General features: G+C 40.6%; 2 protein-coding genes across 10 annotated transcripts; both read left to right on the top strand.

Moving 5' to 3' along the window:
- The first annotated feature begins 1,787 nt into the window (after positions 1-1,787).
- On the top strand, positions 1,788-9,397 carry UBE2J2 (ubiquitin conjugating enzyme E2 J2). 5 transcript variants are annotated; one of them, XM_062593241.1, is made up of 10 exons: positions 1,788-1,962; positions 3,605-3,735; positions 3,962-4,002; positions 4,957-5,059; positions 5,173-5,311; positions 5,799-5,879; positions 6,275-6,340; positions 6,649-6,902; positions 8,463-8,528; positions 9,086-9,102. In XM_062593241.1, exons 2-9 carry the CDS (start codon positions 3,605-3,607, stop codon positions 8,497-8,499), a joined length of 852 nt encoding a protein of 283 aa, XP_062449225.1. In that variant the 5' UTR covers positions 1,788-1,962; the 3' UTR covers positions 8,500-8,528; positions 9,086-9,102. The 5 variants fall into 5 exon arrangements, with proteins under 5 accessions (XP_062449225.1, XP_062449222.1, XP_062449223.1 ...); XM_062593238.1 differs by lacking the exon at positions 8,463-8,528 and having other exon boundaries at positions 9,086-9,397; XM_062593239.1 differs by lacking the exons at positions 8,463-8,528; positions 9,086-9,102 and adding an exon at positions 8,818-9,066.
- On the top strand, positions 8,584-43,434 carry C1QTNF12 (C1q and TNF related 12). Of its 5 annotated transcripts, none has more exons than XM_062593233.1 (10): positions 8,584-8,649; positions 9,419-9,583; positions 14,871-15,130; positions 27,099-27,218; positions 28,395-28,506; positions 28,774-28,955; positions 34,156-34,264; positions 34,798-34,888; positions 40,352-40,430; positions 41,072-43,434. In XM_062593233.1, the coding sequence occupies exons 3-10, from the start codon at positions 14,960-14,962 to the stop codon at positions 41,168-41,170; spliced, it is 963 nt and encodes a 320-aa protein (XP_062449217.1). In that variant the 5' UTR covers positions 8,584-8,649; positions 9,419-9,583; positions 14,871-14,959; the 3' UTR covers positions 41,171-43,434. The 5 variants fall into 5 exon arrangements, with proteins under 5 accessions (XP_062449217.1, XP_062449216.1, XP_062449219.1 ...); XM_062593232.1 differs by having other exon boundaries at positions 9,419-9,609; XM_062593235.1 differs by lacking the exons at positions 40,352-40,430; positions 41,072-43,434 and adding an exon at positions 35,991-36,104 and having other exon boundaries at positions 9,419-9,609.
- Positions 43,435-60,948: the final 17,514 nt, after the last annotated feature.

Genomic DNA, 60,948 nt, shown 5'->3' with positions numbered 1-60,948 from the left:
AACACTGCCTGACTGTTTAGAAAATATATGAAGACTAAGTACTCCCACTGAAATTGCTGAACAGAGATGCTTGAGAGAGATTTTTTTAAAATGAGGATATGATATCTTGCTTATAAAAGTAAAGTGAAATTTACCACATATAGGTGGTTACAAATTTCGTATTCACTGATAGGTACTAACTTTATGCCCATTTTCTGTATTTTTCCTTCCTGTCATTGACTGATCTTCATTTAGCTAAGGCCAGGATTCCAAGTGAAATTACAGGGCAAGTCTGGAGAGCAGTCTATGCTACGCTGCCAATAGAAAGAACTAAGAACAGAGCTTAAGTATGTGGGCTACCATGCCCTCTATTGGATAAAAATGCGCAAGTGCACAAACACACAGGAGAACAATAATAATTGCAAGAACTATTCATATGAGAGATGCTTGTTATTTTGGATAAGAAAAAAAAAGTCTGATCTTTATTGTAATCATGCATTCTGACTATGGCTCCATTGCATACTCTTTGAGCAACTCATTCATTTGCACTTCTGTCTTTTAGTTCTATTTTAGGCAATAAAGCAACTTATTAGACCAGCAGCAGAGATAACACTGTCCTTTTAACTAGGCCATATGTTAATGATTAATGAATGCAACCCAGTGGCTATGCTCTAGATTACTAAACACAGACGTATCAATCAGGAGCCAATCTATTCCTTATTAAATCTTGGAGAATTAAAATTCCATAAATTCCCTTTCAGAAACATTATCTGCATTGAAAATTTCAAAAGCCTTGAAGGGACAGCACTGGAAGGGAGCTAGCAAAATAACTGCTCTCAACTGAGATAAGTAAGTTTGTATTTATCCATTCTATGAAAAATTGTATCTCAACTGAGATGCTATTCAGTATGTAGGTGACAAGCGAAATGCTAAAACCTTAAATGTTAACCACAAACAGGTTATTTATTAGTCTTTTGAAGATGTGTTTTTAATTGGATGAAGACTTCTGTGTGTGAACAAATACAGTATAAAATACAAACATTCAATTTATTTGAAAATTAAGTCTCGAGCTGGACTCAAATCACCGAAGATGACAGATTAACATAGCCGTGGCAGTAAATGCTGAGGTGGAATCTTTTTTTTTTGTTTTTTTTTTTCTCTGTTGTTCAACTGTTCCTCCGGTGGAACATCCCACGCATGTAAAAGACTGAGTTATGAAAAGGCTGTCATAAATGATGCCTGCTGAATCCTGTCTTGCAAAACATAGCAGGATTTGAGACCTAGCAGGGACAAAGCGAGCAGATATGGATCTATTTCATCTGTTAATCAGCTTCTGTAGAACAGCACTCTCCTTCAACATGCTTATTGTGCCAAGGATGAGGTTAAAGCCAGGTGTAATGAGGGACTTCTCTATGCCAAGTCTTATTTCCTAAAACAATTCTTGATTTTTTGTGTGAATGCGTTCTGACAGACATTATTCAGTCTCAAATGACAATATTCAGAAAGGTCAGAACACCGAAACACAATCTGGCCATCCGCCTTGGCTTTTCTGGTTGCGCGGCCCGCTCGACATTCGCCTGGGGCCTGGAGGAAGCTTCATCCAGCAGCCGGAGCCTGGCGAGGTGCAGCACCCCTCAGTGCTGCAGCGGGTCCGTCCGCAGGCGGCAGCCGCAGAAGCACTCGGCGCCGCGCAGCCATGCCGACGCCAGCGGAAGTCAGCCGAGCCGGAAGCGACCCTCTGCCTGCCCCGGAAGCGCGGTGGCTCCCTCCCGGAAGGAGAGGCCGGTGCTGCGCTGGCCCCGCCTCGCCGGGCCGCCATCTTGGCTGGGAGCCGCGGTCGCGCCGCAGCGGGGAGGTTGGGCCGGGGGGGGGGTCGCGGCCCGGCTCGCCCGGCCTTGCGGCGCTCGCTCGCTCGCTCGGCCTGCGGTTCTGGGCAGGCGGGGCGTCTCTGCGGTGGAAGGACCTGTCGTCCAGCAAGGAGAGGTGAGTGGGGCCTGGGCGCGCCGGGCCGGGGGAGCCGAGGGGCGGGCGGTCTGCGCCCTGTGTCGCCCGACCGCCGCCGGGAGCGTGCAGTCGGCGGGCCGCGGGCTGCCGTGGGCTCTTCCTGCCCCTTCTGCGGTTCTTTCACCGGCACCCAGCAGCCGCCGGCAGGGCCGGGATCCCCCGGCCGCGCTGAAGGAGGTGCCGGCTGCCCCGCGGCCTGCACTGGGCGCTGCGGCGCGCCTTGTGCTAGCTCCCCGATCTCTCGGCTTATTTCCGATAAGGTTTTACGAGTTGTCAGAACTATGCGTAGTTACAACTAAATATAGGTGTTACTATATATAACACTCTAGAGATCTTAAGTATATTTTGTGGTCTATTGGGAGGGACTCCTGTGTGAGACTTTGAAGCAAACGATTAGAAAGCATGATTAAGTCTCTTAAAGTCGAACCGACTGCTTTACTCCCTTTCAATTTTCGGGTTTGTAGAAGAGACTTAGCATATGTGGCTTTCTTCAACAAAAGTACTGCATATTTCAAATGGCAATTAACAATACTTTTAGCAAAAGTCAGGTTAAACGTGTTCAATCTGAACATTTGACCACGTGTAATTAACTGTAGTGGTATAAATACAGCTTTTCAAAAATTATGTTTGGGTATCTGGTTAAAGTGAAAGACTAAAAAGATCACTCAAAGGCATTTAACATAGCATTAGTGTCAGATGCTGCTATTGCATACTGAAATATTTACCAAAAGGAAATATTTACAAATAGCTTGCATAAAGAGGTAAATATTTCCTTTTGGTTCTTTGTTTGAATTGCTGAATGTAAGCCTCAGTTTCTTGCTAGATTTCTGTAAGGGAAAGTGAGTTAAATGAAAGTTATTAATTGGGATATATTTTGTAGATACATTGTAAGGCTTAATGCTTTGTCTTGTAAGCATCATGAAACTTCCTTTATTTGCTCTTAGAATTTAGAATGAGCTCTTTCCTTATCTGGAAAGGAATAATGTGGCTTGGATGTGGCATTCTGTAAGTTTCTTCAAATTTAGCTGACTCCTAAGCAAGCAGCAGATTAAGTTAAAATCATTCACCACAAAGCCAGAAACATATATATGTGTGGATGTATATATATGTGTGTGTGTGTATATATATATGTATATTTAAGTAACTCGAAGTGATGGAAACAGCAAAGGGTTTTGAATTATGGAGAAATTTACATAATAACCATTCTAGCTGAATAGGGAAATGAATTGCACTCTAAGGGACTATAGACCTTTAAAACAGCATTGTAATGATATATGTTCAGCCTAAGTGTAGAACAGGTTATTAAGAGTTCAAGTTGGTTTTACAGTGCAGCTTATTTTTATGATAGCAATTCAATGCAACACTTACTCCTTTTGGGAAAAGGCTGTATATTTTCCTGTTTTGACTATATACAAAGTCTCTTGAGAGTATGGTAGTTGGTTAAAATTGTGCATGGGTCTTACGACTTGAAAGTTATAGTGTTTTTATATTTTAAAAAAAATACTGTGTACAGTATATTTTGCAAGATTTAGAGCTGTGTTCAGTGAAGCATAGTAACTGCAACTATTAAGATTATATAGAGATTATATTTACTTATATATGTATGTTTTTAAAAATCTAGATGAGCAACAACAGTAATAAGAGAGCACCGACGACGGCAACGCAGAGACTTAAACAAGACTACCTGCGAATTAAGAAAGATCCAGTGCCTTATATCTGTGCAGAACCCCTCCCATCTAATATCCTTGAATGGTAAGAATTAGAATGAATTGTTCGCACGCTTGTAGAGACAACAAGATTTTCCAGATCATTAAGTCCAACTCCCTCACTCCTACAGATTGTATGGAAATCTTGGTTTTGGGAGTTGTAGTATGAAATTGCTTTGCTGAAGTGATATCAGTCATCTTTATTTCTAAGGAAGTTGATGGTTGACTGCATGCTAGCTTTCGTAACATTTAAATTTACTTCTTTGTTTTAGGCGCTATGTTGTACGGGGACCTGAAATGACTCCATATGAAGGTAAAAACTAGCATGTAGCAAAAACATGCATGTACTTTATGTTATCATTTGCATGTCTGAGAAATTGCATGGCTGTTTGGGCAAAGTTTAACTACTCTAAGCAGGTCTTAAAAACTGTTAGTGCAATTTCAAAGCTCTCCTTTTGTCATAAAGAGGATGTTGAAAAGAGATAGTGATAGTGATAGTCCATTATTAATTTTTTTGTGTTATCAAGGATTCTAAGAAAAACACATTCAGGTTAAATCAAAGATTCTAAGAAAAACACATTCAGGTTAAATTTCTATGCCATGGTGCTCTTAAGCATTGAGGAAACATAACTTCCTGTTAAGTAGTTGCTAAAGATCTTTGAGCAGATAATTCACTTTACATAGCATATGACAATCAGATCAATTGAAAAAAAAAAAGTCATTGGGTTTTATTTTTAGGGTGTTTTTTAGTATGACTTATTTATGGTTTAACATATAAATGCTCTCACTAAACTGCGACCTATAGCCTCTTCATGAATTCATGAATTTGCAGAAAGAGAGGAAAGGAAAAGCCGTATTAAGTTGCTGTAGCTCCATATTTGACATTGTCTTCTGGAGTTTCCTATAAGATTCTTTTTGAAATCATATTCTTCATAGGACTTTTATTTCCACTTAGTATGTGTGGAAAACCAACCCATTTGTGTTGCTGTAAGGCTTGAGTATGCTTTGATAGGTTTTCCTTAAATATATCATGAACTTCACAACTGGAAGTATTATTTGTAGTATGCACATGATAGAAAAATGCCTCTGAAGTTAACCTATTGCAGGTATGGATCACCATTCCTGTATTTTAGAGGCACAAGGTGTTGAGTTTGATCTCTTCAGCGTAAGGGGGAGAGGGAAAGAAGTTTTATTTGGCCCAGTTTACTAGTAGCTTAGGACTTCATCTTTTTGCAAAATAAGTAATTCATCTCTTTATGTAATGCAGGTGGCTATTATCATGGGAAACTAATATTCCCCAGAGAATTTCCTTTTAAACCTCCTAGTATTTATATGATTACTCCTAATGGAAGGTTTAAGTGTAATACAAGGTAAGGATTTTCTTCTAACACTTAAGCAATTAACACTGTTTTAGCAATATGTATTATCTGTAATACTTTCAATAGTAAAGATAAAGCACAATGCCTGTCTTCTCTTTTTGAAGGTTGTGTCTTTCAATCACTGATTTTCACCCCGATACATGGAATCCAGCTTGGTCAGTCTCAACGATCTTGACAGGCCTTCTTAGTTTTATGGTGGAAAAGGGTCCCACACTGGGCAGCATAGAGACCTCAGAGTTCACAGTAAGCTCCGGACTATGTTACGTACCTTTTGTCAGCTCAAGGAGTGTTGAATGTCACCTCAAAGTTAGAACAAAGACCAGCGGCCAGCATTTAAATATCTTGGAGATGAATGCGTCATTATCCACAGATAGAGGCAATGAGCAGGTGAATCAAGTCAGTTTTAGGTAGTGTGGGTATAGAGAAGATTTTTTAGAAAACTTACCATTTCTAGTAAATCATATTGTTAGGACTTTCTCCTTTTTTTCCCTCCCCTCAGAGTGTCTGCTGAGTAGGCACACCAGTTCAGAACACAGATCACATAAAAAGAAGAGTGGAGAACGCAAGCTGATTTTAGGAATGTCAGCATTCACAGATACGAAACTGTTGTAAAAGTTAGAAATTAGTTGGCTAGTAGTTTACACCATTTTGTGGGAAGTAACTGATGCTCAGTTAAAGCATATTATCTTCATTTATATGCTACTGCTCATAATTCCTTTTGCATTCACAGAAGAGACAACTTGCTGCACAAAGCTTAGCATTTAATTTGAAAGATAAAGTCTTCTGTGAACTCTTCCCTGAAGTGGTGGAGGTAAGGGAATTAATCCATGCAGTTATTATCTTCTGTAGTTTCAACTTGTCTGTGTAGACCTAAGCTAATTAGTTACGATTTTTCCAAGACATTCTTCTTTCTGCCCAAACAAAAGAGGCCTTTTTGGGCAGAGTTGTGAGTGCTTGATTTATATATTATCCTTTGCAAAGTTATTCACAAAATGCTCTCTCTTCTGATAAATTACAGAATGCCAGAGAACAGTGAATGTTCTCTTCACTACTGTTTTCCTAGTAACTCAATCACTTGAGGACTCAGACCTTTTTTTATGTAACAGTAATTAATACTTCTGTGCTGTTCTAAATACAAGGATATTTTTAATGTGTTCTTCTAGAATTTGTTTTTTCAGTTTTTCAATGTCTTTCCTTCAAAACAAGGTGGACATGCAAGATTTCTTTTGCAAGAAACTCATTTCTGAAAAAAGTCTCTCGGCAAATGTCCAGGTGAACAAAAAAAATACCTTGGCCAAATGACTCTGTCAGTTACTGAAGTAGGTGACTTTGGAAGAAATTCAGGAGACTGTGTAATATATATATATATGTATGTGTGTGTGTGTATATATATATATATATATATATATGTTTATATATGCAGTTAATTTAGTTTTAAAAACCTACAGTATAAAAAGGTATACCATAATCGTTTTCCTAAAGTTACATAAGAATTTGTGTTGTAAGGACTGTTCGAAACACCCCAAAGCTTTGCCACATTCACTTTCAGGTATTCCTTTTTTATTTCTTCTTCTTTGCAGGAGATTAAACAGAAACAGAAAGCACAAGAAGACCTCAGTAACAGATCTCCATCCCTCCCTTTACCAGATGTTGTCCCAGATGGGGAAGCACATTATGGCCAAAACGGAATACCCCTTCTTAATGGGCATGTACAACTGGCACCTGCCAATCATCCAGGTCTCCAACAAGCCAATCGTAACCATGGACTCTTAGGAGGAGCTTTGGCGAACTTATTTGTTATAGTTGGTTTTGCAGCCTTTGCCTACACAGTCAAGTATGTACTGAGAAGCATAGCACAAGAATGAGAAGTAAAACAGAAATTCAAGACCAAAATAGTGATAGTTGCAGAATGAGTGGGACTCTTTGGGCATCTGACTTTGGTACTGGGATAAATATTTGTACTACCAAGCTGTAGATAGAATATTGGTTGGCTCATGGGTTAAGTTTGGGAAATGGAGTAGGCTCAGTTTAGTCAGAAAACTAAAAGATGTTCTGCTCACAGATCCTGTTGTCCTCACTACTGTTCAGTAGTGGCTCACAAACAAGTCAAAGCATTATTGATGAGAAGCTAGCATTACTAATGCTTTGATTTTATAGCATTTCTCCATTCTGTTATTTGAACTTTGAAAATATTAAGTAAATGAGTCTTTTTACTAGATTGAACAATTTTTAAAATTTCACACTTGATGCATATCGTATTTTAGTTTCATTAGCAAAGAGTCTGTACAAGGCTTGAAGTGAGTAAAGTGGAGGCTTAGTAAGGGTCTGGTTAATGTGAGCATTGATGCTACAGAAGATAGCTGGTTTCTTTTGTAAAATAGAGTGAACATCATTGCATATCTAGTCAGTAGTGATTAGATCAGTGAGAAAGTAACACCGTGTGTGTTAAATGTGTTGTCTAAATTGTCACAGTATAACTTAAGAAGGTCTTATTTGGGCTACAAGAAGTGCAGTTGTTGGCCTTTAGGAAACAATTAGCCAGAAAAAAATATTTGAATTGGTCTGAGTGGGGATACTGATATTCAATATAGTTTTGAATTTGTTCACTTAGTTACAATTTCCATTTTGGGAAATGTTATATTTTAAAACTGTAGTACTTTATTTTGATCACAAGGTGCCACTGTTTAATAAATCTGCACAGAAAGAAAAGTAAATTATGTATTCAGAAGAAGCTTCCCTGGATTTCTTGGGCTTTGGTAAATGAAAAAATAGTAGCCTGTGTGGAGCTAAAAAGACAAATGAGGCTGAATACTGAACCAGATTCTTCAAAGTCAGCTGAATTCATCTGAAGTGCCACTAGCTGAAGTGAACTACTTAGAATTAGTATTGCTTACTTTGCTTGAAAAATTTGGGTAAACTATTTAAAAAAGAGAGAGAACCTAAGTCTTTCTATTTTACCTGAGTTCCCAGAATCCTGAATCCTTTGGCTTCTAAATTAAGTTCCTTTTTGTCCCCCTTCAGATGATGGATGACTGAAATATCAGTGTTTGTTCTTGAGGTTACATGATTGTGAATAAACACTAAAGCTTCTAGTGTAGTTTGAGAGTCTGAAGTTACTTTTTCTGCTCAGTTTCCCTCCCTGCTTAGTTTTATCCAAATGCTTTGACTTACCAGAGGCAAGCTTACTGTGCCTTTCGTAATTAACAGTGATATCTAGTCATCTGGGGAAGAAAGCACTCACTGTTAATGATCTAACAAACTGTAAAAGGTGATAGCAGGGTAAAATGCTCTGCATTTAACTGCATATTCTTTGTTAAATGTTGTGAAAAGCCCAATAAATATTACCTCATGTATTTAAGAAATGTTTTGAAGCTGTTTTATTTTTTCCTTTCAGATTTGTTTGCTCTCTCTGCTTCTCCTTGGTATTTTGACTTGTACGGGGGCAAAAAAAAGAACTATGGTAAACCCATGAGCCATGTAGCTAAAGCATCAATAAATAAATGTTGTTACCAAAAGGTAGTAATTATCAAAACTAGCGAAACACTCCATACTAAAGAAATCTTGAAGCAGAGCTTACTGAGGTAAGGAAGGGAAGGAGGAAATGGGATGCATGTAGACAGAATGTGGTAAAGGCTGTATTTTAAAATGTATTTATAAATTGACTTTTTGATTTTTGTAGTTTTGATCCAATCTTATTTATAATTGCTCTTTAATTTGCTTCTTGTATGTGCTTAATCAACACTCCTAAGAGAAGCAACAGTTGTATTTGTGTCCAAAAACGACTATGTTCTATCTGGGGAATGTATGGGAGGGGAAGCGTCTTTTCTGGAGTGATAGGATTTTCAAGATAGTTTGTAAGATACGTGTGTGTGTGTGTGTGTGTGTGTATGTGTATGTATATATATTTTTTCTTCAAAGCATACAAACCTGTAGCCAGGGTTGCTATGCCTTATAGAGATTAATATTATTCAAACATGTTTGTGTTCTCACAATGCCTTTTTCTGTCATTACCTATAGACAGAAGTTTAGAAGTGGTTATCTGTGTGTGTCTTCTCATGGAGGTTTTTACTCACGTAAAGGAAGACAAAGGCAAGGAGACCTTGGGCATAGTGTATTTGTATCTTTTGTGAAATGTAACTAACCAAGGTAATCAAGAGATGCTGATTTCTTATAAAAGACATCTTATGTGACAAGAAGTTGGCCTTAAGCTACTGCTAAGCATATGAAAGTGGGTCTCTTGCTTGTAGCAAGTGCCACAATTAGAAACAAAACTTACACTAATTAAATCCTGGAATGCGCACGCGCTCTCTCTCTCTCTCTGTTTTTTTTGATGAGATTTTTTTTTTCCAGAGGAACTTGTCTTCCAGTAATGGCTTCTCTTCAGTACCCTGGATTCAGAGAAAAACTTGGCTGTCAGTTCAGGTGCCATTTGTGAAAAATTAGGAAGAACAGATGACTGAACCCTTGCGCTCTCACTTTCAAGACTTTCATATATGTCCTTGCTCCTTGCCTTTGGTAACAGAAGATTTATTTACTTCTATGTAGGTTATACTGATATTTGAAAAAATCTTTTATTAACAGTATGTGGTATCTGATCTTTTTGTTACCAAAGTCAGTAGATGAAGCAAACCGTTGTTTGCCACATAAAAATGTTACTGTGCCCTGAAGCAGTACATTACTTAATATATTAAAGCTAAAAGCTGCCCTTTCCTGGATGATCCTGAAACAAATGTCTGACCCTTTGCTTTCATGCTGCAATTTCATAGATTTATGTAAGATTATCTTACATAGATGATAGGGAAGTTTTGCAACTCGAATCATGAGACTTCTCAGTACTAGTCTTTAAAAATCTCTTGATTTCAAAAATCTTGAATTTGTGTGTAGTCATCACTTTTTTTCCCCTCCAACATTTCAAAGTCACAGAAGTGAAATCACTTAGCATGTACTGAGGAGTAGACTTGACTGCATTGTAAAGTTATTTGTTCACAATAAACATTCATATTAAAATTCACACTTTCTATGGAACTATTTTTGAGGAAAGAAATCATTGGGGAAAAGTCTTAACTGGATACATATGAATAGGTAGAAAACAAAAACTGGTAAAACTGCATGTCCTCCAACTCCAGATTTTTTTCTTCAAGTTTTTGGTGCCCTTTCAATATGTAGTAAACACATACAAGAAGTTCTTTTAGAACTTTTGTATAGTAACTCAGTTCCTCTGCTGATAAATACTGGTTCTATGGTGACATAATGTCACAGCTATCATTGAAATGCAGTATCTAAGCACAGGTACCTTTTTTCAGTAGCTACTCTTGAGGTATGTAGGAGCTACACCTTAAAAAGATGCTGTTCTTCTTTCACCCCAGGAGTTAGGATTCCTCAAAAGAAAGTAGTAGTTTAGTTTCATGGTTTGAATATACTTCATTTTGCTGCTATACCCCTGTATCTGGACAACATTTTTTTTTCTGCCTTTCAGTTCTGTTTAAAGCTGTATGCATGTGGTTTGTTGCTCAAAGGCTGACTTCAATTTTAGTCTGTAGAACTTGATTTTGCACTGGCATTTCAAATGTCTGTGGATCCAAAAGATAGTTGTTTGTAATAGCAATTTCTTTGTAATTTTGTGAAAGCTTTTATTTTTCTGTAATTGACATCTGTCAAAGCCCAGTTGTGTACTAATTTGTCTTATGAAATGATGCATCTTCATTACAGCATTGTTATTTACACCTTTTTCTTATCCAAAAGAATACTTGAGTCTGGAGTTCTTTTGAACTCTGTTTAGATTGTCAGAAGTGCCTTTAATTGCATCAGAGCCTTTCAGTGCTTTTTGTTAGCTAAACAGATAAAATTTCAGAACTGTTCAGATGGGAGTAGACATGCTGTCATATTCAGGACCAGTGTAGCCGTCCAGGATGAAAATTTTGCTATGAGGACAGGCATTCTGCTGCTGCTATGCTAGACGAATTGTATAAGAAATTCCTTTTGTGTTTGTGCATGTGCTTAGATTTGAAACTGATCAGCTGAGTTCTGATAGTATGTCTTTAACCAAGCATTTTGAGGAACTTCACATACAAGTCTAAGTCAAAGAAAAGAGATACTTCTAACCCATCTCATGGATTCTCCATCTTGCCTTAAATGTGTAAGCAGTCAACAAGTGATAAACTATTTTTCAGAAGAGCAAACTCCTTATTAGAAGACAGAATTACTACCTTAAGCTCTGTGCTTCAAAAGTTTTTTTTGAATATTTCTCTAAATTTCTGGTGGTAATTTGTTGCTATTAACGGCTTATTTTGCAACCTAGTAACAGAAAGACAAATGAACAGTAAAGTATACAAGATGGTTACCTGCTTCCTTGCTTTTTGCTGCCCACTGAGGACCAGACCTTACTTTCTAAAGTAAAAAGAATCATGTTTTCAGTGGAAAAATAATTGCTTGCAGATCTGCTCTTTTACCTTCCCTGCCCCCCCCCCACTAACTGAAAATGAACTCAAGGGATTTATATCTCATGCTATTGCTATTAAGAAGTAATTTCTAGAATTGCTTTCCAAAATGAATGAAGATGACTTGATCCGTTATTAGGATTCCTGGTGCAAAACTTCCTATTTCAAGCCTTGGTCACTGAAGAGGATGCTACAAGATAAGTCTTGTCTTTGAAAGTGACTTATTGTTTCTATGGATTTGCCACAAGATGGCATAATAATACCACCTAGGTCCTGGGTGATGAGCAGCTAGACTGCTGGGACTATGTCTTTGCTTGGGAATGCCTAAAGGATCTAAATGAAAAGTTTCTTTGAAAACATGGGATACAATCAGCTGTACTGGAGTATTCTGCAGATTGCAACTGACCTGACCTTGAGCTTTTGGTCTTCCTTCCCGAAGCTGCTCTTTTGTCTGCTATTGTCTTTAGGTTGGTTCTTCTACCAGCTTTGTTTATTAGCCCAATCAACAGTTTGGTCTTATAGGAGATTAACATTGGGAAGCTTTGGATTTGAAGCTAAGAGGTCTATGAAATACTCTAGTGGCTACTCCAGTTCTTGCTCTAATGGTGCTGAGCTCAGAGAGAAGCAGCTGCTTGAATTTTCACTTTGAGATTCTTCGGCTTCATTGCGGTTAAGCAATGTCACCCTATTTCTCATTTTTTCAAAGGAATATTGAATGCTCTTCCAGGTGTTTATGAATTAACAAGATGCAAATGCTTTGCAACTGCTACAACTAGGCTCTAAGAACAGCAGCAGCAACACGTGCAAGTTTCTGCAGATAATACAAATGGTAATTTGGTGGTCAGGGGAGATGTAACAACTGTGCTGATGCACTTATTTCAGCCCCAAACAGAGACTAGTATACAGTGGAGAGTTAGCTACAGTAACTTTATTCCAGTGGACCACCAAGTAACTTTGCCTTGTGCTTGCATATGTAGATAGAATTTATTTTCCCCCAGACCTGAGGATGTAATAGCCTTGGCATTTATCTCTTGGGATGAGAAGGGGGATGTTGCAAGTAGACACGGGCAGCCTGCACCAGCAGACCGAAACAGCAGTTGCCCCATTCCAGCTTTGAATGTCATTTCTTGCCATGGTGTGTGGATCTGTCAGGCTGTTTAGCTGCAATATGACAGATTGTCCTATTAATGTGTCATCAAGTGCACTTTTACAGATTCATGGCTTGTCTACAACTAACCTGAAAAAGAGGCTTAAGTATGAGAAGGCGCCAAAGAAAGTTAAATATTATTAACAAATAAAGTCTGCCACGTAGTTTTGATGGAATGTGAGCTAGTTGGGGGAGGGGAGATATACTGTTAACTATTTAACCTCTGCCTCACTTCCCTTCATCTTCTCACTCTCTTCCCCTTCCCAAATACCATTTCTCTCTCCCTTTAATGATATTTTTCAAATCTTTATTCTGCTGGTGACTTAAGAGTTCCTGATTTTGTGCTTGGATTATTTTTGTTTCAGTTTCTCTGAGACAGAGCTAATAGTGATAGCAGAGATAATGCTCCTGTTCCATCCTGCCTGCTTTTAAAGTCCACTGAAGAAGTGTGCTGTCGTTATTACTTTAATTACAGAGGCATGGAAAGGGGATAATTAAAAGAGAGCAAGTCTGTTGCTTGCTGACTGAATTGGGAACTTCAAATTATGTCATCTTCAAATTTTCGTTGTTCTTGAACAGTCTCATAGTACAACATCAAACAATTATTTTGTGCCTCGCTTTCCCTATTTGTAGAAAAATAAGAATATTTGTTCTAGGCGGTGGGGAGGTGGCAAAGATTAGCTGACTCTGTCCAAGGACTTTAAAATCTTTATGAAATGTTTATAGGAGAGAGTAATATGTTTTCTGATTTTCTGCTGTTTTTAAATAACCAGTTGTCTCCTCCTCCCTCCCCCCCCCCCCAAAAAAAAAAAAAAAATCAAAAAGTTCCCAGTGAACCTCTAATGAGAGCTAGGGGAAAATGTTGCATGGAGCAGAGCTAGCTAGAATACGAAACAAGAGTTTTGATGTATGGATGTGTGATGTGATGCTGAGTGTGTATTCCAAGCCACATATTTCTAGCACTACCACACACTCATGCAGTTTTGCAAGCTTCCAAGAAAAAAAATGATGATTTCTCTGAGATAATGAACGGGAGAACAGAACAGAAATAAAGGGAGGGAGCAAGGAATGGGCATTGATTTAAATCTGCCTGGCACACTGGCCAGCTCTACTTATCAGTGAGTCTAATAGGAATGTGAAGAGAATAGGCTTGACAGCTCATTAGAATGTGATCCCTCCTCCTCCTCCTCTTCTCCCCCTTCCCCCCCCTCCTTCTTCAAGTTGATGGAAACTCTTTCAGGAAAGAAGTACTTATTTGCTGAGGTAAAGCAAAGGGTGAGGAGGGCTTTGCCAGTGTGCAGCTGGGGAAAGGAGCAACGAGAAAAATCAGAGGTGATCTACACTTGGAGGTATCTGAAACAAGGATGAAAAAAATACAAGACTCTGCATCCTGACAGCTGTTTGCTGCACAGGGAGTTACTGCTCATCATCTCACTAAAGAAAAGGGAAGATAAAGCCAGCCAAAGAGGGAGAGAAACTAGACTTGGGAAAACTTTATTTGCTCCTAATGGTCTTAGGTACATCCTGAGACTCTTCGCTTGCCTGTTTTAATTTTTATCGTATGTGAGAAGTCAATTTGCTTCTTAGAAGTCTGAGCACGTGGCTGAGCTCTGATGTTTTCAGCCCCTTCAGAAGAGCAACTGCTGTAGCAAACTTGGGTTATAGTTCCCTAACATCTTGGAACGAAAAGATGGGAACTTGTCACTGAGGAAGGGGAGGTATCCTTGAAGCAAGGATGGATGGAGCCTATTCAACCCTGCTTTGAACTGGATGCAACACACTAACTTACATAAGGCTAAATCTTCTGTTGAAGAGGAATACCCTAACAAGCCCCCTAATGGGTTTGTGTTGTCAACTGTGGCCTGAGCAACTGTTACCCTGAGCCATTTGACTTCTCTAGGTTTCATAATTGTGTGCATTTTAATTGAGTCTGAAGACTTACTGGACAAGGTGTGGTTGTGTGGATGCACCTCAAGGTAGGTGGCAGGACTTTCCAGGGCCTCTTGTATTTGTGCAAGCATCAAAGGTCTGAGTGGACTTACCTTTTCTTCAAATGTATCCAGATTTTTAAACAGAGTTTATCTATACCATTTCAATGTGTCCTGCTTGAACAAAGATTTTTCCAGCAACCAGCACATTTGCACATGCTGCTCGTTTGACATTGCGTATCCCAGTGGATCATCGTTAGTAGCTTTAACCTGTTTTTTTATTCTTTTAGAGAGAAGTCTGTGTTTGTTCCTATTATTAGTGGTGGAAGTTTTTGCATTTGGAGAGTGCCTTTCCTGATTCAGCCCCTCCTTTTTCAAAATGAAGAGGTACATCTGGGTATTTGTGGCAACATTACTTTGTCAGCAGCTTTGCCTCTTCAGAGTGATGGCAGGAAAGAAAGAGAGAAAGATGAAGAAAGAACCTAATCAGTATACAGAGCCTTTCAATATTACCCTGTCAAACAGTGAAGAACTGCATGGGCATCCCAAGGTAGGTGCTTATGTGTTTTCCGTACTTGGTGGAACTCATTTCTGGTTGTAATGTAATGCTGACTCCTTTTTTTCATCGATTCAAGTAGTCTCACCAAATTCTTTTTGTTCTTAAAGAATATTCTCTCTCTTGCCTTGACATGAATTATTTTTTAGCTTATTGAGGAAGTGACTAGAATACTGCAATTTATGGTGATAATCTGTTTTAGAATATGCATGACTGAAGTTCCAGTTCCATTGTAGCTGATTAAGTATGAATGAATTAGTGTATGAATTATCCTTGTTCAGAGACAACTGTTCATTTTCCAGAAAAAATGAAGATGGGCTATAATGACATAATTATGATAATTGAATATTAGTGAATCTCTTGCATGGAAATTCTTGGATCTTTGGAACATTGTGTCAAAAGTGGCTTATGCAAACACTACATTATAAACACCTGAGCATGTCCGAGCTCTCTCTGTGCTGCACCTTCTACCACTGAGGCTGTAGTGATTGAAAAATCTTAGTGTAGTCAGATGGTCTGTTTAAGGAGGCATCAGATGACAGCGGCTCTTGCATGAAAGGATATAGGATGGGGCTAATTGTGCATAAGTGGCAAGTGTAAGGTTGTATGTATGATGATTTGCTCTGATAAGTTGCTAGGCATAGTGAGTGAATTTTGCAGGGCAGGATCCTTCCGGTTAAGGGGAGAATCATCCCTGGCTGAAGGCTGCAAAAATTCAGCAAAGTGATCAGAGTCCCAAGAACCTTTTAAGAAGAAAATCAGCATAGAATGCTTGAAAGTAGGAGAGAGGGTTAGAGAATTAAAAGCAGGTCCTAGAATTAGGAGCAGGATGAAATAAAAGGGAAACTGCAACAGTGAGAAAGGAGGGAGTCTTCCCTAACACATATCCCCCTTTGCTGTCTCTCTCACTTGCATAAAAATGTCCCTTGTATCAAATGGAGGTGACCTCTAAAACATGACTTTGATCACAAGCATTAGAGATGGCAGTCACTATAGTAATACAGGAACAAATCTGTCAAAAATTGGGGCATGGCTGAGGGGGCAAGTTAAAACAATTGGGCTGACATTCTAAATATCCCATTCAAAGCCATTGTGAGAGTAATTGGTTAAGGTTGGGCAAGCCCAGGAAACAATATCCTGCATTAAAAATCTGGCCACTACACTCAAAATGATCATTAGGGAACTGTAAACAGCACTTCTTCAACTAATTTTGTATTTATCGCAGGGCTTTGTCAGGACAGGTTTTATGCCTGTTAAATTCTTAAGATGCTCAGATTCAATTGCTTTCTTCTGCTTTGTTCTTTTTTTGCATAAGGGGCCAGTTTCATATCTGATGTAACTAAGTTGCAGTCCATTTTGAAATTAATTTGGTCTGATGAGAAATACATTGTATGATAAGGAGGATGTATTATGATTTCAAAAGCAAGGCAGAAACTGGTCCTGGTTTATTCTGATATGGTTTGGTTGCTGTTAGAGCTGGAGAGCTCAGTAAAGCCAAGTTCTATAAAATAAAGATGGGACCAAACCAAATCTTTGATGTGAATGCTCATGAACTCTGCTTGATATCTGCTTCCAAATTTTTCTCCTTGGAATCTCCCTAAGGTTGAAGTCCACACTCTAGTTAAGCATTGCTTCTAAATGTCATGGATGATTGTATTGTATTTTATATTTATATTTCACCTGCTCAAGCTAAGGGTTTATTTTATATATACTGTAAAGGTTGCACTTAAGAATTGCCACCTTCTCTAGTGTCTGTTAATAATCCTGGATTAAAAGGAGTATGCTTATTGCAAAGTTGCTTACCTTTTAGGTTGCTTTTTCAAAGATTTTAAGAAGATATCGTTTTGTTTCCCTTTGCAGCACAGAAGCAGATACTGCCTTGCACCCATGCATTAGTCAGCATCAAGATGAACTGACCAGCTCCTCATTTTGGGTTTAGAATAATTGGCTGTTGACAGAAAAGAGTTTAAATACCATAGTAAATGAAGCACTAGATGTGAAAGATGACTAGCCAAAAATTAGTGGTTTGTAAATTGCCACTAAATTCCTATCTTATGGTGAGCAGTAACTGATACACTCTGAAGAGACAAATGGTGTCTTTAGGCAGTTGTAGAGAAGGTGAAATTCAACAGCAGTGCAGAGAACTGCATGATTTTTCTATACTGTTTTGAATACAACATTACTCTTCTGAAGTATCTTCTCACCTGTTGATTATATGGAGAGGAAGTTATGTAATAGTGGAACTATCCTCATTTAACTCATTGAGCTAAAGCAAGGGTGAAAGCAGTCCTCTCCATAAGGCTGACCTCTCTGAGTCTTGAAGGTACTTTGAGGAGTTTTGCTTAGTGAAAAGATGGCCTGCACAGGAATCTGAAACAACAGCAATGTCCTATTTCACTTCTCTACAGTACATAATAGGAAAAATATATATTTTTTTTCCTTGTTCAATAAAAATGAAGGCTATTTACACCCTGGAAGACTCACTGGCCTTCTGGTAGTTTTATCAAAGCAGGAGGAGCAGGGAATTAAATATTAGTTGAGAATATTGGTTTTTATTCATTCTGTTCAAAAAGGTAGGTTTGTTTTCCTGTAATTTACCAAACATTTTGGAGCAAATTTCTTTTGTGCTGTCTTTTCAGTCAGGAGCTGAGAAAGCTCCCCTGTAACATTCACAAAATATGAGTCATGTGGTTAAACCTCTATCTAAACTGGGGAAGCTTAAATCTCAATTATTCTGATCATCCTGTTATTTCTAAGAAAATAGTAAGAGTCCTTTTTTTTTTAAAAAAAAAAAAAGGGGGGGAGGGGGGCTAATCTCCACCTTTCTCTTTGAGTTGCTGTCAGTGTGATGTACTTGCCAAGAACATGAGATTTTTCTCCTCTGACACAGGTGGACTAAGAGAAAGAGCAGAATGTGGATGGATACAGAGGTATTTGTCTACAGAATCTTCTTTCTTTGGCTGGGTGTGGCCAAGTATCTGCAGCTTCCAGTTGCCTGGCTTGCCTTTCACTTTCCACACATAGAATCATAGAATCATAGAATCAGTAAGGTTGGAAGGGACCTCTGGAGATCATCTAGTCCAACCTCCCTGCTCAGCTGGGTCACCTAGAGCATGTTAGACAGGGTTGCATCCAGGCGGGCCTTGAAGATCTCCAGAGAAGGAGACTCCACAACCTCTCTGGGCAACCTGTGCCAGTGCCCCGTCACTCTCACAGTGAAGAAATTCCCCCTCACGGTCAGGCGGAACTTCCTGTGGTTCAGCTTCTGCCCATTGTGTCTCGTCCCGTCACACTGACTGAAAAGAGTTTGTCCCCGTCCCCTTGACACTCTCCCTTCAGGTACTTACACACATTGATAAGATCCCCCCTCAGTCTGCTATTCCCCAGGCTGAAGAGGCCCAGCTCTCGCAGCCATTACATGGAAGCTTGTCTTTCAAGAAGGTGACATGTTAAACCAATAAGGGCTCAATGTTAGTAGCTTGTCCAGTGGGGGCTGATCAGCAGTTACCATCTGATACCTGTCTGTGTTGGATTTGTGGTAGTTATGACAGTCAGAGCGCTCTTTGTTGCGCGCCTGAACTGTGTTGAAAATCTTTTTGAAGGCCTGCTTCCTCATCTGAATGTTGGCAATACTTGTGCAAATTAATGCTTCCAGATGGAGAAAAATACAGTTCTTTGAGCTCAATAGTATCTATTTTTAAGGATTTAAAAGCTGTACCTGACTGTAGCTGGATTGTTTCCAGAAGTTAAATGTATTATGGATCTAGCTATGTGTTCACACTCAGGTAAGGCACAACGTGAAATGGATTTTTCTTGCTTCGTGTAGTGTTCTCTTCTCTGTCTCCTTTAGGATAGAAGTGTCCTGTGAGCACAGAGTAAGCCTATTTTGAGCTCTCCAATTTTTTTCTAAACTGATTGGCATAGGATTTTATCAGTGGTATTGAAAACCGACTAGATGATTTTCACACTTAGGACTTGTTAATAATAATGGCACTGAGCTAGGCATTGCTGAAAAAGATTAGCAGGATGCTGCTTTTTTGGCGTATGGATAATATATTAGCTGTGAGCGTATTGAATGTTTGAACCATACTGGTTATTGAAGTGGTCATCTCTAATATTATTTGTCAGACAGAATATAGGAGAATCAGGCTGCATCCTTCAGTCAGTGGAGCGTTTGACACTGTCCCCCATAACCTCTCCATAGACAAACTGATAAACTATGGACTAGATAAATGGTCTGTGAGGTGGACTGAAAACTGTCTGAACTGCTGGACTCAAAAGATTGTGACCAATGGCATGAAGTGCAGCTGGAGGCCAGTCACTAGTGATACCCAAGGGTTGATACTGGGGACAATGAAGTTTAACATCTTCATTAATCATCCAGATGATGGGAAAGAGTGTACCTTCAGGAAATTTGCAGATGATACAACATTGGAAGGAGTGTTTGATAGACCAGATGGTTGTGCTACTAGTCAGAGGGAGCTCAACAGATTGGAGAAATGAGGCTTGAGGCCAATCAGCTGGAAAGCAGCTTTGCAGAGGAGGATCTGAGGGTCCTGGTGAGCAACAAGTTTATCATGAGCCAGCAGTGTGCTCTTGTGGTAAAGAAAGTCAACAGCTGCATTAGGAAGACTGCTGCAGCAGGTCAAGGAACATGGTTATTTCTCTATACTCAGCACTGGTGAGACTACATCTAGAATGCTGGGTGCAGTTCCAGGCTTATTTGTGCAAGAGAGACAAGGACACGTGAATGCAACGAAGGGCTGTGAAGATGATTGAAGGATTGGATCATCTGCCATTCAAGGAGTGGCTGAGAGAGTAAGGACTGTTTAGCCTAGAGGAGTGAAGGCTCATGGAGTCTTATGAATTTGTAGACTGGGCATCAGTAAAGAAGACAGACCAAGAGTCTTATCAGTGGTGCTCAGTGAACGGACAAAAGGCAATAGGTAAAAATTGCAATACAGGAAATTCCATTTAAACATGCAAAAAGATATTACTGTGAGGGTGGTCATACACTGGAACAGGTTGCTGAGAAAGGCTGTGGAGTCTCCATGTTTGGAGATACTCAAACCTGACTGGTCATGGTCCTAAGTAACCTGCTCTAGTTGACCTAACTTTGAGCAGGGGAGGTGGACTAGACAGTTTCTAGAGGTTCCCTCCAGCTTCCCTCCTGTTTTGTGAATCTGTGGCAGTATGAACTGCTCATAGGGATGGTTCAGCTGTACTCAAAGAAAGCATCTCGACAGAGGGAAGATTATTGACCCAGCTATCCCAATGAAATTTCAGGGACAATTTGAAGTGAACAGGATTTTACGTTTGGTGGAATTTCTGTGAAAAATGGTGTAATGCTTTTAATTCAGTTACCCACTAGCTGGGAAAAGACTTTTTGAAATTTTATTTCCTCTGGTAAGCAGCAGTCTGGGGCACCCCTAAGTTCTGTGTGAAGGAAGAGTTCTCATCCATTTGTACCACTTCCTCTTTCAATCTGGTCTTTCCTTGGCAGTTTCCCAGTAATGTAGTGCCTGGGCATGAACTTGATTATTTTGTGTGATCTGATAAGATCTTTTTTTTTCAGGCAGAAAGCTAATGATCCTGAGGCTCACTCCCCTTTAAGGTGCTTAGGAAGGGATCAGTTCAAGTTTTGGGTTTGGGTCTAATGAAGGCTGTATATGTCTGTCAACCAGAGAAGCTAGAACTGTCTCTCACTTAAGATGTAAGAGGTGAAGAAAGATGAGGATGAGTCCAGCTCTGTTAAACTGCTCCAGATCCTTGCTGTCTTAGGATCTTAGTTGGTAAACTCAAATAATGTACTTGCAATAAGTTTGAATTTATCATAGGACAGTAATTCCAAGCAGGCATCACAGTTCTGCTCCATCCCCATGTAAGCCTACTGTCTCACGTGTGATATACAATTACTTTTCTCAAGGCAGAAGTTCCAATGGGAAATAAGAAGTGCCCTGTTCCTTCCTGATGACTCTCTACGCTGAGGCCTCATTTCACCCTAGGACAGGAGACATCCATAGCAGGTGCTGGAAATGGCCTTAATGCCTGATAAAAGGAATGCTTGAACTTGAGTGCTAACACCAGAGCTTTTAGCTTTTGGATTAGAGGCATGACTTATTCTGGAGTTGCAGAAGGCTACAATGATTCTTCTGTCTTGTCAGATATCTAGGGCTGAGTCTGCCTGGATTATTACTTCAGTCTCTCTGAATTATTTCTGTGGAGCCTTTTGCTTCCAGTTTGAACAGCAGCTGGTTAAATGACATTGCACAGGTTCCATTCCTCTGTAAAGTGATTTCAGTCTTAGCTTGAAGTGGCTGATCGTGTGTGTGATTGAGGAAAGTGTTTTTGTGTCAGGAAAGTGTTTTTGTGTCTCACAAGTTTTAAAGTCCTGTGAGAGCATGGGAGATAGTAGGCGGTGAGCTATATGCAGGAGATGTAATCTCACATGTCCTGAGTCTGTCATCATTGTCAGTTTCATGCTGGCATGCTCTGACCAGGAAGGGCTGTGACAAATGAGAAGACACTTCCCAGCACCTCTTTGTGGACCATGTAAAATAATACTGTATGCATAAGTCAGAGTCAGTATGAGACTCATTGAAATAATGCAGTGTGTTTGGTCTCTCAGCTCAGGGTCATTTGTAAAATGTTTAAATTTCACTATTAATGCATATAGTCCCACATTAGATGTATTTTCATCTGCTAGATGTTCTGTGCTGCTTCTGGTTTATTAGTGTTGTTCAGTTCCTTACCTTTCTGAGGGGTCTTTGCCTAAAGGTAGAACTCTGCTTGTATGTTGTATGTTCAGGGATGGCATTGATTACTGTTGTAGTATAGCGAACATAGAAACAAACACCATGTTTTTTTTCTCATCCAGAGTACCTCTTTCTCACATGAACAGTTACGTTTTATTCATTTTAAATTCATTATGAGTGTGACCACTGAAGAGAATTTGTGTTTAAGTGGAGGCGAGATAGCTTTCTGAGATACCTGTTTAGAGAAGGGAAGAATAATTTTTCAATTGAAAAACATAGCAGGAATTTACATAGGAATTCCAGTTGAGATTTGGATAAGATGCCAAACCTAACACTTCTGCTCTAGGGAAAATTCCTGAGAGATCTGTAAAAACCACAAGTGGTCAGGACCTTGGTTTTACATCTCATTAATAATCAAGAGTGTGCATAACCATGAGTTATTAGCAGCTGACACAGGACTTTTCATGCTAAAAAGTGATCTGTCACTTTTTAACCAGTTCCAAATAAAATACACTACTAAAGTAAATCATTTGCTCCTAATTTTGTAATGAGGTTGACAGTATGGGTATAAATCAGGCATAACAACATGGAAATTTGTGGATTAAGATAATTGAACGCTGAGTCATGTCCAATTTTTGTCTGACAACAGCTTAATTATTAAGCAGAGAATTCTTAACATTCATGACTGATGGACCAACACATTGATAAGTCTTTTAGTAAAACTTGCAAGGCAGAAACTCTATGGTCCAGAACGGTTAGGTATATGCTCTTGGAAATACATCTCTAACTGCAGGTTGAAAGGGTGCTGTTCTCTCACAAAACTGTAACATTTTCATACTGTCTTTCCATCCTTCCCTATCTGAAAATTATTTAGCTATGCCTGAGAGCATTTTGAGGTGCTTTGGGGTGTACAGAATTGCTCACAAGTTATTGTTGATTTTTTTTTCTTCCAAAATCTTCCATTTCGTTGGATCCCAATATCCTTGAATTTCAGGAAAGTTCAGATATAGTTCAGATGTTTCTCAGGATTCAAGCTCTGCTGCTTAACCATAGAATTCTACTAGTAGTTTTTTCTGTGATGGCTGAATCTTGGCCAGAGTCTGTGTGTCTCAGGGCAGTGCAAGCTATTTTGGGAGCTACAGAGTTAGAAAGAATCACAGGTTCTGTCTATATGCAGCAGCCTAAATTACTGCTAAACTTGTCTTTTATTGTGAGAGAAGTTAGGGAGTGAAGGGAGTGATAGGAGACGTGCTGTTGCATTCAGACTCCAAAGTAGTGTTAAAAGACCTGACTGAATGTTCATTAAAATTGATGGCAAGATTTCTGTTGATTTTTTTTTTTTTTTTTTTTTTTTTTTGAGTCACTGGTTTAAGTGTTAAGACTTAATCTTAATTTCACTGTATTTATCATGAGAATTTTTCATGACTCCTGAAGGTTAGATTTGCTTTGTAAACAGCACCCCAGGAGGGACAAGTCTCCTTTGCTGGGATTCCAAGGCTATTCTCAGTCCTGAGTGATACCTGAGTTGGCTGCAAGTTCTCTCTGGCTGTTGGAGGCTGCCTCTGCCAAAAAAAATAGAGGCTTGCATGCTTATTGCTGGGATTGCTCATGCATGCCATAGTAATTAAATAATAATACCACAAGGATGGAACATTTATTTTAACTGTCAATCATGCTTGTGCTGGAGAAATTGGGGAGTGCCATGGCTGTCTTGCATAGAGATTTGTAATTAAAGGATGCCACTGGAGATTATACATATATATATGTGTGTGTATGTATGTATGTATGTATATTTATATATTTAACTTTGTCATTTCTTTTCCTGGGGTGTGCCATCTGTCCTTTTTTTTTTTTTTTTTTTTTTCTCCTGACAAGATGTCTGCTGTCTGGCCTGTTTCTGCTCAGTTGGAGCTCCAGAAAGGCTGCAGATATCTGTTCATCTTTGCAGTTAAAGGTCAGAATCTACCAAAGACTGATGGCTTTTGCTGCTAGTTCACTTGACTCCCCATTTTTGCAGTGGAGGGGAATGTATGCCTGTTTTGCAGCCTAGTAGGACCTGGAATATTTGAGTGCTCTTTTCCACATCTGTAGCAAGTGCTGCATCCTGGTCCCTAAGAATCTGGTCTTGTGTTTGCTGTGTTCTGGAGGCTGTGTTTCTGAGTTCCTGCCACATGAGCCATCCCTTTCTGCACAGATGGATTGACTTTATTTTCCTTTCCTCTGCAGTTGTTCTTTTAGTGGCTTATGTGACAGTGTTGAGAGAATACCACATGCTGCCTGGATTGGGTGCTTCTGTAAGTTCGGTGCTTCTTTGTTTTGTGAGCTGCACTGCAGCTTTACCATGGACCTGTTAGTCCCCACTGCTGGGAGAGAAAGGCATCTGCTTTCTTCTGGCAAAGCACAGGTAGCCTTTCATGCTTCTACATTTATGAGCTTTGTAAACTTAGATGCTCATAAATAGTCACCTGTAGATACGACCTTCAACTCTGTGGTGGTGCTGTGTCCATGTGTTTTCAGATGGAGCAAAGCAGGAAAGAGCTATGTTCTCCTGTCAGTAACATTTAAGCCTCCATGAAATTCAGGTAAAAAAATATTTCATGTTTGTTGTGGAAAGAAGCTGCAACTATTGTGCTGTTCTAAGGACACCTGCAAACTTTATGAAGATTTGCTTTTGGGCTTTACATTTGCATGTTGGAATAGATGGAGAGGTTTGTACCAAAGGATGATCTCAGCATGTCTTTGATTTCCTTCTTATGCTTTGCAAAAATCAGCAGTCAAGCAATTTCTGAGAAGATTAAAAAGCATTCCTGAGGTAACTTAAACTCACAATACCTGGGATTTTCTATGGAGCTCCATTTCCACTCACTTCCAGTGAAATTTAGGAAAGCTATTTAAGAAATCCTGGGTGCTGTGGGTAATACCAGCAAATAATAAATAATGTAGCTAAAACAAACAACTTACTAGAACCCCTGGCTAAACACTCAACCTACAACTGATTGTAAACATGGTTATAAAATAAAAAGTCTGTTCAAGGTTAATTTGTGTACAGAAATAATGAAGTGGATTGCTATGAATAGCTTGTCTTGCTCTCGTTTTAGGGATGTGTGCTAAGTATGAGCATTGGGGGAGGAGTGTGCCTGACAACCATAACTCTGTCACTAATTACTTAATTACAGTGGAATGCATGAACAATATGACAAAATTACTTGGGATAGCCTTGCTTTGGCTTGGAGCACAGACACCAGCTACTATGTTTGCAGCCATCTACCTGGAGGGAAGGATGAGTGGACTGTCTGAATAGAGCAATTTAATAGGAGTAGATCTGTCTGTGGATAGTGTCTGAGCAGTAAATCACCCAAAATTGTTGAATAGAGTTGCTCAGACTTATGTTTAATAAATATCCTTGCTTAGTTCACAACACATTTGTGATTTCTGGGGGACAGTTCACGTTCTGCTGGTTTGTAAACCATCTATTGACCCAAACTGTTTGAAATAAATACTTGTGATCACAGGACCTCAGAATTACATGGACTAATGCATTGTACTGCACCCATGTGCCTGGATGCATGCTGGAGAGAGAGCTTTGCATCAGCTTAGAAACACCAGCATTCCTTATAACCACAAGCTGGAACTTCAGCACACTTCCAAGATCTACATTTGAAACAATTTATTTTGCAAGAATTTTTCATAGCAGATCATACAGACTGTGGTCTTTTCTCTTCCGTATGAACATGTCCTGTTATTTCAAGCCAAAATTCGAAGTCTCCTGCATCCAATTCCTGGTGCTCTTGAGCAGTGACATGTATTGCAGGTATTGGGACTACAGCTCTGCCTGCATTCTAAAGGTGAATTGTTTCCTGTTTGAATCTGCAGAGTGATGAAAGGGAAGCCATGCTTATATATAGTACTAGAAATTCTGTCACAACTCACCATGTACTCTGAGAAGTGGCAAATGCTTTAAGGAGCCAAATAAGACATGGAGTGAGCAGACTTGGATAATTTTGCTAGCTTCATTGCACTGAAAGCACCTTGTAAGGTCACTGTTGCTGCAGAGGCCACTGTATGCAGAGCTGTAACATCTGAGCAGTGGCAGAACTGTGTCCAGTAGTCTCAGAATGGCAAGAGCTTAATAAAAATGAGCAAACACTTCCAGATCTGAAAAGTGCACTGTTGTTGACAGACTTTGTTTTTATACTTTTCCTGCTCCCATATTATTTCCTCCCTGCTGAATGGTGACAAATGGGTCAGTATTGATTTATTTTAATTCATTTAAGCTTTTAGTGATCTAGGATTCCTTTCAATGTTCTCTAACCCACTTCTACCTTCTGTTACTTTTCTGCTTGAATTTTCATCTGTACCTGTTCCATCTCACTGGGAGAAGAAAAATCTTGTTTTTTTGAATAAATTTCAAATGTTGGCAAAAGTAATGATTTTTGGGGGACGGGAGAGAGTTGTTTGTTTTGTTTTTTAGATTTGAAATATTCATTGTAGTATTTCTGCACTGTCTTTTTCATCAATTAATCTGAATTCCTAATATGATTCATGAAACTTTGGAGGGGCTTGTGCTTTTATCCTCACTGTAATGAACATTTGGCAGGCTGGTGTGTGAACAGATTGGAACCTCCATAGTCATCAGTTAGTTGTTTTTGGCAGGAGGTTGGCATGGTATTGATGATAAATGATTTCTTGTGCTATTTTTTAAATTTCAAGTTAGAAGTTCATCCCCAGCCCAGGAGAACAACAATAGGAATAGCTTTCAATCATTTCTGATTGTCTATGCAAGATGAGTACTGGGAATTAGAGCCCAACATGAAGTGGACCCAAACTCCTAAAAACAGATGCTGTTTTTTTTCCAGACTTTGTTTCAAAGGAGTCCAGAACTAGGCACTGTAATCTCTCTGCTTCTCTAGGTGGTTTATCTATGGCTGTGATTATTATACTTGCAGATAATAAGAAAGGGCAGGTAGTTAAATCTACAAGCAGGCATCTTTTCTCTGGTCAGACATGGACTTTGTTTTTCATGTGACTTGTTTTTCTTTGTATGTTCATCTGTATTCTATAACCTGTAATTTGAAAACTATGGAACATTCCAAGGTTTTCTGTTGGTTTAGGTAGTAGACAACAGTCTGGAGACTTTGCATTCTCTGAATTTATGTAGTGGCTGAAGAGGTACAATGACATCAATCTTTATTCTTATTTCTCTTCAGATTCTAGAATCTCCAGATCCTCGAATTACAGATCCACGACGTACCTGGATCTCCTTTGTTCACCGCCCGGATGATGGCAACACCTCCAAAAGGAGATGCAAAGGGAAAGACAAGAAATTAGTAGGTTATTGCTAGATTGACACCAGCTAACAAATGTGCACCATGGCTTCCCTTCCCACTGCTGTTACACACGGTGTTTTTTGCGTTCCCAGCTTTTGCATTCCTACCCCAGAGATCACATTTTCGTTTGTTTCATTTCTTAAAATATTTTTGAGAAGTTTGGGATAATAAGTGCTATATACTTTGTAAGGTGGTGTTTGTGCATTCCACTGTCAGCACTGATAATTGTTTAAACCAGCTGTTTCTTGAACTGAAAGTAGTCTTTTTTTCTGCTGAATGCAAAGAAGATTAATGTTTTTCTTTCACTATAAAACACAGACATCTCAATAGATTGTAATCAAGGTATGGACAAATTTTCACAAGCTATATTTATTTCAAATTAATGAGTTACTGTTCATCTGCTCAGTGACAATTGATCATGTGTACCATTCTTAATCTGCTGCTTAGACAATCTTGAATATGATTGAAATGAATTCCTTTTATTTCCTGGTGAGCAGATAGACAGAAGTGCTTCCAAGTAGGTTTGCTGCAGTTTACTGGATGAAACAGGAACTCCCAGGCAACAATATACGTCAAAAGAACATTGATAACTCTACTGCATGTTCATACTACCAGTTTAAAGTTTAAAGTTTTGTGGAAAACCTTTTCCAGGTGTTTTGAATTAACTGGTTCCTTTTTGGTGGGAGTTCTACTGTCATACCAAACATTCACATACTTAATGTGATCACTATGTCAAGCAATATATATTAATAATGTGAAATGTAGCTAGGCGGCTGTTCTAGTTAGCAGATAGGCAGAATAAGAAGCAGCTTAAAGATTGCTGGTTTGTTACTTTGGCAATACTGGAAGATAAAGAAGCAGCAAATGTAGCCTTGTGCCTGTTGTGCTTCACGGTATTTGTAGGTACCTGAAGAACTTGTCAGTGTTTACTCAAGCGACATTTATCCTCCCACATAAATACATGAGTAAATTCCAAGTGCTGGAATTCACTGATGACTGGAGAGCCAGTTTAAGATTTACTACATAAGTCCTTTAGTTGGGCTGACAGCAGAAAGGGGCAGGCCGACCACGTGGCTGACAGATTTGTAGACCTTATTCATAGCTGACAGAATTTTCAGGGTGTCAGTGCAATTGCCTCGTTCTAATTTCAATATTTTTCTTTGGGTACTTCATTAGCGTGGCCTTGTTGGGCCGCCGGGACCTCCTGGCCCCCAGGGACCTCCAGGAGCACCTGGTGCAGAAGTCACCCGGGAAGTCCTTCTGCAGGAGTTTAAGGATATATTAAAAGGTACAGATCATAAGACTTTCTTGCTTCTGTGACCTATTTCTTTCAATAAACATCATGGTATAAAAAAGGAACCATCTTTGCAAATGTTTACTCTAAAGCATTCCCTTACCTAGCAATGAAAAGTTAATGTTGTTATTATTTTCTCTAGTGCGTAGTCCAAATATAAGAGTTGAGTGTAGAGAAAGGGTCTAATCACACAGCTAATGGCTTCGTAGATTAGGCTGTTAAACTAAATCTTTCTTCCTCTACTTTTTCTTTTCTCCTCAGAAGCCATTGAGCGGCGGACATCCCTGGCTATTTCAGCCCATCCTAGCCAGCTACCTCCACTCCTACTCTCTTTGGAAGAGGTTTCACCCCACAGACGCATAGAGGAGGCATTTCACTGCAAGCTAAAAGGACAAGTTGTTGTAGATAAGAAGACCTTGGTAGAACTTCAGAACTTCCAGTCGGTGAGAGGGAGTCACAGACAGAACATCTGCAGCTCCACAAAAGCCATTGTGCATAGATCAGATATAGCTCCCCTAGGCTGCGGAGCTGCTAGGTGGCTCTGTAGATGATGGTATTTCCTGAAAGGGAAATCAGCTCCCAGAAGTTCATCTCAGCTTCATGCTGTGAATACAGCACTATGTTTTTGTAATTGATAGAGGTGGGATCTCATATGGCAATATCTGCCTTAATGCTCAACTGCAGTAGGATAAGCATTTAGTTTTGAGTCCACTCCTTCCTGACAAACTTGAGAGGAAGACTTTTTTCTCTTGCAGCTCAGTTGAGTATCATTACAGTTCTTACTGAAGTGCTAACAGGTCTCACAGGTCCAAACAATAGCCTGTCATTTCATTTCAGTTAGCGATAGACTTGTCCACATTTGGCATTAGTCTGAAGGATCTGTTTTGTTTTCAGTGCACATTTTCATCTAGAGAAACTTTCAGATGTAGAAGAATGTCAGAAGCAGAAAAAAGTCACTTGGCATAGATTTGTGAGCACGCAAACAAAACCCATTGTTTTGTTAGATGGGTCAGTCTTGGTGATAAAAGTCTGTAGGTAATGTCTTACAGAGGACTAATAAATGTTATTTATACAAGTTCATTATGGTTATGTTATAATGATAAGCATACCATTAGCTGTAGGTCATTATAAGTACAGTTAAAAGCAACCTATTGAATTTGATAAGTTATTAAAACTTCTGTTAACCACTTATGAACCAGTTGTAAATAGGATATGAATTTGAAGTATAAATGTTAGGTGCAAAGTACTAGCTGAATACACATCATTATTTGGTTATTTTGGAGACTTATTTTGGACTTTGCAATCAAAAAGACTTTCTAATAGCACAGAGCCTTTATGTACATGGCTGCTTTTGTGATGTGACAAGAAGACTTTGAAATATGAGAACAGGGAATTTAGTGCTGGCTAGATGAGTGGACAGTGAGGTGGATTGAGAACTGGCTGAAAGGTGGAGCTCGGAGGGTGTCATCAGTGGCACAGAGTCTAGTTGGAGGCCTGTAGCTGGTGGAGTTCCCCAAGGCTCAGTACTGGGTCCCATCCTGTTCAACTTCTTCATCGATGACCTGGATGAAGGGACAGAGCGCCTCCTCAGCAAGTTTGCTGATGATACCAAACTGGGAGGAGTGGCTGATACACTCGAGGGCTGTTTTGCCATTCAGAGAGACCTGGACAGGCTGGAGAGTTGTGCAGAGAGGAACCTCATGAAGTTCAAAAAGGGCAAGTGCAGAGTCCTGCACCTAGGGACGAATAACCCCATGCATCAGCCTCTAAGGATGGAGTCTCCATTCTTGGAGATATTCAGAGATTGCCTGGATGCAATCCTATCTAACATGTTCTAGGTGACCCTGCTTGAGTGGGGAGGGTTGGACTACATGAGCTCCAAAGGTCCCTTCCAACCTCAACCATTCTGTGATTCTGTGAATATGGCTCTCAGTCAGCAGTGTTTGCTGACACTATCCTTCTAGTCAGTGCTGAGCCTTCCTGGCAGCTGCACTGAGTCCTGTCTCTGAAGAATCCTGTCTACAGATCCTTCCCTGTGGAGTAACTTTGCTTTTAGAAAGACTTCTCACAGCTGCAGGACTAGAGGCAGTGGTTATGTTGCTGGATGGATTGCTTTCTTGAATCTTTCCCAGATACACTAGTGGAAGCGTGGTTCGACAGTGCTGTGGGTGCTGGCACAGAGGCAAGATTGTACTTGAAGTGTGGGCAAGGCTAGAGAGATGTGCTGCCTCATTAGTTAGAAGAAAAAATATGAATAAAGACATCTCGGCATTCTGCGTAGGCTGATGCTTCCCAGGCTTTGTTATCATACGCTTAGCTACTTTTTAATTGCTCCTGGCCCAGAAGCTGATGTGGGAGGGCTGACAAGCCTCTGGATGCCAGCCTTTCAACTTTGGGACAAGAAGTGTCTAGTTTTAGCTTGTGCTCTGACATAGGGTGCATTTAGCAGGGAAGGAGACAGTGGATGCTCTTACAAAAATGAAAGTGTTAGAAAGTCCAAGGGAGACAAAGAACTCTCCTACCCTTGTCCTGTCAGTTTAACAGTGTAGAGAGCCAAGAGTTTGATACCTCCTGTTGAAATGATAGGAAATGAATCTTATTCTTGGCTTTGGACTAGCTCCAAAGCATTTTGAGATAAGTGGAAAGACAATGTGTGCTGGAAAAGGACCTAGCACCTACGCTGTTGTCTGAGGCTGGTGTGTCTGTCACTCTGACATAGAGTGTTCAGAGAGCTTGATGGTCTTCTCATTCTTTCATGCTAATTCTTCTCCAACAACATTCCTTCTTCCTCTTCCTCTTGGTCTCAAAATTTCCTTAGTATGTGGAATGAAACAGGTGATACTCCTTCCCTCTACCTCCAAACCCTCAGTCTTTTAGGTTTCTGACAATTGCTGCTTGCAAATGCTTTCAGAAATACACTTTACATAGCAAGACTTGATGTAACTGCAGCCTCCGACAATCCCCCAAGGAAGTGGGATTTACTTGGGGCCCAAGCATATCACTGAAGCCATACCAGATCATTTAAGGCTAAGGTGGCGCATGTGCTGTTCATCCTGAAAGATCTAGAAGTTCTAATGTATCTCCTGTCTTGAGATTAAGCTAAGTGTCTATGGCAGTTGAATTTTAATGTTGCTCTTGGGAGATCAGGGGATCCCCTGTGCTTTATGGTTGCCGCCCAGCACAATTTATCCATTTCTTTAATAACAGATAAGTAGATGCATCTGCAGTGTTTCCAGTGAAAAATGAAACTGACAGTTCACATCTCAAATCCTCTATACATAGTTTCTACTTTCCATTAGGAAGTAAATTATGAAATAGTACGTTATGGAGTGTATGAGAGAGATACGGGCTGAGGAAGAGAAACTTTGCAGAGAATGGTTGCACACTAGCGTGTTTACTTGTTTTCAGGCTAGTTGTTGAAATAGCAAGTTAACAAATTGTTAGTTTCTCAGGTATAAATTCCTGCAGTAGTTGAAGCAGCAAATGTAGTGTGGAGCTCTAACTAGCATGGAGTTTAATGGAGTATTTTTGCCCAGAGAAACCTCTTCTTTTTCAAAGCCAACACTTTGCATTGTTTACTTCTATGAGCAGAATAATAACAAAGCCACAAAGGGCATGAACAGACAGGAATACTTTATCAGTGATAATTTACTGGTGCCTAAAATTGCCTTCCATGCTCAGTCAATCGTTTTGGAATTAGGCTGCTGATTCTGTTAATAGCTGTAACAAGAAAGGAATGAATTAACTGTTAGGAACAGTTTCACACATACAGGGCTTATAGGTCTGCTCTCATAGTGATGTAAATCAAAATTAGTGCTACCACAAATGATGGAGTAGTACTAGCATATGAAGAGAATCAGTCATATTTCATAGTCTTTGCAGGGTAGCTGTTATTGTGTGCACATGTATAAAGAAGATAGAGCTCCTTTTGTGTGTGTATATATATGTGTGTGCATATGCACACACCAATGCATATTGATAAATAAAGGGACTTAGAGATCATGGTATGAAATCTATTTGTTTTTCAGTCCATTGTTAGTGTTTTCCCCATTATACATGTTTGATGTAGTGAGAAAAGCAATTGCTATTGTCCATTTTCACTACCATGAGTGTACATAAAACATTTCTAGCAAAATTTCATAAAATTTAAGACTATAGCTGTATCCTGAACTGGGGATTATTCTTCTGTGAGCCTTACCTGGGATTTGCTGAATTAGAAAATTTGTCAATTTGCTAATTTTTTTGCTAATTTGCTATTAAAATTTGCTAAAATTTGCAGGTTAGTAATTTCAGTCCTTCTACAGTGTAGCAACTCTGTACACAAACACCACTATATCCAAATATCTTCAGCCTTACTTCCTTTCAAAGAGAAAGCTAAATAAGTGATTCCTATTCTGCACTGTGCAAGCTTGCAATTTCTGGCCATGATGGATCAGAATGAGAAGGCATTTAATTTCCCTCTGATATTTGAACAAAGTTGTTCTGCCACTTTTCTGTAATCTAATAGCATCTACAGCAACACTGGTACCAGTTCTGGCACTGGATCTCAGGCCTCTCTCTCCATCTACTGTTTGCAAGTGTTCTCAAATGTTGCACTGTTGATATCTATTGAGATTGTCCAGTTAGGCATTTTTGTATATAGTAGAATATACCATGTGTGCATGTCTTTACAAAGTCAGGTTTGAACAGCTCTTCTGTCCCACCAGACCACTACAGGACAAATCTCTCAGGAGAGCATTCATAGGAATGCATTTACATTGCACACAATGCCCTTGTGGTGGAAGCAGAGTCTGACTAATGTGCTTTCTTGGCCCACTGAAGCCAATTGCTGCTTCTTCACAGCTCTAGCCAAATCCATATCAAGCAGGCCAAAACTAACAATAAACACTTCATGCAGAGTTTATTTTAGCCTAACTCAGATAATCTGCTGTGAGTCTAACTTGAGACTGCTTCCTTGCCATAAGGAGATACTGAATGCTGTTTCACTAGGTTTTTGCCTATTCTGTAGAATCCAAGGCCAGAAGAGGAGAATGAAGCTAAATATGGAACCTGTAAGAATTCAAGGGGTGTTTTTTTAACAGCATCAGAGCAGTCTGACTTAGACCTGAAGTGGGTAAACAATCTCTGGAGACCCATATGATTGTTTCCTCTGTATTTGTATCACAAAAACATTGTATAAGCTATCAGGATTTTAGTTTGGGGACACTACTGGACCCGTCTAGGAAGTCTTTGGAAGTTGGAGGAACCCCTTGACCCACATAATGGGAATATTGCATATCAGAACATCAGTGGAGGCTCGTGGCCACTAGGACCAGCAGAGTGTAGGGATGCAGTAGGCAAGGTCAGAAATAGGGTAGCAGAACGGCTGCTGAAAGACTTAAGCCTTGGACAGGCAAAGCCAAGATGAGTTAGCAGAGTTGGATAATGAGTAATAAGGGTATCTTCACACCTGATACTGATAATTTTGCCTTTTTAGGGCATCAAATGCTTAGAGAGTGTTCATTCATAAGATGCATTCTAGTGAGATAAGGCAATTTTTTTCAGCTCTATCTTCATGCATGACAGGTTTTATTTTCGTTGTGGGCAGATGTTATTGTTGAGGATGCTGGGGATTGTTCAAGGTCTAATTTTCTTATTTTACAGCCTCTGGCTAAAGGAGCTTTTCTCCGGGGGACAGGCTTAAATCTGGCAACCGGACGTTTCACAGCACCTGTGTCTGGCATCTACCAGTTTTCAGCCAACATCCACATCGGTGAGTTGGTCCACAGAAACCTTCTCTATACCACTGGAGAGGTGCAGCAAAGATTCCTGGAATACTGTCTGGGTCTTGCTTGGATCCTGTCTGATCTGAAACACGTGCAATGGTAGGTCTTTGCAGTGAGCTCTCAGCAATCACTTTGGTAACTTGATCTGAAACCCTGGCCTTAGAGCTGGGTAGCCTCACAAGCTGATAGCCGTAACAAGCTACTCCACTGAAAACCAAACAAATCAATGCTCCTTATGGGATATGATATTAGGGACCAAATACATAGATGTAGGGAAGGTATGACTTCAATAAAAGACATTAGAAAGAACAAACATGGTGGGATAAAGATGAATCGAGACAGTTTTAGCTGTGCATGTCACCAGTGCATTCCTCCAATTATATTCATCCTTTGCTGATGTTTTAAGGATGCTTTCCTAAGAAGCTACAACGTTATTGGTAACTCTGTTAAGCCAAACACCAGCAAGTCGTTGTCTGCTATGTTGCAAATGTGTTCATTTTTGTTCCACTGCTTTCCTAAGACCACAGTGAGTTGAAGAGTAAAGTCCAGCTCCGAGCAAGAGACAATGTCCGAGTGTTGATCTGCATTGAATCTCTCTGCCACCGCTACCTGTGAGTTACTGCAATGCTGTCTTGTCAATTATTTTTGTCAGATGCCATGTGAACAGGAAACACCTTACAAACTTCCTTTCAAAAACCTCGTGGACCATCACAAAGTGTCCTGAATGTTGGTCTCCTAACAGGTTCCAAATTTAGTGGAATATACAGGTGTGTAGGGAGTTGTAGTATCTTTTATTAATCCAGCTAACAGAGCTGAAAATAAATTATCAAACTTTTAGGCATGACCTGAAAAATATGCAACAAATTCCAAGCTAAAAGTCATCAGCACAACAGCTCTTAAAAGATGTCATAATTAAGTCTAAACTAACTTTTTTTTAAAACCAGCTGGCTTTAGTTCCATTCATTGATAAGCTGTGGCAGCAGTGAAGTCAGTGCAAGACTCATAGATACTCTGGAAAATTTTATGGCTATTTCAGGACAGAGGCAGCTGATGTCCTTGTGGAGGCAGTGAATTTGACAGGCCAGTGCGTCAATCAGCTATGCAGATCAGATTCACCAAGAATGAATTTTGAACCAAAAATGCTTGTAGAACTTTTTCTAAGAGAGTGATTCCACCTAGCCTTTAGGCTTTGTGTGTTTTTTTTTTTCCCCAGGTTTTTAAATTTTCGGTGTATAGTGCTAATTGCTCTATATAAATAAATACTGCATATGTTGAGAGAGTTGTGAATGAAATGGTTTGAAATTGGATGTAGCTACGAGTGCAGAAAGTAGAAGACAGCGAGGGAGATGGAAGATAAGACTCTTCTGTCACGTTTTTCAGAGGCTACACTGTGATTATGGTTCTGAAATACAGAAGCTGTTGTGATTTTTTCAAGTTTTATTAGCTGTGAATATGGTTCCTTACCTGTCCTGACTTCGCACAACCCCACACTCATTAGTTGTTTCCTGAACTTAACAGCCAAAGCATTTTGCTAATTCACTGCAGTGTACAAGCTGTTGTTTTGCTAACCTATTTGACCCACCAACTCGATCATTTTTCTGAGGGTAGATGTCCCTGAACACCCAGCACTCAGCTATTATCATAAATGTACAGAATGGGAGGAATGCTTTAATTTCATATCAGAGATAGTTAGCTCACTTTTTGTAATTTCAGCTGCATTCTGAATGGAGCATGGCATTTCACAGATGTTGCCATTCAAAGTGCTGGAATGATGAGAAGAATGAATAGGTAGAAAACTAAAGTGTATGGGTGCTGAAGCAGAAAGTGCAGGACTTGCCTAAAGGTATATCATACCTACTCACTGCCCTTAGCAGTCTTGTGGAGCTTACTCAGATGATTATGCAGAATTTTCCTCTGCTGGGGGCCATTAACAAACCTCTGCAAGACAAGCTCTTTCATTAGGCCATGGCAAGCTTTGGTGTCACCCCTTGTGTGATGGGCTATGCCATCAGCTGCTGTTTACTGTGCTTCTGTTACCCCTTCTGTTGCAGCACAGAACTGGCCTGTGCCTTAGAAAAGGCTAGCTTCCTGAGAAGGAGACTGTCAGGTTTTGTTTGGAGGAAGGGGCTGGCAAACACCTGGAAGGACTGAAATGCGCCTTGAAGAGGGCAGCACTGCTTGCATGGCTCATCCCCTGCCTCTGCAGTTGTGGCTTGGCCTTTGTTGTGGAAGAAGAAATGCCTGTGGAGAGCTATGCAGATCATCTGCTCTGCCCTGCCCACAAATCCCCTAGGATGGCTGCAGCAACACTTTTACAATAACTCCACTGAAACATATCCATAAAACAACTCCAGAAATACTGTTTAAAATCCAGAAAATTTCTTCTGGACTGGCCACTCCAGCCTTCATGACTTGGAGCACTGCAAATGGGACTGACCTCCCCATGGCACTTCAAGTTAAAGACTTTATTGGAGCATAAATTTGACATGTGATGTCATATAATAAATATCAGCTCTCACTCTTAGGTTTCATTGGCCTATGGAAAAGACCCTGTTTGTGCCAGAATACCCATTAGTAACTAGGGTAGCAGGGAGCTGTGTGCCCACTGACTGGGTAGGAAGACAAGGAGCCTGCTAATCAGAGCAGCTGACACCTATTTGGCTTTGTAGACTATTTTATAACAATTTTTTATGACTGCAGGACTTTCAGTGAGGCAGTGACAGTCTGGCTGTAGCTGCAATGTCAGATGCAGGAGGGAGGTGCATTTTCTTCCCTCATGAAGGGATGCCTTATGCTCTGGTAAACTGCAGGACTAATGGGACATCTCATTTCTGGCACCTGTGAGAAATCCTTGAGCTCATGCTAAGAACTTACTTGAGCCTTTGATGCTGAATGCTTTAAGGGGAACCCAAGCTTTTATTTGCATGGTTGGAACAGGCATGAGTAGGGTGGAATGTTATTGCCCTTTTTACTGGTAGCTCTTACAATTTCCCTTTGCATAGTGCAGATCCCCATTCCTATGTTTCACTATGCATGGCAAAGACCACTTACATTCAAGCAATCAGACAAGTTTTCCTTTCTGCAGCGCCAGACCTTCTTCATTGCACCTCCAGCAAACTCATCTTATCTTAGCAGTTTCATCAAGAGCAGGACTTATGCCCCTATCCCTTGGACTCCCCATGGACAGACACTGAAGGTCCACAGAATCTTTTGTTTAAATCAATATTCCCAGTTGGTAGTGTTGACCTGGTGAAGTTTTCAATAAAGATTTGCATGAGCCATTGGATGAAACTTAGGAAGACAACCAAGATTATTTAAAAGTGAAATTATCCTGTAGATCTCCAAGGTATTTTTCCTTTCTGAACTCTATTCTACATTGTTTTCAGTTACAGAATAATACAAAGCATCTAAATTCAGTTTTCAAATAGCACGAAACTTCTGATTTCTCCAAGGTTTAGAGAGTACTACAAGGAAACTGAGATAGCTGAAAGTAATTACCTGAATATAGGTGAAATGGTTATCACATCTGCTTTACATGCTGAAGGTCCTGGGTTCAAGCCCCAGTGGAACCCGCACCAGGAAATCTTTGAGAGGTTGGACTAGATGATCTCCAGAGGTCCCTTCCAACCTTACTGATTCTGTGATTCTGTGAAATCTGATTGTCATTTTTTAGGGATCTGTGGAGTGGGTGCCAACGGAAAAGGATCTCATTATATGTTCATTAGAAACCTATTTTCAGAATATTTCTTAAACCTGATCTCATTACTTGAAAATAAGTCTCTGATTTATAGAACCTAAGAAGCCATTGCATGTTGGCTTGGAAATTCTTTGTTTTAAAGACATGATATTTTTAGAGCCTGAAGCACTTTGGAAATAATTGACAGTAAATACTTTTTCAAGCAGGAAAGATAAACCATTTCAAAAAATAAACGAAGATACCAGTGATTAGTTATCTGACTGCCTTCCTTATCTGATTCCCAAAACTCTCGCTGCTTTGATGAAGACATTAGAAAGCATAGCAGATCTCTTCTGGGAGGCTCACTATTCTCTCCAAGGACAGCGTCTGTCTGTGCCTCTTTTTTCCTTTGCTGTCCATTTCAGTCATCCTTACAGTACCATTATTGAAGAATGGATGTCAGTCTCTGACTGCTTTAAACATGGCTTTACTCTTGCTTTCTTGTTCTTGTAAACACTGGCACAAAGACTTAGCCATGCATGCTGTGGTGGTGTGGCTTAGCCTCACCTGAATGGGAAGCTTCCCTATAGGTTACTGAAAGTACTGTGCCTTCCTGCATTGCAGATCTTTTCCTCTGTAAACTCCTAACAAACTCTTCTGGTACCAGCTGGGATGTGTGTAAACAACTTGTCACCTAGTGCCAAGGCAGATTTACTGGGATGCTTTGAGGTTAGTTTGCCATTCTGAAGAATTTATAGCTGCATGTTCCAAAAAACAGTAGAAGAAACTTTTTTTTTTACTTAGTCACAACTGACTCAAATAATAATTGTTTAGATTAGCTCAAGCTCTATGATGTCTGACTCACAGATTTTCTCAGGTCTCCAGTGTAGCCATTTATGATCTGTTGTCCCACAAGGCTGTCCTCGGCTGAGTGAGTTTAAAAGCAGTGAGAGTAAAGTGGGATCAGCACTGGTCTGAGACATCTCTCATTCTCATATGGTGCGTGAGAATATGACTGGTCTGTAGAGTGGAAGGAAGGTGGGTGGAGGGATGGGAACCTGTCTGGACAGACATTCTACTAGCACAGGCTGATTTGCTACCAGTGCTTGTGGAATTTCCTGAGGATGTCTATGTACACAGTCATTCATTTTAGGGAGCTGAAAGAGCCCTGAGGGCTTTCAGCAGAGGGAAATGGAAACCGAGAGGCAAGGAGACAGTCAGAGTAGGAGAGATTAATGGTGGGAAGTTCCCATCCAAGTTAAGCTTTTGGCAGGATATGATACATAGACTGAGTTCTTCAATCAAACTGGTGCCAAGTGTCTTGCTCTCTCTGGGCCAAATTGCCCCTACCTTGTATGCATATTATTGGAAAAGGGACTGGAAACAAGGCATGCTTGCACTTGCTAGATTTTGTCATTGCCCCTTCACACACAGACAGACAGACACACACACACACACACACAGAGAGAGAGAGAGAGAGAGAGAGAGAGAGAGAGAGAAGATGAGTTAGTTTTTTTGGGAAAACAACTAGAGCTGCTATCCACTGGCACAGCAGATTTCAGAAGAACCAGCCAGGCAAGGAGCTCTGTGCTTTTATATCGCTTTGGAGCTGTGCTTACATGGGTTATTCTGTTGCTGTCTTAGGCACCTCCCTCCACTCATACAAAGAAGCAGAGTTCCAGAAATAGAGGATGCCGTAGAGAGAGGATGTCCTACATCTTACTACTGCAAGCAACATGAGGTTGCTAGAATATTAGGATGTTAGAAAAGGACAATACTGAGGGGATACCTGGAGCTCTCCCTCAAACTTTAAATGCAACACAATTTCTTTGGATTGTAGGTGAGCCTTGAGTCGAATGTCCTCCCAAAACAGCTTTCTGCTGCAGAGTATGTTTAGTATTGTTAAGGTGAAATAGTCTTTCACACCTTGGAAATTAATGGACTGCATATAGAAAGGCTCTTTGTAGAACAGCAGAAGTATAAGCTGCTGTGGGAGTCAACAAACTGTTGGATGTGACATGTAGATAAATCTAGAAGACATGTTTAGCATCTGTGTGAGACTGGGAGCTCGAGACCACAGGACCTTCTAAAAGGCCTCTGTTGCAGGAAGTGGCTCCTAGTTCCTGGTCCCAATTGTTTCAAATTCACAATCCTGTGTGCTTAGTAGTCTTCCATTAGTTACTACAGTGAAGTCGTGGTTCCACGGTTCTTTATTCATGGCATCTGATTACTCGTAGTCTCCACTAAACTGGCCTCTTGTTTAGTATGGAAGGATGCTAGAACACCAGGTCCTATCTCTAGGGAGGCCATGAGACAATTTTGCTGTTTTACATACTGCTGTTGTGACTGCCTTAGGTGTTTACCCTGTTTATTCCATTTTTATTTTGCTACTATTTAGGTCTTTGGAAGTCATCGCTGGTCTGGAAAGTAACAGCAAAATCTTCACTGTCTATGTGCATGGCTTACTGCAACTGCAGGTAAGCCTTCACAGACTGGAAATCAATGTGCTACTTTGTCACAAACAGAGTATGGCAAGATGTGGAGTGCTTTACTAGCACGGCTGAATTTTCGCCAAGAAGCAGGTGAAGTTTTTTATTAACCTCCTTTCTAAGGTTAAAGAGGTTAAATGACTTACCTGGAGTGACTGGAGAGAATCTGTGACAGGGACAGGAAAAAAAGCCAGACTTCCCTGTTGCACGTTCTCATCTTAAACCACAGTAGCAATCTTCCCTCTAAAAAATGACAATGAATAATTTTCTCTCTCAAATCTCCATTCTGATGTCCTGCCCTGCATTGTCAAGAAGGGCATCATATTTTGCATTTAGAGAAGGGAATGTGAAACAGAGATAGTCGCTTGGCTGCAGTCACCCAGAAAGAGCCTGGTGCAGTAAGGACCTAGTTCAGTAATAAACCTAGAGCACCATTTCACTACAGAAAATTTCCTCCACCATGAAATCTTCAGTGCTGCGATGAAAATGATCGATCAGGTCCTATCCCCAGGAGTTACAGAAAAGGACACGAGATTCCTGTGCTCAGCTCATGGTACTGAAATGCTTTTATTTCTCATATTATACTGAGCTATCAGTTTTTTTCTTTCCCTTTTATTCTCTCTGTGCAGGCTGGTCAGTACACCTCCATATTTGTGGACAACAGTGCAGGAGCTCCCATCACTATTCAGAATGGATCAGATTTCATGGGCATGTTAATGGGTGTGTAACATCAACATCTGCAGCAGTGTAACAGGGAAGAATATGAATCAGAGCCTTGCAGTATATGTATGACTTAAGAAATGTTTACTTTGACCCTTGAGGACTGCTTCCTATAACTCGTTGGCATCTTTTTAAATGCAATGAAGAGGCTTTTCTTTTGCAGACACTTCAGCTTGCTTTCAGGGGTTTTTCAAGGTGCACACCAATTCATCATAAAAATATATTTTTATAATTCAGAAACAAATGCTATACTATTCAACTTGTGCTTCACCAGATGCTCACTGAACAATACACTGAAGTTTGGAATTTGTTGCTTTATAACTTTGTCACAATAACACTGGTAATCAGTATGTCTTTGGCATTTATTTTTGAGGTGTTTGAGTTTGTAAATGAAGGATTCAGAGGTAAAGTAAAGCAGTGGCTATATTCTCTGTGTTGTGGAGGAAGAGGACAAGCATTTGCCAGCAAAACTGTTTTTTCATATAATTGGAAAAGGTATAGGCACTCTGTCTTACTCAAACTTGGATATACCTGGCAAGAGGCACATTGGGTACTCAGACAATGCCCACTTTGCAGGTGTGAATGTAAGGCCTGAACTCTTTAATTGTCGTCGTTTGCATCTAAATATTTCCTTGATCTATTGATGAAACTGGACACTTTGCCTGCATAGTTTTGTTTATGAAGGGCTAAGATCAACCAGGCAAGAGCACCAATTCCAGCATGATCAACATGTATTCTTATGTTTTAATAAGATGTAAATTTGGTTTTGGTTATATATTCATTTTAAAATGTGTTAAATTACGCTAGAACCAAAAGGCAGACAAAGCAAGACTAGTAGCCTTAGATCAGATATGGCACCTGTTTATGGTGCTTGTTTGACTGCATAGAAATAATGAACGAAAACCTCAGAAAAGACTTACTTCCACTGGGTGACCAGGGTCATATAAAGTCTATGTGAGCTGTATTTGGAGATTGTAAGTGCTGTCAAAGACCTTCTGAAAGCCAACTTGAAGGTAGTGACTGTGTTCTGGGTTTGTATAAGTCTCAGTTTGCAAAATTGATCCTCAAAAGCAGCTTTCCATGTAACACCAGACTATAAACTCATCTTAACAAAGTCAAAAGATATTGACACTTCATGTGTCAGCCAGAATGTTGCCCAAGATGTGGTTAACAACTGAGTAATAAAAAAAGAAGAAGAAAAAAAAAGAAAAATACCCACCTACACCCATTTCATGTACCTCTATAGTTTTCCCCCTGTTGATTCAATTTAGCTAAGGAAATGTCTGGATAACAATCTAACAGATAGATAGCAGCAAGACCAAAAGTGGAGTCCAGATATTTGATCCTGAATGTCCATGGTGAATAGGAGATATCCATTGTACAATGTTGTAATTTTTGATGATCTGCTGCAATATCTTCATACAATGAAAACAGAGACTGCTGGGGACGCCAGGAGGCATGCAAGGTTGTCATCTATTGCTGTGTTTGTAAGTCAGGATGATCAGTATATGCTGTTTTGACAACCTCCAGTAATATTGCTATTGAGGTGGGTGCACAAACATACCTTATTTCAAGAGCTGTGGGAAAATCTGCTGAAACTGCTTTTTTCATCTCCATTCTCAATACTTGGAGACAGATCAGCAAAGGGAAAATACTGTTTAGTTCTCCCTTGAAGAATGTATTGCAGTGGTACCTAATGAAAAAGAGGAGAGAGTAGCAGGAGTAATCTAATAGTGCTATTCTATACACAGGTAAATTCATCCTTCTAGTCAATGGAATGAAATTGTTTGAACTACATCTGTGTCACTGTCTAAAATACAGGAGCTGTCAAGGTGTATGTTACCCTGAATTATTTCTAGCTTCACAATACATGTTAGCAATTCTTTTTTCTTTTTCTTTTTCTTTTTTTTTTTTTTTTTTTTTGTAATATAATTTGGGAAGAATGCACTTCTAAATACAGGCTGTGGTACTCCCCTGGCAGATGGAATCCACACCTATGGAAAGGCATAGCAAGTAGCCACACTATTGATTTTGGAGCTTTGGAAAGCACAAAACACATATGAATATCGCTAACCCTATCAACAAAGGTTGGCTGTTTACGTTGGGTTTTGATGGAATAGATGTAGTCAGGGCAAGGGCCCTATATCCCAACATGTATTACTCTACTGTACTTTATATTGTGTGAATATTTGTAATAAATTGGGCTGTTTCATATATGACTTACAGCAACAAAATCAGTGTGTTGTGACATTCAATGTATATTGTTACACCTATGGGCTTTTTTGAACAAACTCTCACTGTTCTTGATAAATCAGAGTTAAAATATTTATTTTGTTGTAGAACTAAAAGTGTTGTCTGACTTTGTTTGGGATTTATGATCTTCCCCTGCTGCCTCCCCACCATTGCATTTTACCCCTATGCACCTTTTAGGAAGAGATAAATTGTTCTGCCTTTATTTATATAAGGAGTGCTGTCCTGACAGGTGTGTCCCCAGTGTACTAGATGCTGTCTAAATGCATAGTCAAATAGTCCTGAGGAGCATACAGCCTTAACAGTGAAGGCTTACATTTTCCTTGGAAGAGGGAAAGATTTGCTTGTGGACCCCATTGGAAAAGTAATAGAGCTATGTCTTGATATCTCTTAGCATGTTCTTTTCTCTAAGCCACACTGCCTTTCTGGTCAGACCAGTAAAGAGTGTGGGTCTGATCCAGGAAAGACTCAATCTATAGTGTTGGGAAAAGAAGCCAAATTAGCAGAAGAAATGACATTCTCTCTTTTGAGTTTGTCCTGAGTTCACTGCCAACAGTGGAAAGATGGTGGGGTTTTGATCAGTTCTTTTTATCCTCAGTGCAAGAAGAGTCATTGCTTAGGAAATTTTCCTGTGCATCAGTGCGGGACTCTTTGAGCTCTGAAAGCCATGAGGCTGCAGCTCTCTTGTATCATGGGACTTTACCAGCAGTCAATGCAAGTTTGAAATTATCCTTCCAGCAGTAAGACGGCAGTAAGATGAAACAAAACATTTTAAAGCAAGCTGGGACTGCCCTCCGCATGTGTGCAAAACTCGTGAATAGTGTAGACCTAAGTGAAAACAATAGCATTGTGGCTGAGCTGTAATCAGCACAAGTGCTCTACTAGGCTTCAGTGCTGTTTAGAGGCTGAGGAGATTAATGGTGTGAGAAGCAGTGTTTCAGCGCTCTTCTATCTGCAGCTCCTCTGTTTGTGGTCATAAAATTTATAGTTCATGAAAACATGAGAACTCAGGAAGACTTGGGTTCAATGTAAGGAAGTTGATTATAACAAAATAGAACCCACATACTTGAGTTTATAGTGTAATAGCTAAGTATGTTAATCCCACCCAAAGGAAATGGAGGAGATCTCTGGCAGGTAAGAGGGAGAAATATGAAAGAGGCAGAAATTAAACAGCTCTTTTTTGGGAAGTCAGCATCTTCAGCTTGGCCTTTATATACCTGATCTGTGAGAAGTCCCTCAGAGAGGAGAGGTTTGGTTTGGATCACCAAGGAGTGGTAGGGAAGCTGGATTTAACAATGAAGAAAGTTATGAAAGCAAAAGCAAGTAAGCAGATTAGAGGAAAAAATATTTTGTCCATGTATTCCTGGCAGTGGAAGGGCATCACTGAGGGACTCCAGCCAAGATGGACTCAAGCAGTCTCTTGGGAGACACACTTACAGGAGTAAAGCATGGCTCAGCTGCTGCACACCTTCCTCACAGTCTTCCCTCTGAATTTATGCCTTTAAAGAATGTTTTGTATTTCCCATTAAAGGCTGCAAATCCTCCCACACAGCATGGTTACAACCAGGACTGTGCTCATGGCTGAGTTGTGCTACACTGTGATCACATATGAGTAGGAGAGCTTCTAAGATCATATCTTGGCAAAGCCTATGTTCTGCTAAAGAAATTGCTTCTAGCATGTTCAGAGGACATTCGCATGCTGTAGATGCTAAAGCATCTCTCATGTGGATGATAGCTTTCTCCAAGTGTCTTTAAGACAACATTTATTGCACAGATATAAATAAGTGGTCCGGCTGACTTCTCTACCTCATGACTGGAGAATGACCGAGAAATGACTGTATCTTGCCCCATGCAAAAAGAAACTGTCTACAAAACATAAAAGGAAATTATTTAAAGTTCTTGTCCCACCATTTTGTACTTTCTTTTTTCTGGATACTACCTGCATGCTCAGTATGCATCCTCCTGTATAAGGTGAGGCAGGAGGACATGATGTGAGCACTCCATCATGTGAAGGTACCTGCAGGTTCTAGTAGAACAGGAAACAAAAGCAGTCACTATTCTCTTAAAAAAAAAAAAAAAAAACAAAAAAACTGATGAGGTTAGAATTGCATCCTGAACAATGTTTCAGGGGAAGAGGAAGTAGTGAAAAGACATCTGTGCTTTATCAGAACACATTTGCTTCTTAACCTAATCTCTGAGTTCTTTGTAGAAATACTTGCTACAGAACACCTTCAAAGGGTTTTAAAACATGAATAACACTTTCTTGCAGTCATAACATTTTCAAAGAGGGTGTGTGATATCCCACGTGGATCATAAAGCTCTTCTGTCTTCCCAATGTTGCTTACTCACCATCCTCCCAAACCCCCCTTCTGTAATAACCTCATTCAACCTTTGTAACAATCTGCATTGAGTTTACTATTCTGTGCGCAATTCAGAAGCAGAAAAGAATAGTGCAAATCATGACAGTTTTATCGGAGTTGATGCTCTGTGCAGATCTCCTTCAGCTGAGTAAGATTTGTTCACTATCCAGGGTTCTGAGATTTCTTTCATGAATTCTCTCTACCTGAGAGAGCCTTTTGCTTTTAAGATACTGGCACTGAATTTGATGTTCCAGTCACATACTACTCTCTGAGCTAAATATTCTCGTTGTATATTGCATTGCTCAGAGCTCTTTCACAGACCATGATGTAAACAGACTGCTTTGCTACATGGCTTATATTTCAGGAACAATAAACCACGCCATACTATGACGAGCAATAACTGCTAATTTCAGTATCTATTAAAGTGACTATCTTTACTCATAATTCCTTATTCTAAACAGAGTTCAGCTAAAAGTTTTCAGATTCAGGCTAAAGTTACTTGTTTAGTGAGGTGATAAATATTACAACCTCATGCTTTTGGGGTGTGCCTCTGCCCTTGCCTCAAAAGTCTAGGCTAGACAGTGTGGCTGACTGGCTTTTCTAGCTCTTTCAACTTTGGGTACCCTCACAAAACCTGGTGATAACTGTGGTTTATGAACCTGATGCAGGGGCCACTGGGGCCAGTGACAAATATGGCATAAATGCCAGCAATTCATCCCAGAGTGCAGACGTTTGGGTCTCTTTCAGGGGTTAACTATAGGGTTGCTTTCAGGTATGTTTTTGGTGGCATGGCCTCTATGAACTTCATTATATGAGCTTTATGGATAAAGGAATGCTGGATTGTTCTGATACTGCTGCTTTTCACTGCTCCCATGCTTACCCCTTTGCTTGCTGGCTTGGAAGGGCATGGTAAGCTGCTGAATCAGCTCTTTGCATGCAGATTCTGTAGTGAACGCTCTCCACTTATTTCACATAGGGCCTTGAAGAAACCCCTGGATAGGCTATGTTAGAGTTAAGTGCTGAGCAAAGCTAACTCCACAATGCTAGAGTTGTCCAGTCTGCACTCCTACTCCCTCTGCAAACCGCTCAGGAGAAATAAAAGCAAACTTCTAGGTACTGAGATTCCATTCACAGGCAGTCTGTGAGTATTTTCCCTGGCTAGGAGCTGACAGGTTATGAGGTTTTAAGCTCTATTCAAATTTCAAGTTTTGTAAATGATTTTGATGCCACACTGCAGACTGACTCCAGGGGTATTTATGTTGGATTAACAGTAGATTGCCTGCCTTTTTTCACTTGGTAGAAGAGAGCCCAGCACATGTAAACTCCTCTTGAATGGTGGGCTATTAACCTTCAAGCAAAATGATTACTGTGTCTTATAAAACTCAGTTATAAATAGGGACAGGTTATAAACCAGTCTTAAGGATGATGATGAAATCAAACAGAAATAGAGAGCTTCCTAAGCCTTTTTCTCTTAGAGTAGCCTGCATATAAAAGCAAGCAAGGGATTTTTAGTTAAATGCCTTAAAGGAAAACTCAGGGGTAATTTGAAAGCTATTCTGAACTGATGACTCTAGTAAAAAAGCAGAATAAAACCAGCCCTATATATGCCTTAATGCTATATGATATCTATGAATTAATACCATGCACTTTGCTATTGGAGATATTCAAAGCCCTTCTGGATGCAACCCTGTCTAACATGTTTCAGGTGACCCTGCTTGAGCGTGGGGCAGGGAGGGGTGGGCTAGATGATCTCCAGAGGTCCCTTCCAACCTTAGCAATTCTGTGGTTCTGTAACTACCTGCACAGAGAAAGGCTTAACAGCAGATTTGAAATGGCTGACTCTGTTAAGGATCCAGAAAATTAGCAGATTGGTGGATCTGTAAAAATAGAGCTTTACACCTTAAAAACCTTGAGTCTTTGCTGCTTTTTTTGCCCTGGCCCACATTTATAGAATGAAAGTATCACACTCTGATGGATTGCCTAATTTATTCTTGCTCAGTATCATATACTTATGTTAGGCTGGTATCAATGAAGACTGAAAGGCCATGACAGTAGAGAATTCAGGTATACCAAATTTACTGCAGGATAGCCAACTTCTTGCAGTGCCTCTAGGGCCCAGTATTCCCCTATTAAATCACCAGATGGAAAGGATAGATAGGCTCTTACAGTAATAGTGCTGATGAGTAGGTGCTGGATCCCTGTGGCTTGGAAGAGTTGCATCTGCAGGTTAGTTGCACAACTTTATTATTTGATATCTGGAAAGAAGTGTCATTGTGTTTCTGCTCCATTGTCCTTTATCACAAAGATATCTTCTGTGACCTTTGTGGAATAGTGCCCTTCCTTTGTGCTTGGAAGGCAGTTCTGACTTAAAATAGCCTTGCAGGTTCCTTGGAACAGAGAGGTTCAGGCCATAAGAGTTGGAAATGTCTCCTTCTTTGCAAAGGCTATAATATTCCATAATAACCGGTTTATTTATTAAAGTTACTTTAGCTCAGCTTCTTGCTGAATTTGTCACATCTTACAAGGGCTTGATGTGCAGGAGCCAAACATATTTCCTTTTAGGATGTCTCACATTGAAATCCCGAAAGTGTCTCTAGAAAATCTATACTCCAGTTCTGGGATAAATTGGCTGAGTTTTCAGTCCAGGATAGACTGAATTCAGAGCAGAAGGGCCCAGGCTACCTCCTAGCCCTACTTCTCATTATGTTTCTCTATTCCAGGTGCTTGGTATTAGCTGTCTGTAGACAGGCTGTTCCCACCCTATACTTTTAAGTGGCTTGTTCTTTCTTCAACTGCCTTGATACAGTTGCTGTGAGGCAGTGTTCTTGCAGGCCTACTGTGCTGTATACTTGTGAAGATGGGTTTTGAGCATCTGGATGAGGATGGAGCAGATATAGCCAGGAGTACATGGCAAGAGACAGAGGATGTGTGATGGAGGGGAGCTTGGCACCCTGGTTTAACGAGAGAATGGGAGTTAAAGGTGGAACATGTGAGAATACAGCTTTCCTGGCCTCTCTCTTCATCATAAAACACTGCAAACTGATCATAAAACACTACAGCCAGTCAGTCCTGTATTTAATCCCCTGCAGACACCGAAGTGTCCTGTCTAAAGCCACCCAACCTACTCCCCCTAGTGACACAAATACGTTTACAGAAAAACTGAAGCAGGCTTCTGTGTGGTTTTAGATTTCTACAACTAGAGAGAGTTATACTGCCATTTATTCCATGCTAAGGCTGAAGCAGAGGTACATAATGATAATAATATAACCGCATGATAATTGGATTTTTTTATGCATGCAGTTAAACTTTCTGGCACAAATGCATGGTTCTGTAGCTGCCTAAAGAAATAAATCTGCTGGGGGGGGAGGGGGTACGGGTAGGGGTGGAAGAAGCAGTTGTGAAACTCCAGTCGTGCCTTTCCTTCACTTGTGTAATCAGTTAAGCAATTTATATGGGTGCTCCCTATGGAGCTAAGGATGGAAATGCTCAATATCATCTTGAAAGTTGTGCATGGAGTGCATGGCTCTGCCTTGCAGTGACAGCTCTGTGAGGACCGACCAGTGCAGACCCACATGTTATTCAGCTGCTTTTGTGTGGATATCTCTGCACATTGTTCCTTTCCTGTTTTGTGTTTCAAGACAGCTCAGATGCCCTTGCACACAGTGCAAATGTGCCTGGAAGTATCTCCTCTAACCTTAAGACTTCCAAAAAATAGTTGCCACACTCCTATTAAAAATAAGAGAAAGCCAACATCACACACAGAACAATATTTTGTATTTCCAGGCTTTGAAAAAAAATTTCTTACTTTTTGGTGAATTTTAAGATTAGAATCTTAAATTTAATTTGAGGAATTTGTGTCTTTGTTAGATCCGCTTCCTATTTTGGTTCATTACCACTGCATACTCTTTTTTTTTTTTTTTTTTTTTTTTTTTTGGCAAATAGTGTTGTTTGCTGTTTGTTTGGGATAAAAATTGTTTGCATGTTTGTCTTTTCACTGGCTTCAATATTTGTTTCTCTTCTGCTTTTTGCTGTCCCTCTAGCTGTTGCTAGCTTGTGGAGCACTGCTGAGAGCAGACAGTTTTAACAGCTTCTCGGAAAGGCAGCTCGACAGCATTGCTTTCTTCTGATGGCGGCCCTGGCTTACATGGTGGATATATGACAGTATTTGGAGCATTATCTGGCAGGAGGAAATCGAATAAGAGGTTGTTGTCTTGCTCTATTTACATAATACTCCTCTTCAGCATATGTTTTTTCAGAACTTATTTTCCTAAAGGAGCTGTGAGAAGAGGCGTTGAGGACAGGGTGACATGGGGAGCTGGATCAGTGCTGGGTTAGTGGAAGGCAGTAAAACAAAGTGCTCTGAACTTGGGGAAGAAGAGGGGCAAGGCTGCATGCCGGGCACCTCTGTCTCTCGTTCAGGCACTCAAGACTTGTTTATAAACATGTCTGGCAACACGTTTTAGCATTTTTCTTATGGCAAAATGGAGGCAGTGTCTAACTGAGACATACAACTAAGACTGGGAGCATGCCCCCAGCGGCCTCACCAGCCTGCAGCTGATGGGGCCTGCAGAGGTGGACGAAGGCAGCCTGGTTTTCAGGCTGAGACCCACGGCTCAGGAGGGGGCTCTGGGAAGCAGGCCTCTCTCTTGAATTCACTTGCTGATTCTGCCACTAACTTGTCAACTACCAGGATCCTAAAACTTAGCGTCTGCGCTTCATTTTCTATAAGTACAAAATAGGTTTAATGATGGGCACCCAGCTTCTGGCAGTACTAGTTGCTGTTTTAGTTAGCTGGGATGCTTATATGGACAGGACACCAGATTTTAGTACACTGGAACATATACTTCAATGTAGCTTTAGGGACGAGATGAGCTTTAGGACAATTTTCAGTCATAGAAGCTTGGCCAGTTTAAATCTCAGGTGTCTCTTTTAATAGGGTACTGAATGTTTGCTTTGTGTGTTTTGTGCTTGGAATCTAATAAAAATCTACAGGATGATGTAGTGTTCCCCCCCCCCCAAAAAAAAAAAAAAAAAAAAGTTCTCAAAGGCTGTTGTAATTCTCAAACCTTCTTTTTCCCAGCAAAGAGCCCTGAGAGTTGCCAGTAATCTATAAAACAGGAATAATAGTCAATCTAGGGGAAATGATCTCAAGCAGTATAAATTATCTCCAAGCAGGTTTTAGCTTTAAAGTTTTATGAAGTGATAGAGGTTCTGGGGAGGTTTTTGTAACTGGATGGAGAGTGAGGAACAGAGATCATAAGAATAGCTGTGTTATTGCCCTTAAGATTGAGGCCTGGGTGCCAATTAAAAAGTATAGAGAACATCTCTGTTGCATCCTGAGAGGATGCACGATTGCTCGTGGAAGCAGGCATGTTTCAGAGCAAGGGATCAGAAAATCTAGGTTCTCTTTCCACCACTGCTGCTGACCTGCCCTCTGACCTTTGCATGTCTCACCCGGTTTAGCCACTAGCACTTTGGGGAAAGGGTCTGTACCCTTTGATGCATTAGGTGGGTTACAGCATCTGATGTGTTAGGGCTATCATAGGTTAGAAAGTGCTTGGGTTCTAGAGCTCATCTAGGTTGCATTTAAGTATCACTTTCTGTTCCCATCAAACCACAAGAGCATATTCTTTGTAAAGAGCTTTTACAAAATAACGTAAATACTTCACAGGCATGGATTAACTCCTATCAACATTGCTAAAAGCTGTGAGAGAGCCAGTTTCATTCCACTGTTGAAGAGAAGGACAGGGAGATTAAATGAATCCAATGCTTGTGCATAAGGGCGCTAACGCTGACGCATCTTGTCTCTCTTCCATTCCAGGAAAGCTGGTGATTCCTTTCCTAAGTCTTTTTGATGAAAAACAAATGAAAATTTGATTGGGGGGAGTGTCTGCTCTGAAATCTTTGAGTGGCGCCTGGATAACTTTCACTGTCTTTTTCCATTGTCTTTCTACCTTTGCACTGCTACAATTATTCTGCAATCAGAGGTGAGGAAACAGTGGCCTGGGGCTATTTCCAGTTTTAACCACAGGCAGGAGCTACTGGAAAGGTCATCTCTTTGTTCTGTTTCTATGAGGATGTATTTTGTGGTTTGGATGAGACAGGGTGGTGAAATCATCACCTGGGCTAAACTAGTATCATCCCACTGAAATTGGGGCCTGTACAGAAGATTTGATTCCTACAGCAATGGGTGCTGAGCTAGATCAAAGTGTTTAGTGATCACCTGTTGCTGGTTTCTAGCCTTGTCATTACTTCTAAGTGCAGTGAATCTAGAACTGGAATTTCAGACTTTCGCCTCTTAGATCTTGGTCTTGCTCTCTTGTATTTGCATGACTAATGACAGAGACTATTTTTAAAATGCTGTGGTGTCTGACTAATGCAATCCTACAGGCATGTGGAATTTTTTATCTCCTCCCATTGCAGGTCTGTTAACTGACTGGAGAGTTTATTTTCCACTTCACTTTGTCAGAGCTTTTGAGTGCCTAGAGCAAGGAGAGGGTTCCTATTATCTTTAGTAACTTGTGCTTTTATCAGACAACTATGTATCCTTCATGAGTGAATAAGAAACAAGAAAGAGTGTGTGACAAAAATCTCATTTTTTTTTTAATAGTAAAAAGTATCAGGTTATGTATCTGGAGGCTGTTCATTTAGCAATAACACACATGCATTAACCAGCAAGTGCCTCCATCCACACATCTTGGTGACTTGCTCATAGCAACAATTATTTTACGAGGCTGCACCCATCCAAATGTGTTCTAATGGGCTACTTCACATCACTAGTGAACATGATGTGAAACGAGAGGGATGAAGTGTAACAGCTGGGGGAAATGGATGCACATGACATGTCTTGTCTTGTAGGATGAGGAAACTTCACTCTTGTTGAGGTACTGCTCATTTTTGTCTCAAGCAGGTGTCAGTGTGGGATAGGATTCCAAAGCAATGCCAGTGCTTTATGCTGTGAAAGTATCTTTGCAGTCAGCCTACATAAAATTCCTGCTCCTTGAGATACGGCTGATAGCAGCCCCTAGGAAACAGTGTGCAGGATATGGAACGGAGGATGGAGTACAGGGGAGACCTAGTAAGAATCCATCAGAGATTAATGTGACTCTGTGATTAATAAAGGGCACAGTTGGTACCAAGTGTGCTTCCTCCCCCTTCTTCCTACTTCTCCTGCCCTGTCTCCAGCTCTGCCAACTAGTGTGTTGCCCCTATCCCACAATCTGACTGATGCTACAAATCCAGCTGCCTCTGGAGATCCATGCAGCATTGGTGGATGAAGGCCATTCTTCTATTGCCTGACCTTGCATTGATCAAGATGGAAAATATCAATGAACTCTTCATGTGAATTACCAGCAGTGGGGAAAATATGCCCTTGATTAAAAAGGGGTGGAGGCCATGCTGTAAGAGCAGTGAAGGACCTGGGTCTGTAGATGCAGGAAGAAAGATATTGATATTCTACAGAAACCAATGAAAGCTGCAAGGAAAACTTAAATCCCTTGGCATTTTGTCATGTCCTTAGGGTTCTACTCTCCTGATGATGAGGCGCTTCTGATGCTTATCAGTGAGGTTTGTTTTGAATGAAAAAGAGAAATAGCTGATTTCCCAGAAGGGCTCACACCATGTCACTGAAAAAGGTGTTGTAATCCTGCAAAAGCGGAAAGTGATGAAAGGGCTGGCTTGGGACCCAGCTGTACTGGTATCACCTGATGGTCATAGGCTCTCTGAAAGGAAGAGTAGTAGTGCAAATACTCTTGTTTTACTCACAAGCCAATGACCAGATATTTTGATGGCAGGAAGAGCTGAGCCTGCCTGTTACAAGGACCGGTTCTGCAGGTACACTTGCCCACCCTAAAGCTGTGTCTAGGTTTTGTTGGTGCAGCACCGACATACCCTGTCCCACTAATTGCATGGTAGACCTTATCAGCACGTCATGCACAGGATGTGCCCTCTGAAAGGTGGCAACTTTCCAGTTTCTGTGTTAGAATCTCGCCAAGATTTAGCCCCTCTGGAGCCCTGTAGAAGTCACCTCCCCAGGTAAATGACACACAGGGGCTCAGTAGAAACCATTTTGCAATGGGAACTGTTAATTCAGATCCCTGAGCAGGGCTCTTTGAAGGATATTGCTTGTTTTTATTAATGAATGGTAAAATGAGGTGCAACTGCTCACTGGCAGTGAAAACACTTGAACTTAGTGGTGACCTAAATAGTACATGATTAGTGCCAGAAATAAGCAAATTACTGGTGACTGGGTTGTTTCATGGTACTTGGGAAAACATTTTCGTCAGGCATTTTAGGAAGGTGCTCTCTTTGCAAGGAGGCCATACGGAGTGCTCAGAGGTGGTAATTAATCTCTGCTTTCATCTCTGCACCAGGGCAAATGTTCCCCTTTCAAAAAAACTGCAGCCACAAAGCCACTGGCAGCAGCTAGATGACATTGTGTAGGCAACAGCAAGAGAGAAGGGAGAAAATTACACACATGCTAGCTCCTGCAGAACTGGTATTTGTGGAATTGGTCTGTATTTACATACTTGCACTCTTTCTTCTAAAGAAAAGTGCTAGGGAAAGGAGGAGAGACTGTCAGACAGCGCCACGAGACATCTCAGTGCTGAATCTCCAGCCACTATCCCTTGCCTCATCAGGGCTCAATGGGTTACATTCTTCCTTTTCCTCCTGTTTTAACAATTGGGAGCTGGAGTCTTAGGGCATATTACAGAGTGATAGGGATCTTCACTGCTAATACCATTCTGGTCTATACATGAGGAAGCCATTAGCTTAAGTCTCAATGAACAGGATCTGATAAGAGTGGAGGTAGAAGGTGGATGAGTGGGAGAGGAAGACTATTTGTGACTGTGCTAGGGAACAGCCTTGATGCTCACTCCACTTCAAAAGATGCAGTGACTATCTCAGGCCTGAACAAGAAGGGAAAGCAACAGAAACTTTTCTATGTGGGCAGGGATCGGTGAACTGCTGTGTGGGCCATGGGTGACTGCAGCCTGTGGGGGTGTGTTTGAGAGCTGAACAATTAGACATTGGTGTGCACATGCATGCCCACTGAGCCTTGAGGGCTTTCCTTCAAGGAGTGTTGGCTTGCATCATAATATTGGGTCTAAAGATATGCACAAATAACTTTTTTACCAGGATCTGAGCCCTGAGTGCCCCTTGTGCAGGCAAGTGAAACAACAAGCTATCTATTGATGTGGTCTCATGTGGAGGTGGTTGGGGCATTTCAGGAGTGAGAGATAGCTAATCCAGAGGGAATGGAGCATGAAATGAACCCTGTAGGGAAAAGCTATACTGTGTGTGTGCACTAGAGAGGAAGAGGGGGTGTCAGACAGTGGGATTTGCACAACTACAGTGAATGCAGTGATGTGTACCTTGGTACTCTTCCCCACCCAGCACTGAACCCCATGTCAGCCCTCTGCCCCACCTCTCACACAGCCACAAGCAGAGTCAAATGTGTGCATGGATCCCCTGTAATGTGGAACCTCGTTAAACTTGGTCATGCTTGAGTTGTCAGTGGACACCAACTAAAAAGCATGATTTCACTCAAGGAATATAAGAATTTTTTTTAATCTCCATTTCAAGATACCTTTAGGCATTGTCAGACACAGCTGTGCTGAACCCGACTGTGGCTGGGCAGCAAGCTTTGACTTCATCACTGTTACCTTACACCTCCCTCTTTCCTCCTCACATGGTAGAGAAGAGAGTGAATGGAGAATTTCTGTTCTCAAGCCATTCTGAGACAGGGAGGTTCAAAAGCTGAAGGTTTCCCTTATGATTTATATTTGTAACATATGAAGGACAAAGAGGACTAGTGCGTGCTCTCCTGCAAAATGCCTAGAATACCTTGGGCAGCTCTTCAGATGAATCTCCGGATAGAGAAGGGAGGAAGCAAGCAGCCCTGGAAGCATGGCACAAGTGACTGTGTTTGCAGGTGGTTAATTGGTTTATGGTTGTGCATGAAGCCCCAGAGAAGGAGGGAAGAGCATCCTCCCAGAGAATGATGTACAGCTCTGAATGCCCCTCTCCATCAGAATGGCAAAGGAAGGTATCCTCATGGATCAAGCTGTTGATCCTCTCTTGAAGCTAGGCATACCTGCCTTACCCTGCCCTTCCAGAGAACCTAGTGCTCCTCCCATGCTTCGTCACAGTCCCTTCCTCTCTCTTTTTCCAAGCCATCACTGATGAGATTAAGTCAATCTAAATGTTTGCTTTGATTTTTAGCTTTCATAGCTTGGAGTAAAAATAGTAAGAGTTAAGAATTCATCCCAAAGGCTTGATGAGCCTTGGGCATGTGAAAAAAAGGTGTCATCCAAAGTCAATCTACTCTCCGCACATTGCCAGTCAGCAGCATTTCAAACTAACACACTGAATATTCTTGGACAAGACCTCCCCAGGAATGCCTATGGATCTGCTGCCTTTCCTTGTCTGGCTCTGCCCCTGCAGAATGAGATGCAGTTACTGCACATTGTACACTGCAGAAACTTGGGCTGAGAATTGCATTTCCAGTCCTGATGGCTTGGAAGCCATCGTCATGCTCATCTCCAAAACTAGTAGTTCCAAACTGGCTTTGTCTCCACTGGATCATTGAGACCAGCTTCCTCTCTGCGGCTGGCTCAGCTAACCTCAAAGATTACTTGTTTCCCTGCCCCTTCTTGTGTTTGGGGGAATCACACAGGTATTTGAGGACATAAAGAATGTGCTGTTTTGACTCTGAAAATTCTGTGGGAGCATTTGTTAAAGAGAAAATGTAATTGTATCAGGACCAAAAGAAGGTGGAATGGTGAAGGGAATAGTGAAAAAGCTTTTTTCCAATTATAGGCAGGCGCCTGCTTCCTGAGCCCTTCTACTGCTACTGGCTTTGCCCAGGGAATGCTGCCACAGCTTAGTTACGCTAACGAAATAGCTGTATGTATCATGGAGCCTGCACAGCTTAGATTGAGAGTTCCTTGTTTTATGTGTCACAGACCCTATACTGCTGATGGTCCACAGGTTCTCCTTTTGCCTAAGAGGCAAAGAAGAGTTGTGTCCTAGCCCTCCTGAGTGGAAATCCCTACACTGGCCTTGTTCTTGGCATTTACTCTTGGCCATTCTTGGAGGCACAGAGAACTTGGTCTGACCTGGCATAACTGTTTTCATGCTGGGGCTTTCACTATAGCAATAATTGGTAGAGCTGGGCTGCAGTGGCTTTTCTTGGGTATGTGGATTTGTTTCATGCTGTGTGGGCTCCAGCTCTGACTATGGTGTTTCAGTAACTGCTTCTCCTGCTTTTCTACCTAAAAACTCAGTCTGATGCTATTAATAAATGTGGGAGACAGGATGCCTAGGGCCAGGTTCTAGTTTGTTTTGTGATTTTTGGGCAGTTAATTTCACTTCTTTTTCTAGATCGATGGTTACTTTTTTCACATTCTTTTTTTAATTATTATTGTATATTTTATTTTATTTTTTTATTATATCCATAGATCACTTGCTTTTACCTGGCTGCTGCTTTTCATAAAATCTGTAGAAACTTAAGATATATTAAACCTTTACATTGCTGCCAGATTTGGTTAGTATGTAATTCATGTAAAGGTCACAGGCATGATTGCATAGATCTTATTTCATTAAGAAATCAGCAAATCATTGCTCAAACAACTCCAAGTGACTGCTGTCTCTTATCACCATATCTAAATATGAACCATGTGGAAAAAGACAGCGTTGTCTCTGGCTTCTGTGTAGCACTTTCAACTGAACATTTCTCTTGCTCCCCAAGGAACTGTGTGGGTTTTTTCCCCCCCCATCTATGCAAAACTCTGATTCTCCAAAGGGCTGAGTGTGTTCCTTTGTATGCTCAGTAGCTCAGCTGCCTTGAGAACTAAGAGCTCAGTGGAGTAAAAAAGGTTGGGATAGACACTGAATCATGCTCTGAGTGTATCCATGCAACCTCAGGCCAGTGTACAAATGAGTCAGCTCTTGCTTAACATGACAAATCTCATCAGCTTTTCCCAGACTAGATGAGCTGGTTAAAACCATATCCTACAGGAATGATCCTCTCAGATCATTCATAGGTGAAGTGCTAAACTGATGAGAGCTAAGAATAATCTCTACCTCTGCCAATAATGACAGGTGGTACTCTGACCTCTGGAGAGAAATATTACCAGCCTCATACAATTTCTGGCTGCATCATTTCATTGCCACCAGCCAAATACTGACAGCTCCAGTTCCATTCTTACAGGACACAAACAGAAGATGACAGAGGGACAAATATTTGAAAAGGATGAGACACTCCCAGATACGTGGAAATAGAATACAAAGCAAATTGAAAGTGCTCTTTTACAGCCCCTCATATACTAAAGAACAGTGAACTGGATGCTGGCAAGTGTCATGCTGTGTATCTAAAAACAGTTTGCTCCCAACCTGGCCATGCATTGGTACTATCAGTTCTGTGGTACGCATTTTTGTAGCACTGTGTATTTACTCGGTTCTTCGCCTTTATATTAATACTACTTGCTTTACTGTGGGCCAAATTTTCAATTTGTAATGTGGATCAGCTTCTAGCAGACTTCAATGGAGCTATGCCATTTACAAGATATAAATCTCACCCCCTTATTCTAATGGAATCAGTTTTCTGCAAGAGCTTTTTTACTAGAGAGAGATGAGTTAAATCGGCATGTAAGTGAAATAACTCTGCATGACCTCTGCTGCCATAGCTTTTGGTTCATTCCAGGTATGCAGCACTAAAAATTTCTGCTCATCTTCCATGAACCCAGGATGGATCTTCGAATGAGCTTTTAAAAAGATTTGCCTTTCTTGTCCCACCAAAGCCCAGAACTCCCCTTGCAGTCATACATAAGGTTTGCTACAGGAAAGCAGACTGTATTAGCAGAGGGGTTGTGTGCCCTTCCTCTATGAAAGTTTAAGAGGGGCGTGTATGTGTGTGAATCAGCCAGTCAGCATGTCATGTGCTTCAAATGGCTTATGCATATACACACTCACTCTTTTGGATGATTTTAACAGTAAATGAGCCTCTACCTTTAACATGCTCTCTTTAACATAACTAGCTTTTTTTCTTTTTTTTTTTTTTTAGATGCATTGAGCACTTGGGATTTGTCCTAAGGCTGTATCTCTTTCTCCACTGAGAGAGAGTGATCAACACATGCAAATACATTTTGTAGCTCATGAACACTAATAGGAGGCAATTTAAGATGTGCCAGAATTATAGCCCTGAGTTGTAGATGAAAAAAACCTCAATCGATGTGACTATATGGAGAAATTAATCAGTGGAAAATGAATGGGAGAGATTGAAGAAATTCTTGGAATGCAAGTGAAAGGGAGGACAAATAATTCGGAAATGCTGCACACCTCAAGACAAGGCTATGCTCTGCATGTATCCTGTATCTTGTTCTCTTTCCTCTGGCTCCCTCCCTCCGATCCTTTCTAGAAAAGAGCCTGGTGACTATTAATAGCTTACTTATCTACATAGGATGTGAACAAGAATTCATGTGAAACAACGTCAAACTAGAGCCAGGAGCAGACTTGAAGATCGTTATGACAGGAAAAGGGAAGAGCAGTGTCTGGCTGGTTTTGTGGGACCCTCCAAAAGGGATGTGTCCTTTTTCATTGGGAATCTAGACAGTGGCTGACGCAATGCCACAGAGATTCTGGTAAAGGGACAACCAGGGAAAAATAAAAATCTATGCAAGTAAGGAAATGAATCACCATTAATCAAACCTCTTTGCACATTCTTTGATGTTTGAACTTGCCAACATGAATTTTAGTCAGGTCTGCACATATTGCCAATCCTTCTCCCATATTGATAAAGGCAAAGGTTTGAAACAAGATATTGTATTTTGCCTGGAAGGTCATGCAGTGGGCACAGATGTCTGAGGTTCAGAATTCCAACAGAGCCAGGAAATCTGAGAACAAGTTATTGTACTGAAGAAAGAACAACAAGCTGCCTTTTGGCCAAAACAGCTAAGCTCTGTAAATCTTCTGGAAGATGCTTGCTCTGGTGGCCTGAAAAGGGACTGGAGAAAGCTGCTGGGATCACAAGGTCCAGCATAAGGACATATGACTGAGACTGCCTGACTCTAAGTGAGGGCTGGAGATAGTGGGGAAGTCATTGCTCGTCACTAATACTGAAATTATTGCCGACCCAGAAAGACTTGGGATTGCCCTGAAAAAATGCATGTAAAATGATCTCTCCTGCCAGATCTCTTTTGATAAAACTTTGCTGCAGGAGGCTGGAGGGGCTGCTAAAGGATAGGGAGAAAAAGCAAGGTTGCAAGTCTGATTTTATCCTTCCAAGTCTAATAATCTTAAATTGAGTTGTCTTTCCTTTTTTTCTGGAGGATATCTGACAGATTTCCTGCAAACGCATCCCTCTCAGAAACTGAACAGAGTAATAGCCTAGATCTCTCCCATTAGCCATTTGTTGAGGGAGGTGAATCCACTCAGCCCTTTGGAGAACTGAGTTGTTGAAATCCTAGGACCAACAAATCACAGGGCCTATGAGACATACCAAAGTGGGCTGTGTCTGCACAATTCACATGCACGAGAAAGGAGCTGTGGAGTGGATGGAGAGAAGCAGAGGAAGGAAGACAGCTAGAAGGACCACAGAGGCAGAGAGGAGGCAGCAAGAATATACTAGACACAGCTGGTTAGGTTTGAGAAGAAACTAAATGTGAGTATTTAGCCAGATTGTGATCTGAGAAGCAGAAACTTTGTGTTGCTGGTAATGTCTGCTAGCATGTAGGAGTGCTGCTGGAGGCAGTTAGAGTGAAGAGGGGAGGCAGAAACTGGCAGTGTCAAGCACACATAGAGTGAAATTAGAAAAATACAGTCCTCATCCTACACTTCACTATACTGGTAGTGATGCTTGCCAAGTATATGCATAAACATTTACTAGGTCTGAATGAAAAGCCTAAACAAATATTTTTATTGTTAAAATAATTCTTTTGTTAATATTGTGGTACATTAAGATAGTACCATCATGAAGCAAATGCAAGACAAAGCAAGTTGGCAAATTAACAAATTGTATTATATATTAATAATATTGCATGCTATTTTATATTATTATGTTATGTTATATGAAAATACTCATATTGGGTCATTGATTTCTGGTTTATATTGGAAATGGAGCTCATCAGCCCCCAAATCTGCTGATTTTTAGTAGAAGGAATAACAGATTTTTGGAT

This window comes from Rhea pennata, chromosome 22 (assembly GCF_028389875.1).
Source record: "Rhea pennata isolate bPtePen1 chromosome 22, bPtePen1.pri, whole genome shotgun sequence".
NCBI lineage: Eukaryota > Metazoa > Chordata > Aves > Rheiformes > Rheidae > Rhea > Rhea pennata.
The sequence above is the reverse complement of the archived record's forward strand: the minus strand, read 5'-3'. Positions and strand labels throughout refer to the sequence as shown.

Coding starts and splice junctions, on each gene's coding strand:
- UBE2J2 (XM_062593238.1), top strand. CDS start 3,605: ATGAGCAACAACAGTAATAAGAGAGCACCGACGACGGCAACGCAGAGA. Junction 5,312..5,798: donor TAGAGACCTCAGAGTTCACA/GTAAGCTCCGGA, acceptor TTGCATTCACAG/AAGAGACAACTTGCTGCACA. Junction 6,903..9,085: donor GCCTTTGCCTACACAGTCAA/GTATGTACTGAG, acceptor CATTACCTATAG/ACAGAAGTTTAGAAGTGGTT.
- C1QTNF12 (XM_062593233.1), top strand. CDS start 14,960: ATGAAGAGGTACATCTGGGTATTTGTGGCAACATTACTTTGTCAGCAG. Junction 34,265..34,797: donor TTCAGCCAACATCCACATCG/GTGAGTTGGTCC, acceptor TGCTTTCCTAAG/ACCACAGTGAGTTGAAGAGT. Junction 34,889..40,351: donor TCTCTCTGCCACCGCTACCT/GTGAGTTACTGC, acceptor GCTACTATTTAG/GTCTTTGGAAGTCATCGCTG.